This window comes from Stegostoma tigrinum, chromosome 9 (assembly GCF_030684315.1).
Source record: "Stegostoma tigrinum isolate sSteTig4 chromosome 9, sSteTig4.hap1, whole genome shotgun sequence".
Classification (NCBI taxonomy): Eukaryota; Metazoa; Chordata; class Chondrichthyes; order Orectolobiformes; family Stegostomatidae; genus Stegostoma; species Stegostoma tigrinum.
In genome coordinates, this window is record NC_081362.1 from 97,530,630 (window position 1) to 97,601,675 (window position 71,046).

Below are 71,046 nucleotides of genomic sequence, written 5' to 3' on the forward strand. Positions count from 1 at the left end.
TCAGATCTCATGAAATCCCAGATCAATATTGTGGAGAGAAACTAAAATAATAAATGAGTTTTCTCTCTGGACACTTATTCATAAAAATGTTAATAAGGAGATATGTGTATAAAGCATAACCTGTCCGAAACTTTACCACTGGCCCTGAGAGAAAAACTATTCAATGCGGTGGCTGTGTGACAGGTTCGAGCCCTGGTAGGGAGTCTGGCTGTGAATGAAGATAACAGGAACTGCAGATGCTGGAGAATCTGAGATAACAAGGTGTAGACGTTGATGGACACAGCAGGCCAAGCAGCATCAAAGGAGCAGGAAGGCTGAAGTATCGGGCCGAAACCCTTCTTTAGAAATTGAAACCAAGCCTGGAATAATCACAGGTTGGTCCTTGATCAAAAACTCTGTGGACTGATTTTCTGAAGAAGGGTCGAGGCCCGAAACGTCAGTTTTCCTGCTCTTCTGATGCTGCTTGGCCTGCTGTGTCCATCCAGCTCCACACTGTGTATCCCTGTGGTTGTGAATGAATGTTCCTGTCAGGCAGGGTGACCCCTGTGACACGGACAGGGCCGGTGTTTGGGGTTTACCCTGGGATCGCCCCAGGGGCAGTGTTTTGCTGTGTGATTAGAATTGGGTGCTGTGCTGAAATGCCAGGCTGTCCGTGCGGATATTATGGGATGCCCTGACAATGTGCCCCCTCTTTTCACAGGTGCCCAGGAGCAGGCTGCATTTCTAAGGCCGGAGCCGCTCTCACTGGCCGGAGTCTGTCCGGAGTGGAAGCGGTGAAGGAGAGGCTGTTCCGGGGGGGAGAGAGCTGAGCGGAGCTCCCTGTCTACATTCGGATCCAAACTCCATCTCTATTTATAGATTGCTGTTAGCCAGAGTCCCTCATTAAAGCTGCCCAAACCCAGCCACACTGTCCGCTCCTTGCTGCACCTACTCCACCTCCCAGCCCCGGGCCCTGGCTGGCCGCCTGAGTTACTAGTTAGTGGCTGGTTACGGTTAGTTAGCGGCTGCGCTGCTCCATCACATCGCTTTCGATTTCACTTTCGATTCCGCTCCCGCAGCGGCGGCACCGAAAGAGAGAGGGAGGGAGAGAGGGGTGTGAGGTGTGGTAGGGAGAGGGAGAGAGAGGGGTGTGAGGTGTGATAGAGAGAGGGAGAGAGAGGGGTGTGAGGTGTGGTAGGGAGAGGGGCAAAGAGGGGTGGGAGGTGTGATAGAGAGAGGGACAGAGAGGGGTGTGAGGTGTCGTAGGGAGAGGGGCAAAGAGGGGTGGGAGGTGTGATAGAGAGAGGGACAGAGAGGGGTGTGAGGTGTGGTAGGGAGAGGGGCAGAAAGGGCTGGGAGGTGTGATAGAGAGGGGTGGGAGGTGTGGTAGGGAGAGGGGCAGAAAGGGCTGGGAGGTGTGATAGAGAGGGGCAGAGAGGGGTGGGAGGTGTGGTAGGGAGAGGGGCAGAAAGGGGTGGGAGGTGTGGTAGGGAGAGGGGCAGAGAGGGGTGGGAGGTGTGGTAGAGAGAGGGACAGAGAGGGGTGTGAGGTGTGGTAGGGAGAGGGGCAAAGAGGGGTGGGAGGTGTGATAGAGAGAGGGACAGAGAGGGGTGTGAGGTGTGGTAGGGAGAGGGGCAGAAAGGGCTGGGAGGTGTGATAGAGAGAGGGACAGAGAGGGGTGTGAGGTGTGGTAGGGAGAGGGGCAGAAAGGGCTGGGAGGTGTGATAGAGAGGGGTGGGAGGTGTGGTAGGGAGAGGGGCAGAAAGGGCTGGGAGGTGTGATAGAGAGGGGTGGGAGGTGTGGTAGGGAGAGGGGCAGAAAGGGGTGGGAGGTGTGGTAGGGAGAGGGGCAGAAAGGGGTGGGAGGTGTGATAGAGAGAGGGACAGAAAGGGGTGGGAGGTGTGATAGAGAGAGGGACAGAGAGGGGTGGGAGGTGTGGTGGAGAGAGGGGCAGAAAACTGCCTGGAAATCCACCAGTAAATTGGGGAGGGTTACAGGGTGATGTTCAGTGAGATATAACTGCCAGCGTTTAATTAACCCTGTGGTGGAGCCAGATCATCCACCTGGATCACAAACAGAAATTGCAGGAAAAGCTCAGCAGCTCTGGCAGCTGTGAAGAAACGAAATCAGAGTTAATGTTTCAGGCCCCGTGACCCCTCCTCATCAGCCCGGGTCTGCGTTACTGCACTGACAGTGCACTATACCTGAGGGTCAGGGGTGACAGTCAGTGGGCAGGCGGCAGAGGGTCAGTGGGGACTGGGTCGGTGGGGGAGGGTCAATAAGTGAGGGTCAGTGGGTGCTGGGTAAGTGGAGGAGGGGACAGTGGGTGAGGGTCAGTGGGGGCTAGGTAAGTGGGGGAGGGTCAGTAAGTGAGGGTCAGTGAGTGCTGGGTCGGGTCAGTGCGGGAGCATCAGTGGGTGAGGGTCAGTGGGGACTGGGCAGGTGGGGGAGGGTCAGTAAGTGAGGGTCAGTGGGTGCTGGGGACAGTGGGGGAGGGGGCAGTATGGAATTTCAGAAGGATTTACAATGCTCCATTTGCCTGGAAGTTTTCCATTCTCCAGTGACCACAGATTGTGGCCACAGTTTCTGCAGTGACTGTATCTCAAAATACTGGGACCGAGAGAGCAATGGCACCTACAGCTGCCCAGAATGTAGACATAACTTCTCCAGAAGACCTCAGCTGTCCAAAAATATCCGCCTGTGCCGGATCAGTGAAGCCTGGAAACAAGAGAGAAACCGGAGAAATCCTGGAGTGAGTCACGATCCCAGTCCTGGAATGAGTTGCGATCCCAGTCCTGGAATGAGTTGCGATCCTAGTCCTGGAGTGAGTCGTGATTGCTATTTGGATCTGGGGAGGTTTTGCCAGGTACACCACAGGGAGCTGAAACTGTACTGTCACACAGAGGGAGTCGCTTTGTGCAATTTGTGCAACCTGCAAGATCATCAAACACACCAGGTTGGGCAGCTGGAGGAGGAGACAGAGCGAGCACAGGTAATGAACACCTCAGCAAAGCAAAGACTTGTTCTTCTGCTGGGCCAGTCAGTCTCAGTAATTTAGTGAGAAAGAGTTTTAAAATAACTAACTACCAGATCATTAGAATTAACAATTTCCAATATTGGGAAGGTTTACTGGGTGAAGATCAGTAAGGTATCGGCCTTATTGCCACAGCTCAATTAACCTAAATCTACCATCTTAGAAGGGCAGGGACAGCAGATCCCTAGAAATGCCACCCCCTACAAAGTGAGTCAGAGGCCAGGCCAGGATCAGATCTGCTGTGATTGTGCAAATGGAGAACAGTGTTGAGCAGCTCAATGACCTACTCCTCCTGGTTATATTATTCAAGCCTCTCACCATCCTGACCTGGAAGTATATTTCTGTTCCTTCAGTGGTGCTGGATCAAATCTCAGAACTCCCCACCCCCACCCCGGGACATTGTGGCCTACCTACAGCACATGGACTGCAGTAGTTCCATAATGCAGCACCTTCTCAAGGGGCAACTAGGAATAGGGGAACAAATAGTGGGACAGCCATCAACACCCACATCCCATACACTAATATAAAACACCTACAAAAGTTACCATTAATTTTACTAGCTGGTGGTAATGGTGTGCATGCAGCTGAAATTGAAATCTGTCTCAGTAACTACATCATGAGCCTTTCCCAAAGGCAGCCTGTTGGGATCAAGCATGATTGCTTCCACCCTGCCATGGTCGGTCCTGAGGTGACAAAGCTAGATCCATACAACCAGTCACAAGTGGGGAAGAGGTGAATTGTTGGGGGTTTGTTTAGGATTTCATACCCTCCTCTGCTATTGGTTCTTGGCCTCCATTGGGTCTGTTAGAGAAACTCGAGATGTCTGGCATCATCTCAGATTCTTTTTTTGGGTGACCTTGGGCTAGGGGTATTCAGTGGTGGGATTGCATTTTTCAGGGTGGATTTCAGGATTTCCTTGAAATTGTGACCACGTGCCATGTCAGAACTTAGGGGACTGAGCTTGGTTTGGAAATCCTGAGCCAGGCTTGTAGCCACTGGGATTCATCCAATTCCACTGCTTGTTGGTAACCAATTCATTGCACCAACTTTGGGTCCTACCCTGAAACATCACTGTCTTCAGCTACAAAGAAACATTAGAAATCCCCAATATTAAAGCAGCTCCAACAGTTGACATCCTAAACCAGATTGACTCATTGACCCACTTTGAGTCACAGGGTCCTATGCGCAGAGACAAGCACTTAGGCCCAAACTGGCCCATGCCAACTAAAATGTCCATCCACGCTAATCCTATTTCCCTGCACTTGGCCTACATCCTTCTAAACCTTTCCTATTCATGTGCTTGTTCAAATGCCTTTTAAATGTTGTTAATGTACCCACCTCAACCACTTCCTCTGGCAGCTCATTCTATATGCGCACCAGCCTCTGTGTAAAATAGTTGCCCCTCAGGTTCCCATCTGTTCTTTCTCTTCTTACCTTAAACTGATGCTCTCTAGTCCTCGACACCCCAACCCTGGGAAAAAGACTGAGTGCATTCACCCTATCCATGCCTCTTATGATCAAACTCAAGATCAGGTGACCAAACTGAACTCAATACTCCAAGTGCAGCCTCACTAATGCCCTGTAAAACTGCATCGTAACTTCCCAACTTCTATACTCAGTGCCCTGACTGATGAAGGCCAGTGTGCCAAAAGCCTTCTTCACTGCCCTGACTACCAGGGACTCCACTTTCAGAGAACCGTGCACCTGAACTTCAAAGTCCCTTTGTTCCGCTACACTCCTTAAGGCCCCAATATTCACTGTGAAACTCCGACCTCGATTTGACTTTCCAAAATGTAACACCTCACACTTATCTATGTTAAACTCCATTTGCCATTTGTCGGCCCACTTCTCCGCTGATAAAGATCTCTGATAACCTTCCTCACTGTCCATGATACTTCCTATTTTAGTGTCATCTTATTAAGACTAGTGACTTGAAACTGGGCATACATGAGGTGCTGTCGGCCATCAACATCAGCAGAGCCCATGTATGTCTTGTACACAAAAAGTAGGACAAATCTAACCGGCCAATTACTGCCCCATCAGTCTCCCCTTGATCATCAGTAGAGTGATGGAAGATGTCAGTAACAGAGCTATCGAGCAGCACCTGCTCAGCAATAACCTGCTCAGTGACGCCCAGTTTGGGTTCCGCCAGGGCCACTCAGCTCCCGACCTCATTACAGCCTTGGCTCAAACATGGACAAAAGAGCTGAATTCCAGAGGGTGAGGTGAGAGTGACAGTCCTTGACATCAAGACTGCATTCGACCGAGTGTGGCATCAATGCAACCTGGGGAAAGAGGAACAATGGGAACAGGGAGAAACTTTCTGGTGGTTAAAGTCATTCCTGAAGCATAGGAAGATGGCTGTGGCTGGAGGTCAGTCATCTCAGCTCCGGAACATCTCTGCAGGATTTCCTCAGCATAGTGTCCTAAGCCTAACCATCTCCTTGACTGGTGTCGGAAGCAAGGGTATAAATTCTTGGATCACTGGGGTATGTTTTGGGGTAAGAATAAATTGTACAGGAGGGACGGTTTGCATCTTAATAATCGGGGGAGCAGCTTTCTGGCAGGCAGGTTTGCCACTGCAACACAGGTGTGTTTAAACTAAGTCATGGGGGGAGGGGCCAAGCTGGAAATTTAAGAAGGAAGTTAAAGGGAAAGTGAGAATAAGAGAGGTTAAGAAGGACAACAGAATCAACAGAGCAGAAAACTCAAGAAGGGATCATACAGTATGGCCAAGTGAAATAGGGATTGATAGGAAGGGTGAGGGGAGAAACAAATTAAAAATATTATATATGAATGCACGAAGCATAAGAAATAAGGTGGATGAGCTTGAGGCTCAGTTGGAAATTGGCAGGTACGATGTTGTGGGAATAACTGAGACGTGGCTTCAAGTGGACAGGGCCTGGGAAATGAATATTCAAGGCTATACGTGCTATCGAAAGGGCAGACTGACGGGCAGAGGGGGTGGGGTAGCCCTGTTGGTGAGGAATGATATTCAGTTCCTTGCAAGGGGGGACATAGAGTCAGGAGATGTAGAGTCAGTATGGTTAGAGCTGAGAAATTCTAAGGGTAGAAAGACCCTAATGGGAGTTGTCTACAGGCCCCCAAACAGTAGTCAGGAGGTAGGGTGTAAGTTGAATCAGGAGTTGAAATTGGCCTGTCACAAAGGTATCACTACAGTTGTTATGGGAGATTTCAACATGCGGGTAGACTGGGAGAATCAGGATGGTACTGGACCCCAAGAAAAGGAGTTTGTGGAGTGCCTCTGAGATGGATTCTTAGAACAGATTGTAATGCAGCCTACCAGGGACAAGGCAATTCTGGATCTGGTGTTGTGCAATGAACCAGATTTGATCAGGGACCTCAAAGTAAAGGAGCCATTAGGAGGTAGTGACCATAATATGATAAGTTTTAATCTGCAGTTTGAGAGAGAGAAGGGACAATCGGAAGTGTCAGTATTGCAGTTGAATAAAGGGAATTATGGAGCTATGAGGGAGGAGCTGGCCAAAGTTCAATGGCTCACTACTCTAGCAGGGATGGCAGTGGAACAGCAATGGCAGGTATTTCTGGATATAATGCAGAAGGTGCAGGATCAGTTCATATCAAAGAGGAAGAAAGATCCTAAGGGGAGGCGGGGGCGGCCATGGCTGACGAGGGAAGTTAAGGACTGTATAAAAATAAAAGCGAAGTATAACATAGAAAAGATGAGCAGGAAGCCAGAGGACTGGGAAGCTTTTAAAGAGCAACAGCGGATAACTAAAAAGGCAATACACAGAGAAAAAATGAGCTATGAAGGAAAACTGGCCAAAAATAGGTATGTGAAAAGAAAAAACTGGTTACGACTAAAATTGGGCCCTTGAAGTCAGAAATGGGTGAATTTATTATGGGGAACAAGGAAATGGCAGATGAGTTGAATAGGTACTTTGGATCTGCCTTCACTAGGGAAGACACAAGCAATCTCCCAGTTGCAGTAGTGGCTGAAGGACCGAGGGTAATGGACGAACTGAAGGGTATTTATATTAGGCAGGAAATGGTGTTGGTTAGACTGTTAGGTCTGAAGGCTGATAAGTCCCTGGGACATGATGGTCTGCATCCCAGGGTACTTAAGGAGGTGGCTGTAGAAATTGTGGACGCGTTGGTAATTATTTTCCAAGGTTCTATAGATTCAGGATCAGTTCCTGCGGATTGGAGGGTGGTAAATGTTGTGCCACTTTTCAAGAAAGGAGGGAGAGAGAAAACAGGAAATTATAGACCGGTTAGCCTGACGTCAGAGGTGGGAAAGATGCTGGAGTCAGTTATAAAAGATGAAATTACGACTCATTTGGATAGCAGTAACAGGATAGGTCAGAGTCAGCATGGATTTACGAAGGGGAAATCGTGCTTGACTAATCTTCTGGAATTTTTTGAGGATGTATCTATGAAGATGGATAAGGGAGAGCCAGTGGATGTAGTGTACCTGGACTTTCAGAAGGCCTTTGATAAAGTCCCGCATAGGAGATTGGTGAACAAAATTAGGGCACATGGTATTGGGGGCAAAATACTGCGTTGGATTGAAAATTGGCTGGCTGACAGGAAGCAAACAGTAGTGATAAACGGGTCCCTTTCGGAATGGCAGGCAGTGACCAGTAGGGTTCCACAAGGCTCGGTGCTGGGACCGCAGCTATTTACAATATACATTAATGATATAGACGAAGGCATTGGAAGTAATATTAGCAAATTTGCTGATGACACAAAATTGGGTGGCAGTGTGAAATGTGAGGAGGATGTTATGAGAATACAGGGTAACTTGGACAGGCTAGGTGAGTGGACAGATACAAGGCAGGTGCAGTTTAATGTGGATAAATGTGTGGTTATCCACTTTGGTGGCAAGAACAGGAAGGCAGATTACTATCTAAATGGAGTCAAGTTAGGTAAAGGGGAAGCACAATGAGATCTAGGTGTTCTTGTACATCAGTCAATGAAAGCAAGCATGCAGGTACAGCAGGCAGTGAAGAAAGCTAATGGCATGCTGGCCTTCATAACAAGGGGAATTGAGTATAGGAGCAAAGAGGTCCTTCTGCAGCTGTACAGGGCCCTGGTGAGACCGCACCTGGAGTATTGTGGGCAGTTTTGGTCTCTAAATTTGAGGAAGGACATTCTTGCTATTGAGGGAGTGCAGCGTAGGTTCACGGGGTCAATTCCCTGAATGGCGGGACTATCATATGTTGAAAGATTGGAGCGACTGGGCTTGTATACTCTTGAGTTTAGAAGGATGAGAGGGGATCTGATTGAGACGTATAAGATTATTAAGGGATTGGACACTGTGGAGGCAGGAAGCATGTTTCCGCTGATGGGTGAGTCCAGAACCAGAGGACACAGTTTAAAAATAAGGGGTAGGCCATTTAGAACAGAGTTGAGGAAAAACCTCTTCACCCAGAGAGTGGTGGATATATGGAATGCTCTACCCCAGAAGGCAGTGGAGGCCAACTCTCTGGATGCTTTCAAGAAAGAGATAGACAGAGCTCTTAAAAATAGTGGAATCAAGGGTTATAGGGATAAGGCAGGAACTGGATACTGATTGTGGATGATCAGCCATGATCATAATGAATGGTGGCGCTGGCTCGAAGGGCCGAATGGCCTACTCCAGCACCTGTTGTCTATTATCTATTGTCTCTTGTCATCTCTGATGGAATTGCTCAGGGTAGTGTCCTCGGCCCAACGATCTTCAGCTGCTTCATCAATGACCTTCCCTCCATCATAAGGTCAGAAGTGGGGATGTTCACTGATGATTACACAATGCTCAGCACCATTCGTGACTCCTCAGGTACTGAAGCAGTCCGAGTTCAAATGCAGCAAGATCTGGACAATATATAGGCTTGGCCTGACAAATAGCAAGTAACACTCACTTCACACAAATGTCAGGCTATGACCATCATCAATAAGAGAAAATCTAATTATTGGCATTCAATGGTGAATCATCACTGAATCCCCCACCATTAACATCCTGAAACCACAAGCGCAGGTCAGTGAGTAACTTACCTTCTGATTCCCCAATCCTGTCCACCATCCAGAAGTCAGGAGTGTGATGGAATACTCCCCACTTACCTGGAAAATGCAGCCTCAACAACACTCAAGAAGCTCAACACCATCCAGGACAAAGCATCTCACTTGACTGGCACCACATCCACAAACATCCCACTCCCTCCAAAACCGACACTCAGTAGCAGCAGTGTGTACTGTCTACAAGATGCACGGCAGAAATTCACCAAATATCCTCAGACAGCACTTTCCAAACCCACAACCACTTCCATCTAGAAGGATAAGAGCAGCACATACGTGGGAACACCACCCCCTGCAAGTTCCCCTCCAAGTCACTCACCATCCTGACTTGGAAATATATCGCCATTCCTTCACTGTCATTAGGTCAAAATCCTGGAATTCCCTCCCTCAGGGCATTGTGGGCCAACCCACAGCAGGAGGACTGCAGCAGTTCAAGAAGGAAGCGCAGCCCCACCTTCTCAGGGGAGCAACTAGGGACGGGCAATAAATGCAGGCCCAGCCAGCAATCTTGAAATTGTGTAAAAGATTTTTTAAAATGTCTCACAATAAATATAAAGCTCAGGTGTTTGAGACTGATTCTGTCTTACATTTTGTGTATGATTTAACAGGAGTTAATAATGAAGCGACAGGCATTGGTGGATTTACAGCATCAAGCAACAGTCGATGAGCTGTCAACCTGGAAGGATACAATTACCTTGCACCAGGTCAGGCACAAAAATGTGCACCTTCCGGGTCTGACTGACACACGTCTGCCTGTGTCTCTGTCTGTGTACCTGCCTGTTTCTGCGTGCCTGTCTGTATCTGTCATTTTCCAAAGAAGGGTCCAGGCCAGAAACGTCAGCCTTCCTGCTCCTGAGATGCTGCTCGTCCTGCTGTGTTCATCCAGGTCCACACCTTGTTATCTCAGATTCTCCAGCATCTGCAGTTCCCATTATCTCTGTATGTGTCTACCTATCTGTTTCTGCGTGTCTCTCTGTGTGTCTGTATGACTATGTGTCTCTCCATGTCTGTCTCTGTCAGTGTGACTAACTATCTCTGTGTTTCTGTGTGACTATCTGTCTCTCTCTCTCTCTCTTTCTCTCTCTCTCTCTGTCTCTCTCTGTGTGACGGTCTCTCTCTCTCTGTGTCTGTCTGTATGCGTATGACTATCTGTTACTGTGTGACTGTCCCTTTCTTTCTGTCTGTGTGACTATCTCTCTGCCTCTTTGTCTGTATTAACTCAGCCCCAGGACTCAGATAGATTGTAACCCAGCCCGAGAATGCAGTGCTTCGTCGCTCAGGCAAACCCTTCTCCATCAATCTCCCAACAGCCACTCTGTCAAAGCAGAGAGAAGAGGAACAGCAGGAGTCCATTCTACCCCTTGAGCCTGCTCTACCGTAGAATAGGATCATGACTGATCTGACATCCCTCACATCCACTTTCCTGCCTTTTCCCCATAAGCCTCGATTTCCTGACTGATCCAGAATCTGTCTATCTCAGCGTTACATTGATACGAGATGCTGCCCCCACAGCTCTCTGTGGCAAGGAGTTCTAAAGATCACAACCCTCTGAGAGCAGAAGTTCTTCCTCATCTTATCACCGCAGCCTCACGGTGCCAGGGACCCGGGTTCGATTCCAGCCTCGGGCAACTGTCTGTGTGGAGTGTGCACATTCTCCCCATGTCTGTGTGGGTTTCCTCTGGGTGCTCCGGTTTCCTCCCACAGTCTAAAGATGCGCAGGTTAGGTGGATTGGCCATGCTAAATTGTCCGTAGTGTTCAGGGGTGTGTGGGTTATAAGGGGATGGGTCTGGGTGGGATGCTGCAAGGGGCGGTGTGGACTTGTTGGGCCGACGGGCCTGTTCCCACATTGTGGGGAATCTAATCTAATCTAATCTTAGTCTCAAATGGGTGCCCCTTTATTCTGAGACTATGCCCCTCTGGTCCTAGACTCTCCCATGAGGGGAAACATCCTGTCACTCCTGACCCTGTCAAACCCCTTCAGAATCCTTTATGTTTCAATGAGATCACCCTTCATATTTCTAAACTCCATTGAGTACAGTCCCAACCTGTTTAATCTTCACTCATACCATGGAACATCCTAGTGAACTTTTTCTGAACTGCCCCCAGTGAAAGAATATAATTCCTTCAATAAAGAATCAAAAACTGCCCACAGTGTGCCAGATGTGGTCTCATCAGCAGATTGTACAGTTGCAGTAAGGCTTCCCTACACTTATAACCCATCCCTTGAAATAAGGGCCAACATTCCATTAGCCTTCCTGATTACCTGCTGCTCCTGTGTGCTAGCTTTCTGTGTTTCACGCACAAGTTCACCCAAGTTCCTTTGTGTTGCAGCTTTCTGTAGCTTTTCTCCATTTAAATACTATTCCAAAATTCCGTTTTCCAACTGTGTGCCCACTTACTTGACACACCAATATCTCTCTGTAAACTGTATCCCTCTTGGAACACATCTTTCTGCCTATTTTTGTGGTGTCTGCAAATGTGACTACAGTACATTCACTTCCTTCCACCCAGTTGCTAACATAACTTGTAAACAGTTGTGGTCCCCGCGCTGATCCCTGTGGAACCCAGGACCAAGTTGCTCAAGGATCATCAACCTGAAACAGAACCCCTTATCCCCACTCACTGTTTCTTGCCCATTAGACAATTCCCTACATTCCACATCAATATCCTTATCTCCAACACCATGGGCTCTTATTTTATAATTTAACCTTTTGGGAGGTGCATAGAAACATAAAAAATAGGTGCAGTAGGAGGCCATTCGGCCCTTCAAGCCTGCCCCACCGTTCAATACGATCATGGCTGATCATACAATCTCAGTATCCCACTCCCACCCTGTTCCCATGCCCCGTGGCCCCTTTAGCCACAAGGGTCATGTCCAGCTCTGTTTTGAATGTATCTAATGAACTGGCCCCAGCAGCTTCCTGTGGGAGAGAATTTCACAGGTTCACTACTCTGAGTGAAGAAATTCTTCCTTATCTCGGTCCTGAATGCCTTACCCCTTATTCTTAGACTGTGCCCCCTAGTTCTGGACATCCCCAGCATCCAACCTGTCCAGTGCCATCGGGATTTTATGTGCTTCTATGTGACCCCCGCCACCCCCCACCCCCAACCCCGAAACCCGGCCCCCCCACCGTTCCTCTTATCAAACACCTTGTGGAAGTCCATATGCAACACATTTCCTGGTTCCCTTTTTCCACTCTGGTTGAGACTTCCTTGAAAAACTTTAATTTTTTAAAGATTTGTTCATGGGATAAGGGCGTCGCTGGCCAGGCAGCATTTATTGCTCGTTCCTAACTGCACAGAGAGCAGTTTAAGAGTCAGCCACATTGCTGTGTGTCTGGAGTCACATGTAGGCCATGCTGGGTAAGGATGGCAGTTTCCTTCCCGACAGGATATTAGTGAACCAGTTGGGTTTTTCCAAAGATCAGCAATGGTTTCATGATCATGGCAGGATTTGAACTGAGGTCCCCCAATCACTTGGATGTCTGGATTAATAGTCCAGCGATAACACCACTAAGTTAAGGTCAGACACAGTTGCACTAGCCACATTCTTCATTGATTAGATTATGATTTCCCAAATGTTCTGCTGTTACTTGCTTCATAATTGATTCCAGTACTTTTCCAGAAATAGATGTGAGGCTAATCAGCCTGTAGTTACATGTGTTTACCCTTTTCGAATAGGGCTGTCCCAGTTTTACAATCCTTCCTCACAATTCAGTTAATGTCCTGTTTAACCAGCAATGCTCCCCCACCTCCTGTCCTTTTTGTCTATCCTTCCAAAATATTGAATATTCAGGCATACAAAACTTTCCTGCAATGCCTTTCTGATCGCCACAATATCACACCTGTTTACAGCCACCTGCACGGCTAATCTTCCATTCGACTGCAAATGTTCCACACTTTAAGACTGATGTCTTGTATTTTTAACATTTTCAAACTTGTTTACATGAGTTTGAACTGTGGCTTGAATCTTCCACCTGTCACTTCCCTTATTTCCCATTCCATCTTCTGTTTTTTGCCCTTATTCCTCTCTCTCCTGCCATCCTGTTTAGGTTCCCATCACCCTGCCATTTCAGTTTAACGCCTTGCCAAGCACGTGACAAATCCCTCTCACCCTGCCCTCAGTCCCCCTCACCATGCCATCAGTCACCCTTACCCTGGCATCAGTCCCCCTCACCCTGGCATCAGTCCCCCTAACCCTGCCATCAATCACCCTCACCCTGCCATCAGGCCCCCTCACCCAGCCATCAGTCCCCCTCACCCTGCCATCAGTCACCCACGCCCTGCCATCAGTCGCCCTCACCCTGCCATCAGTCCCCCTCACCCTGCCATCAGTCACCCTCACCCTGGCATCAGTCCCCTCACCCTGAAATCAGTCACCCTCACACTGCCATCAGTCCCCCTCACCCTGCCATCAGTCCCCCTCACCCTGGCATCAGACCCCTCACCCTGGCATCAGGCCCCCTCACTCTGACATCAGTCCCCCTCACCCTGCCATCAGTCTCCCTCACCGTGCCATCAGTCCCCCTCACCCTGCCATCAGGCCCCCTTACCCGGCCATCAGGCCCCCTCACCCTGCCATCAGTCACCCTCACCCTGGCATCAGGCCCCCTCACCCTGCCATCAGTCACCCTCACCCTGGCATCAGTCCCCCTCACCCTGGTATCAGTCCCCCTCACCCTGCCATCAGTCACTGTCACCCTGCCATCAGTCCCCCTCACTATGGTATCAGTCCCCCTCACCCTGCCATCAGTCCCCCTCACTATGGTATCAGTCCCCCTCACACTGGCCTCAGTCCTGGTCCTGCCCACGTGTAATCCATGCAGTTTGTACTGGTTTCACCTCCCCCAGAACCATCCCAATGCCCCAGGAATCTGAAAGCATTGCCATCAAACCATCCCTTTAACTGCCTGTTCGATCGATAGCTCCTGCTGTTTACACTCTGACTAACACGTGGCAATGAGCTACTTTTCAGCTTGCTTCGTAACTCCCTGTATTCAGTTTTCAGGATCTCATCCCTTTTTTCCTATGTCATTGTTACCAACATGTACAATGACCACCGGCTGTTCACCCTCCCCCTCCAGGATGTTCTGTAGCTGCTCCGAAACATCACAAAGGCAGCATCCCATCCTGCTCACCCATGTCATCTCCTACATACTCACCCCATCCTCCCTGTCCAGTCACATAGAGAAGCCAGACTGTGGGGGAGGGAGAGGGGAGGAAACATGGACAGAGGAGTGAAGTGATGGCATGAGGGAGACAAGGTTGTCAGGGAGGGGAGAGTGTGGGGTGGGGAGGCTGTGCAGGTGGGAGAGTATGAGAGAGGGGAGAGTGTGGTGAGTAAGGTGGAGGGGGGGTCAGCATGGGGCGAGTGAGGGGGAGGGAAGAGAGTGGGCAAGGGAGCAGTGTGGGCGAGGGAAAATCCGGGGAAGGGACAGTGTCGGGGAGGGAGAATGGTGGAGAGGTGTGAGTGTGGGGGAGGGGTGAGTATGGGGGAGGTGTGAGTGTGGGGATGGGATTTGTGTGGGGGAGGGGAGAGTGTGAGGATGGTGTGAGTGTGGGGGAGGGGTGAGTATGGGGGAGGTGTGAGTGTGGGGGAGGGGTGAGTATGGGGGAGGTGTGAGTGTGGGGATGGGATTTGTGTGGGGGAGGGGAGAGTGTGAGGATGGTGTGAGCGTGGGGGAGGGGTGAGTGTGGGGATGGGAATTGTGTGCAGGAGGGGAGAGTGCAGTGGAGGGGAAATTGCAGGGAGGGGTGAGAGTTTGTCGGAGGGGAAGAGTGTGTGAGTGGGGGGCATGTGCAGGAGTAGAGATTGGTTGCGGTGGGAGAGTATGGGGCAGGGAGAGAGTTTAGGGAAAAGTGGAGGTGGAGAGAATGTAGTGGAGGTGAGAGTAAGTGAGGGAAGGATTGTGGGGAAGGGGAGAGTGTGGGGAAGGGGAGAGTGTTGGGATGGGGCGAGGGAGGTGGGAGTGTGGAAGGGGTGTCTGTGCAGGAGTGGGGAGTGTGGTGCGAGTGTGGGTGAGCGAAGAGTATTGGGGGTGTGGAATGGAGGGGAGAGTGTGGGGTGGGATGAGTGTGAGGGAGGGGAGAGTGAGGGAAGAGTGACAGTGAGGAGAGAGTGTAGGGGGTGTGAGCAGGAAGGGAGAGTGTGGAGGAAATGTGTGGGGAGTGAGGTGGAGGGGAGAGTGAGAGAGTGTGCCTGGGAGTATGGGTCGGGGGAGACTGTGGGGGTTGTGAGGAGAGTTGGAGAGTGTGGGGAGAATTGGTGGGGTATGTGGGGGTGGGGAGTGTGTGGCATTGTGAGAGGAAGGGGAGAATGTGGGTGGAGTGAGGGTGAGGTTGGGAGTGTGAGGGATGTGAGGAGTAAGGGAGAGTGTGGGGACAGTGGCTGGGGAGTGTGTGGGCAGGGAGAGTGTATGGGGAGTTTGAGGAAGGGGAGAGTGTGGGAGCAGTTAGGGAGAGGAGGAGTATGGGTGGAGTTAGGGAGTATGAGGGGGAGGGGAGAGTGTGGGTGGAGTTACGGAGAGAGGGAGTGTGAGAGGGAGGGGAGAGAATGGGTGGAGTTAGGGAGAGAGGGAGTGTGAGGGGAGAGTGTGGGTGGAGTGAGGGAGAGGGGGAGGGGAGAGTGTGGGTGGAGTTTGGGAGGGGGGAGAGTGAGGGTGAGGGGAGAGTGTGTGGGTGCTGGGGGTGGGAGGAGTGTGAGGGGGAGCGGAGAGTGTGGGTGGAGTTAGGGAGAGGAGGAGAGTGAGAGGGAGGGGAGAGTGTGGGTGGAGTTAGGGAGAGGAGGAGAGAGAGGGGGAGCGGAGAGTGTGGGTGGAGTTAGGGAGAGGAGGAGAGTGAGAGGGAGCGGAGAGTGTGGGTGGAGTTAGGGAGAGGTGAGAGTGAGGGGGAGGGGAGAGTGTGGGTGGAGTTAGGGAGAGGAGGAGTGCGATGGGGAGGGGAGAGTGTGTGTGGAGTTAAGATACTTTGCTGTCTCTCTCTCCTCAGGGCTGGCTGCAACAAATACGTCAGGAGATCGATGAGCAATTTGAAAAGCTGTTGCCGTTAGTGAGGAAAACCCAGGAGGAGCTCCGGGTTTTCCTGCAGCGTTCTGAGAATGAGTACTTCCACCAGGCTGAATCATTTCGGAAACATCTCGAGGACAAGCTTCTCCACCTGAGACGTGAGCAGCATGATCTGCAGACACTACTGCAGGAGCACAGACCCATCCCATTCCTGCAGGTAACAGAGACCCATCCCATTCCTGCAGGTAACACAGACCCATCCCACTCTCGCAGGTAACGCAAACCCATCCATTCCCGCAGGTAACGCAGACCCATCCCATTCCCGCAGGTAACACAGACCCATCCCACTCTCGCAGGTAACGCAGACCCATCCCACTCTCGCAGGTAACGCAAACCCATCCCATTCTCGCAGGTAACGCAGACCCATCCCATTCCCGCAGGTAACGCAAACCCATCCATTCCCGCAGGTAACACAGACCCATCCCACTCTCGCAGGTAACACAGACCCATCCCACTCTCGCAGGTAACGCAAACCCATCCCATTCTCGCAGGTAACGCAGACCCATCCCATTCCCGCAGGTAACACAGACCCATCCCATTCTCGCAGGTAACACAGACCCATCCCACTCTCGCAGGCAACGCAGACCCATCCCACTCTCGCAGGTAACGCAGACCCATCCCATTCCCGCAGGTAACGCAAACCCATCCATTCCCGCAAGTAACACAGACCCATCCCACTCTCGCAGGTAACGCAGACCCATCCCACTCTCACAGGTAACGCAAACCCATCCCATTCTCGCAGGTAACGCAGACCCATCCCATTCCCGCAGGTAACACAGACCCATCCCATTCTCGCAGGTAACACAGACCCATCCCACTCTCGCAGGCAACGCAGACCCATCCCACTCTCGCAGGTAACGCAAACCCATCCCATTCTCGCAGGTAACGCAGACCCATCCCATTCTCGCAGGTAACGCTGACCCATCCCATTCTCGCAGGTAACACAGACCCATCCCATTCCTGCAGGTAACACAGACCCATCCCACTCTCGCAGGCAACGCAGACCCATCCCACTCTCGCAGGTAACGCAAACCCATCCCATTCTCGCAGGTAACGCAGACCCATCCCATTCTCGCAGGTAATGCTGACCTATCCCATTCGTGCAGGTAACACAGACCCATCCCATTCTCGCAGGTAACACAGACCCATCCCGTTCCTGCAGGTAACACAGACCCATCCCACTCTCGCAGGTAACACACCCATCCCACTCTCGCAGGTAACGCAGACCCATCCCATTCCTGCAGGTAACGCAGACCCATCCCATTCCTGCAGGTAACACAGACCCATCCCACTCTCGCAGGTAACGCAGACCCATCCCATTTCTACAGGTAACGCAGACCCATCCCATTCCCGCAGGTAACACAGATCCATCCCATTCTTGCAGGTAACACAGACCCATCCCATTCCTGTAGGTAACGCAAACCCATCCATTCCCGCAGGTAACACAGACCCATCCCATTCCTGCAGGTAACACAGACCCATCCCACTCTCGCAGGTAACACACCCATCCCACTCTCGCAGGTAACGCAGACCCATCCCATTCCTGCAGGTAACGCAGACCCATCCCATTCCTGCAGGTAACACAGACCCATCCCATTCCTGTAGGTAACACAGACCCATCCCATTCTCGCAGGTAACACAGACCCATCCCATTCTCGCAGGTAACACAGACCCATCCCATTCCCACAGGAAACACGGACCCATCCCATTCCTGCAAGTAACACAGGTCCTCCTCCCTGTCTCTCTCATCTCCTACACACACTTCACTCACACTGTGAGATGATCTTAGGGCTTGGATCGGTACCTGGAGGTATGATGTTATTGCTATTACTGAAACTTGGTTGTGGGAAGGGCATGATTGGCAACTAGTTGCCCCAGGACATCGATGCTTCAGGCGGGATAGAGAGGGAGCTAAAAGGGGTGGAGGAGTTGCAGTAACGGTCAAAGACGATATCACAGCTGGACTGAAGGAGGGCCCCATGGAGGACTCAAGCAGTGAGGCAACATGGGTAGAACTCAGAAATAGGAAGGATGCAGTAACAATGCTGGGGCTGCACTACAGGCCTCCCAACAGCGAGCGTGAGATAGAGGTACAAATATGTAAACAGATAATGGAAAGGTGTAGGAGAAACAGGGTGGTGGTGATGGGAGATTTTAATTTTCCCAACATTGACTGGGATTCACTCAGTGTTAGGGGTCAAGACGGAGCAGAATTTGTAAGGTGTGTCGAGGAGGGTTTTCTAGAGCAGTATGTATGTAGTCCAACTCGGGAAAGGGCCATACTGGACCTGGTGCTGGGGAATGAACCTGGCCAGGTGGTTGAAATTACATTAGGGGACTACTTTGGAAATAGCGACCACAATTCCGTAAGTTTTACAACACTCATGGACAAGGATAGGAGTGGTCCGAAAGGAAGAGTTCTAAACTGGGGGAAGGCCAACTATACCAAGATTCGGCAGGATCTGAGGAATGTAGATTGGGAGAAACTGTTTGAAGGTAAATCCACATTTGATATGTGGGAGGCTTTTAAGGAGAGGTTGATTAGCGTACAGGAGAGACATGTTCCTGTGAAAATGAGGAATAGAAAAGGCAAGATTAGGGAGCCATGGATGACAGGTGAAATTGTGAGACTAGCCAAGAGGAAAAAGGAAGCATACATGAGGTCTAGGCGACTGAAGACAGACGAAGCTTTGCAAGAATATTGGGAATGTAGAGCGAATCTGAAAAAAGGGATTAAGAGGGCTAAGAGAGGACATGAGATATTGCTGGCAAACATGGTTAAGCAAAATCCCAAAGCCTTTTATTCATATATAAAGAGCAAGAGGGTAACTAGAGAAAGGATTGGCCCACTTAAGGACAAAGAAGGAAAGTTATGCGCTGAGTAAGAGAAAATGGGTGACATTCTTAACCAGTACTTTGTATCGGTATTCACCAAGGAGAGGGACATGACGGATGTTGAGGTTAGGGATAGATGTTTGCTTAGCCTAGGTCAAGTTGACATAAGGAAGGAGGAAGTGTTGGGTATCCTAAAAGACATTAAGGTCAACAAGTCCCCAGGTCCAGATGTGATCTATCCCAAGTTACTGAAGGAAGCAAGAGAGGAAATAGCCGGGGCCCTAACAGATATCTTTGCAGTGTCCTTAGACACGGCTGAGGTCCCAGAGGACTGGAGTCTTGCTAATGTTGTCCCCTTGTTTAAAAAGGGCAGCAAGGATAATCCAGGTAATTGTCGACCGGTAAGCCTGACATCAGTGGTAGGGAAGCTACTGGAGAAGATACTGAGGGATAGAATCTATTCCCATTTGGAAGAAAATGGGCTTATCAGTGATAGGCAACATGGTTTTGTACAGGGAAGGTCATGTCTTACCAACTTAATAGAATTCTTTGAGGACGTGACAAAGTTGATTGATGAGGGAAAGGCTGTAGATGTCATATACATGGACTTCAGTAAGGCGTTTGATAAGGTTCCCCATAGCAGGCTGTTGGAGAAAGTGAAGTCACATGGGGTCCAGGGTGTGCTAGCTAGATGGATAAAAAACTGGCTGGGCAACAGGAGACAGAGGGTAGTAGTAGAAGGGAGTTTCTCAATTTGGAGACCTGTGACCAGTGGTGGTCCACAGGGATCTGTGCTGGGACCACTGTTGTTTGTGATATACGTAAATGATCTGGAGGAAGGTGTAGGTGGTCTGATCAGCAAGTTTGCTGATGACACTAAGATCGGTGGAGTAGCAGATAGTGAGGGGAACTGTCAGAGAATGCAGCAGAATATAGATAGACTGGAGAGTTGGGCAGATAAATGGCAGATGGAGTTCAATCCAGGCAAATGCGAGGTGATGCATTTTGGAAGATCAAATTCAAGGGCGAACTATACAGTAAATGGAAAAGTCCTAGGGAAAATTGATGAACAGAGAGATCTGGGTGTTCAGGTCCATGGTTCCCTGAAGGTGACAACGCAGGTCAATAGGGTGGTCAAAAAGGCATTTGGCATGCTTTCCTTCATTGGGCGGGGTATTGAGTACAAGAGTTGGCAGGTCATGTTGCAGTTGTATAGGACTTTGGCTCAGCCACATTTGGAGTACTGTGTACAGTTCTGGTTGCCACTTTACCAAAAGGATGTGGATGCTTTGGAGAGGGTGCAGAGGAGGTTCACAGGGTGTTGCCTGGTATGGAGGGTGCTAGCTTTGAAGAGAGGTTGAGTAGATTAGGATTATTTTCATTAGAAAGACAGAGATTGAGAGGGAACCTGATTGAGGTCTACAAAATCATGAGGGGTATAGACAGGGTGGATAGCAAAAAGCTTTTTCCCAGAGTGGGGGACTCAATTACTAGGGGTCATGAGTTCAAAGTGAGAGGAGGAAAGTTTAAGGGAGATATGTGTGGAAAGTTCTTTACACAGAGGGTGGTGGGCGCCTGGAACGCGTTGCCAGCGGAGGTGGTAGACGCAGACACATTAGCGTCTTTTTAAGATATATTTGGACAGGTATATGGATGGGCAGGGGGCAAATGGACACAGACCGTTAGAAAATAGATGACAGGTTAGACAGAGGATCTTGATCGGCGCAGGCTTGCAGGGCCGAAGGGTCTGTTCCTGTGCTGTAGGTTTCTTTGTTTCACGCACCCTACCCCCACTTTTCCATCTCCTGCACACACTTCACTCACTCACCCTACCCCCCCTTTCCATCTCCTGCACACACTTCACTCACTCACCCTACCCCCCCTTTCCATCTCCTGCACACTCTTCACTCACTCACCCTACTCTCCCTTTCCATCTCCTGCACACACTTCACTCACTCACCCTACCCCCCCCTTTCCATCTCCTGCACACTCTTCACTCACTCACCCTACCCCCCCCTTTTCCACCTCCAGCCAGAAACCAGTGGTCTCGGGCTGTTCGTAAGATGCTCAGGAGAAGGCTGCATTGAGTCATTGACCCTGTTCAGGATCTGTTTGAAAAATGAAAGTATGGCTTTTTTTACAGCACCTTTGATAGTTTTTGGATGCTTCCAAAGCACTTTATAGACAAGGAACACTTTTCAAGTTCAGTTGGTGTCATAGTGCCAGGCACTTATACACAGCAAGATCCCAACAGATGGTCTCATTCAAACAGATCAAACTCTTCCAAGGTGTGACAGGGTGTCCAGGGAAAGTTTCCTCTCTCTGACGAAGGACAGTGCCAGGCTTGTTCCATCTCTCCCTCCTCAGCTCATCCTCATTGTCAGTGATCTGTCCCAGTGAGGAACAGTCACATCGGATCAAGGTCTATTGTCAAGGGATCAGCAGAGATCGCCATTCACTAATGCATAGGCCATTGCTGCATACCGATTCCTGGGTCTGCTCCACCATTGGCTCCCTTGGCCACTAGTTGAGGAAATCCCTGCCTGACTCTCTCTGCCTCACTTTCCTCATTTAAGATGCTCCTCAAAACCTATCTATCTGAGTTATTAACCCATCTGATCTTGTACTCCATGTGACTCGGTGTCAGACTGTGTCATATCCCTCTTGGGCAGCACCTTGGGATCTTCCATCATGTTAAAGGTGCGATGTAAATGTACATTATTGTACATTGTTGATGTTGGGTTTTTTTCTTGTGGCAATCTGAAGACATTGCTGTTTGTGTTCCATTTAGGGATTTTGACACCAGGTGGGACCTGATACCAGTCATTCTGACAATGGAATGATGGCTGCCCACCATACCTACCATCACCACTGGGTTGTACTCCACACGGTGCACTTTCTGGTAAACATGTTGTAATGTAGGGCAGTTCCACAGTAGAGTCATATCAGACTGGAACCATTAACTCTGTGTCGCTCTCCACAGCTACTGCCAGACCTGCTGAGTTTCTCCAGCATCCTCACTATTTATTAGCAAAGCTCATTCTAACAGTGTGGCCTAACCTGACATGGCATGGGGACTGAGTGATACTCTTTGAGTGAAGAACTTGCATTGCAGACTGTTTGCTGCTGGCAGTTTACATGCATTGTCCTCAGGCAGTGCATACATGAAATGAACTGCTTCTGCCTTCCTGCCTGTGCTGTATGTCCGGCTCTGTACAGTGGATGAGTTGAGAGTACAGGCTTCACAGTCACATGGCTATCGCTGTCCTGACACTGCCTGACTGTATCAACATGAGCCAGTGTCATATCATTGAACTGCATTTTACTCAAGATCACGTGCTGTGGTATATGTCTGCAACTATCAATTCAATCTTGTTGCGAGTTGTTTAAAGCACAGGTGAAGGCCATTCAGTCCCAAAAATGCATGCTGGGACCTCGGAGAATAGTCAATGAGTCCTGGTCTCCTGTCCCCTGTGAGTTTATAACAGGAAGTGTTGCTTTGTGCTTGTGACCTTGAGTAATTTTCATCATCTTTTGTGGATTGATAGTGACACCATCCCTCTGCAGTCAATTGCTAAACTTATAAGCAAAGTGGCACCTTCGGTGATCAGCAGTTGCCCAATCAGAGCATCTCCTTGAGAGCTCTGTCCCAGAAAGTGGTGCTGAGCAGAAAGAGAAGATGCTGGCTTTTCTGCAAGAACACAGTCCTGCAGAACCCACTCAATCAGACATCATTGTGTTTCAGCCGAGCTCAGTGTTTAATCACACAAACACCTTGTGTTTACTCATTAGGGATCAGAAACATTGAAGAAGAGTCCAGACAGTCCCTTGGAACTAGCCAACCAGCCAGAAGTCCCAAAGCACCTGAGTCAACTTAGCACAGCAACAAAAGTGTTGTCAGATTTGCTCAAGGATCAACTTGAGGCCTTCACTCAGCTTAACATTCCGACCAGAGAATTCCCAGGTCAGTGCTATCCTGGTTCGGTGCAGTCTCTTCGGGAAATAATGCTCCATCACCAGACCATACCAGGAGAGTATTTTGTGCAGTTCTGGTCCGCCTGACTGAGGAAGGGTAGACTTGCTGCAGGGGGAGTGCAGGAGAGGTTCACTTGACTGATCCCTGAGATGGTGGGACTGTCACTTGAGGAAAGGTTGAAGAGACTTTGTCTGTAATCTCCAGAGTTTAGAAGAATGTGAGGTGATCTCATAGAAATGTATAAAACTCTTAAAAGGGCCAGACAGGTTCAATGGTGGGAGGATGTTTGCCTGGCATAGGGAATGACCAGGGGACATAATCAGAGGCTGGTGAATCTTTGGCATTCACTCTTCCAGAGGAAGAGCTGTGCCAGCTCAGTTATTGAATAATTTCAAGCCAGAGATCAATAAATTTCTATTTATTTATGAATCCCAGGAAGATAGTGTTAAAGTCGATCATCAGCCATGGCCTAGAATGGTGGAAGAGGATTGAGGGGCTGAATGGCCTACCTCTATGTTCTGTAGCCTGAACTGAATTATACAATGTCATTCTGCACTTTTACGTGTGCCTTATAATAAATATATATTATGTAGCTTAGCATGAAGTAAGATGGTCATTTTTTGTGCTTTTGACTGGTCCAGCATCTGCAGTTCCTGCTATTTCCGAATCATTTTTCAGGATTGCAGGTTTTGTTAGGTGACAAAGACAGCTGCCCAGTGAATGCCCAGTCCTAACCAATTCAATGAGAGTGTTCTGTGGAATAAGTGCAGAGCACTAACTATTGTGTATGTACTCTGGTGACTCTCTCCACGCTAACAGAGTGTTTCTATTTTTCAGGTCAGAGTGACAGCCAGGTTCACGCTTCAGGGAACCAGCCAACCGCACACAGCATTTCTACAGCAGTTAGCAACGCTCCTTCTGGCTCTCCCCAAGGTGGTTGATATGGTTACCTCTGCAACCAGTATTCAATTTCACTTCCTGTTTCCACATATCAGCAATTCCCTTCTGCATTGAAACAGTGGATTTAGCTTCACAGAGCTGCGCAGCAGATCCGGTTATGGCCCTTTGACATTTGCTAATCAATTTCCTGATCACACACACAGCTGATGTACTAAATTTTAACTGTTACAGAGTCATAGACTTATACAGCATGCAAACAGACCCTTCGGTCCAACCAGTCCATGCCAACCATAACCCCAAATTAAACTACTTCGACCTGCCTGCACTTGGCCCAATATCCCTCCAAACATTTCTTAGTCATGTACTTATCCAAATGTCTTTGGAACATTGTAACTATGCCCCTATCCATCACTTCCTCTGGTAGTGCATACCACACATGAACCATTCTCTGTGTAAAGAAGTTGCCACTCATGTCCATTTTAAATCTGTCTCTGCTCACTCTAAAAATATGTCTGCTAGCTTGCAACTCCCTTTGGGTAAAAGACATTTACTATTCACCTTCTCTATGCTCCTCATGATTTTATGCTCCTGTGGAGAAATCCCAGCCTTTCCAGTCTGTTTTTATAACTCAAACCCTCCATTGCTGGTAACAAACACCCTGGTAAATGTTTCTGAGCCCTCTTCAATTTAATAATATCTTTCCTATAACAGGGCAACCAGGACTACGCACAGTACTCTAGAAGAGGCCTCACCAACGTCCTGTACAACCTCAACACGATGTCTGAACTCCTTTCCTAGCGTGGAAACAGACTCTTCAACCCAATTCATCCACGCTGACCATGTTTCCTAAATTGAACCTGTCCCATTTGTCTGCATTTGGGCACACCCTACAACATTTTCTATTCATGTACCTGTCCAATCTCTTTTAGATGTAACTGTACTCACCTCTGTCAATTCTGCTGGCAGCTCATTCCATAAACACATCACCCTCTGAGTAAAAAGGTTGCCCCTTAGGTCGCTTTAAATCGTTCCCCTCTCACCATAAACCTATGCCCTCTAGTTTTGGACTTTCCAATCCCAGGGAAAGATTTAGTTACTTATCTCTGCCCCACGTGATTTTATAAACCACTCAGGCTCCTACATGCCTGGGATTAAAAAAGTTCGAGCCTATCCTTACAACTTAAATCCTCCGGTCCGGGTAACATTGGGTAAATTTTTTTTACATCCTTACAGAATGATTTCAAAAAAGAAAGTGCTACCTCACTACTGATCCTCCGACAGTGCGGCGGTCCATCAGCGCTGACCCTCCGACAGTGCGGCGCTCCCTCAGCACTGACCCTCCGACAGTGTCACACTCCCTCAGCACTGACCCTCCGACAGCGCGGCACTCCCTCAGCACTAACCCTCCGACAGTGTCACACTCCCTCAGCACTGACCCTCCGACAGTGCCCGCTCCCTCAGCACTGACCCTGTGACAGTGCGGCACTCCCTTAGCACTGACCCTCTGACAGTGTGACGCTTCCTCAGCACTGACCATCCGACAGTGCGGCGCTCCCTCAGCACTGACCCTACGACAGTGCGGCGCTCCCTCAGCACTGACCCTCTGACAGTGCGGCGCTCCCTCATACTGACCCTCCGACAGTGCGGCACTCCCTCAGCACTGACCCTCCGACAGTGCGGCACTCCCTCAGCACTGACCCTCCGACAGTGCGGCGCTCCCTCAGCACTGACCCTCCGCCAGTGCGGTGCTCACTCAGGACTGACCCTCCGACAGTGCGGCGCTCCCTCAGCACTGACCCTCCGACAGTGTCACACTCCCTCAGCACTGACTCTCCGACAGTGCCCACTCCCTCAGCACTGACCCTCCGACAGTGCAGTGCTCACTCAGGACTGACCCTCCGACAGTGCGGCGTTCCCTCAGCACTGACCCTCCGACAATGTCACACTCCCTCAGCACTGACCCTCCGACAGTGCCCACTCCCTCAGTACTGACCCTCCGACAGTGCCCGCTCCCTCAGCACTGACCCTCCGACAGTGCGGTGCTCACTCAGGACTGACCCTCCGACAGTGCGGCGCTCCCTCAGCACTGACCCTCCGACAGTGTCACACTCCCTCAGCACTGACCCTCCGACAGTGCCCACTCCCTCAGCACTGACCCTCCGACAGTGCAGTGCTCACTCAGGACTGACCCTCCGACAGTGCGGCGTTCCCTCAGCACTGACCCTCCGACAGTGTCACACTCCCTCAGCACTGACCCTCCGACAGTGCCCACTCCCTCAGTACTGACCCTCCGACAGTGCCCGCTCCCTCAGCACTGACCCTCTGACAGTGTCACACTCCCTCAGCACTGACCCTCCGACAGTGTCACACTCCCTCAGCACTGACCCTCCGACAGTGTGGCGCTCCCTCAGCACTGACCCTCCAACAGTGTGGCGCTCACTCAGCACAGACCCTCTGACAGTGTGGCGCTCCCTCAGCACTGACCCTCTGACAGTGCCCACTCCCTCAGCACGGACCCTCCGACAGTGTCACACTCCCTCAGCACTGACCCTCCGACAGTGTGGCGCTCCCTCAGCACTGACCCTCCGACAGTGTGGCGCTCCCTCAGCACAGACACTCTGACAGTGCGGCGCTCCCTCATACTGACCCTCCGACAGTGCGGCGCTCCCTCAGCACTGACCCTCCTACAGTGCGGCGCTCCCTCAGCACTGACCCTCCGACAGTGTCACACTCCCTCAGCACTGACCCTCCGACAGTGCAGTGCTCACTCAGGACTGACCCTCCGACAGTGCGGCGTTCCCTCAGCACTGACCCTCCGACAGTGTCACACTCCCTCAGCACTGACCCTCCGACAGTGTCACACTCCCTCAGCACTGACCCTCCGACAGTGCCCACTCCCTCAGTACTGACCCTCCGACAGTGCCCGCTCCCTCAGCACTGACCCTCCGACAGTGCGGTGCTCACTCAGGACTGACCCTCCGACAGTGCGGCGCTCCCTCAGCACTGACCCTCCGACAGTGTCAAACTCCCTCAGCACTGACCCTCCGACAGTGCCCACTCCCTCAGCACTGACCCTCCGACAGTGCAGTGCTCACTCAGGACTGACCCTCCGACAGTGCGGCGTTCCCTCAGCACTGACCCTCCGACAGTGTCACACTCCCTCAGCACTGACCCTCCGACAGTGCCCACTCCCTCAGTACTGACCCTCCGACAGTGCCCGCTCCCTCAGCACTGACCCTCCGACAGTGTCACACTCCCTCAGCACTGACCCTCCGACAGTGTCACACTCCCTCAGCACTGACCCTCCGACAGTGTGGCGCTCCCTCAGCACTGACCCTCCAACAGTGTGGCGCTCCCTCAGCACAGACCCTCTGACAGTGTGGCGCTCCCTCAGCACTGACCCTCTGACAGTGCCCACTCCCTCAGCACGGACCCTCCGACAGTGTCACACTCCCTCAGCACTGACCCTCCGACAGTGTGGCGCTCCCTCAGCACTGACCCTCCGACAGTGTGGCGCCCCCTCAGCACAGACCCTCTGACAGTGTGGCGCTCCCTCAGCACTGACCATCTGACAGTGCGGCGCTCCCTCATACTGACCCTCCGACAGTGCGGCGCTCCCTCAGCACTGACCCTCCTACAGTGCGGCGCTCCCTCAGCACTGACCCTCCGACAGTGTCACACTCCCTCAGCACTGACCCTCCGACAGTGCCCACTCCCTCAGCACTGACCCTCCGACAGTGCAGTGCTCACTCAGGACTGACCCTCCGACAGTGCGGCGCTCCCTCATACTGACCCTCCGACAGTGCGGCGCTCCCTCAGCACTGACCCTCCTACAGTGCGGCGCTCCCTCAGCGCTGACCGTCCGACAGTGCGGCGCTCCCTCAGCGCTGGCCCCCCGACAGTGCGGCGCTCCCTCAGCACTGACCCTCCGACAGTGCGGCGCTCCCTCAGCACTGACCCTCCGACAGTGTGGCGCTCCCTCAGCACTGACCCTCCGACAGTGTGGCGCTCCCTCAGCACAGACCCTCTGACAGTGTGGCGCTCCCTCAGCACTGACCATCTGACAGTGCGGCGCTCCCTCATACTGACCCTCCGACAGTGCGGCGCTCCCTCAGCACTGACCCTCCGACAGTGCGGCGCTCCCTCAGCACTGACCCTCCGACAGTGTCACACTCCCTCAGCACTGACCCTCCGACAGTGCCCACTCCCTCAGCACTGACCCTCCGACAGTGCAGTGCTCACTCAGGACTGACCCTCCGACAGTGCGGCGTTCCCTCAGCACTGACCCTCCGACAGTGTCACACTCCCTCAGCACTGACCCTCCGACAGTGCCCACTCCCTCAGTACTGACCCTCCGACAGTGCCCGCTCCCTCAGCACTGACCCTCCGACAGTGTCACACTCCCTCAGCACTGACCCTCCGACAGTGTCACACTCCCTCAGCACTGACCCTCCGACAGTGTGGCGCTCCCTCAGCACTGACCCTCCAACAGTGTGGCGCTCCCTCAGCACAGACCCTCTGACAGTGTGGCGCTCCCTCAGCACTGACCCTCTGACAGTGCCCACTCCCTCAGCACGGACCCTCCGACAGTGTCACACTCCCTCAGCACTGACCCTCCGACAGTGTGGCGCTCCCTCAGCACTGACCCTCCGACAGTGTGGCGCTCCCTCAGCACTGACCCTCCGACAGTGTGGCGCTCCCTCAGCACAGACCCTCTGACAGTGCGGCGCTCCCTCATACTGACCCTCCGACAGTGCGGCGCTCCCTCAGCACTGACCCTCCTACAGTGCGGCGCTCCCTCAGCACTGACCCTCCGACAGTGTCACACTCCCTCAGCACTGACCCTCCGACAGTGCAGTGCTCACTCAGGACTGACCCTCCGACAGTGCGGCGTTCCCTCAGCACTGACCCTCCGACAGTGTCACACTCCCTCAGCACTGACCCTCCGACAGTGTCACACTCCCTCAGCACTGACCCTCCGACAGTGCCCACTCCCTCAGTACTGACCCTCCGACAGTGCCCGCTCCCTCAGCACTGACCCTCCGACAGTGCGGTGCTCACTCAGGACTGACCCTCCGACAGTGCGGCGCTCCCTCAGCACTGACCCTCCGACAGTGTCAAACTCCCTCAGCACTGACCCTCCGACAGTGCCCACTCCCTCAGCACTGACCCTCCGACAGTGCAGTGCTCACTCAGGACTGACCCTCCGACAGTGCGGCGTTCCCTCAGCACTGACCCTCCGACAGTGTCACACTCCCTCAGCACTGACCCTCCGACAGTGCCCACTCCCTCAGTACTGACCCTCCGACAGTGCCCGCTCCCTCAGCACTGACCCTCCGACAGTGTCACACTCCCTCAGCACTGACCCTCCGACAGTGTCACACTCCCTCAGCACTGACCCTCCGACAGTGTGGCGCTCCCTCAGCACTGACCCTCCAACAGTGTGGCGCTCCCTCAGCACAGACCCTCTGACAGTGTGGCGCTCCCTCAGCACTGACCCTCTGACAGTGCCCACTCCCTCAGCACGGACCCTCCGACAGTGTCACACTCCCTCAGCACTGACCCTCCGACAGTGTGGCGCTCCCTCAGCACTGACCCTCCGACAGTGTGGCGCTCCCTCAGCACAGACCCTCTGACAGTGTGGCGCTCCCTCAGCACTGACCATCTGACAGTGCGGCGCTCCCTCATACTGACCCTCCGACAGTGCGGCGCTCCCTCAGCACTGACCCTCCTACAGTGCGGCGCTCCCTCAGCACTGACCCTCCGACAGTGTCACACTCCCTCAGCACTGACCCTCCGACAGTGCCCACTCCCTCAGCACTGACCCTCCGACAGTGCAGTGCTCACTCAGGACTGACCCTCCGACAGTGCGGCGCTCCCTCATACTGACCCTCCGACAGTGCGGCGCTCCCTCAGCACTGACCCTCCTACAGTGCGGCGCTCCCTCAGCGCTGACCGTCCGACAGTGCGGCGCTCCCTCAGCGCTGGCCCCCCGACAGTGCGGCGCTCCCTCAGCACTGACCCTCCGACAGTGCGGCGCTCCCTCAGCACTGACCCTCCGACAGTGTGGCGCTCCCTCAGCACTGACCCTCCGACAGTGTGGCGCTCCCTCAGCACAGACCCTCTGACAGTGTGGCGCTCCCTCAGCACTGACCATCTGACAGTACGGCGCTCCCTCATACTGACCCTCCGACAGTGCGGCGCTCCCTCAGCACTGACCCTCCTACAGTGCGGCGCTCCCTCAGCACTGACCCTCCGACAGTGTCACACTCCCTCAGCACTGACCCTCCGACAGTGCCCACTCCCTCAGCACTGACCCTCCGACAGTGCAGTGCTCACTCAGGACTGACCCTCCGACAGTGCGGCGCTCCCTCATACTGACCCTCCGACAGTGCGGCGCTCCCTCAGCACTGACCCTCCTACAGTGCGGCGCTCCCTCAGCGCTGACCGTCCGACAGTGCGGCGCTCCCTCAGCGCTGGCCCCCCGACAGTGCGGCGCTCCCTCAGCACTGACCCTCCGACAGTGCGGCGCTCCCTCAGCGCTGACCGTCCGACAGTGCGGCGCTCCCTCAGCGCTGGCCCCCCCGACAGTGCGGCGCTCCCTCAGCACTGACCCTCCGACAGTGCGGCGCTCCCTCAGCGCTGGCCCCCCGACAGTGTGGCCCGAATATTTGTGTTTCGATCTGGTCTGTTTAATAAAGACACACAAATACAATGAGCTGCCCCCTGAGATGAAAGTTGGTTTTGCTGAGGTCAGCAATGATCATTTGCTGTGGTTCTGTTTGCCAGGTGCTGACGCAGTGACTCTGTTTGTATCCAGCCCCATCCAGAGGCATCAAACCCCACCACAAACCAGGCAGGATCTCCTGCAATGTGAGTATCAGGAGGGTAGCCTGTGACTGAGTTACAGTCTGAATTATGATTGAGCAACAGCTGATGGGCCCTGGTGGTGAGAGTGCCTCTGGTGGTTGAATAGCCAGAATTACAGTGAATTATGATGAGAATGGTGTGTGGGGTGTTGGATTGTGATATGCATATACCTCTGTTGTGTATTGCAGACTTAAGTGTGGTGACCTTTGACCCAAACACAGCATCGGATTGGCTGCTACTTTCAGATGATCTGAAACTTGTGACCAACACGCATCCTAAGAACCAGAATTATCCCAAACACACGGACAGATTCACTCGGCAGCACCAGGTGCTGGCAATCCAGGAGTTTGCAGCTGGCATCCATTACTGGGAAGTGTCGGTTTCTGGGTGCTCGGCCCGTGTCGGTGTAGCTTATCGCCAGATCAATCGGACTGACCGTGGCTCTGCCTCTATCCTCGGGGGGAATGAGGTCTCCTGGTGCCTGGAGCTGGACCAGGGCAGTGGGATAGCCTGGCACAATCACAGGAATACTGATCCAGTGCCTGTCCCGTACCAGTGTCTTGGCCTCCTGCTGGATTTTCCCTGTCAGACCTTGTCTTTTTATGGAATCCGCGACCATGCAATCCTGCTCCTACACCAATTCAAGACTAGCTTCACCCAGTCCCTGCTTCCGGCTTTCCAAATCAGCCGGCAGACCAGGATTCAGATTGAGAACAAGACTCCCAAACTAGAAAGACAGATCCCAATTGGAAACAGATCCTGATTCTCAGGATCCCAGTTGAAAAATGGTCCAGACTCTCAGGGTCCCACTCAGAAATAGATCCCGAACCTCAGTGTCCCAATTGTAAATAGATTATGAACCTCAAAATCCCAATCAGAAATAGGTCCTGACTGTCAGGATCCTGGCCAGAAATAGATCTAGAACCTCAGGATCCCAATCAGAAATAGATTCTTATCACTGTGATCCAGATCAGGAACATGAACCTGACATGTATTTTTTGGAGCATTATTCTGTTCAGTGGCATCTGACAGAAAGAGAGAATGTGGAGGGGAGGAGAGCTTTACAGTGAGACTGAAGGAAACAGTTAAATGGAGAGGGGGAGGACCAGGAGCAATGAGGGAGGAAGAGGAGAGTCACGTTCCCCTCATTGAAGGGAGCAGGTTTCAGGAGCAAGAACCTGAACAAGTGGCTGTGGGGTTACCCCATCTGCCCTGTGCTTCTGCAGGAAGGTAAAATGAGAACTTGGCTAAAGCACAGAGAGTACATTGAGGGACAGGCGCTGTCCACAAACTGAACCATAAAGAAAGATCCAATCAGCTGCGAAACAGCAGCCCTGTCCGAACACTGGGGCTCTGTATTCCTAGTGAAGAGCTTGTCACTGATCAGGAATGATAATCTAGACCATCACTCAGGTGCTGGTTGTGTTTACAAACCCACTTTGGGAAAGTCCAATTTACAGCAGTCAGAACTACAAAATAACCACCGCTGCTTCAAAACAAATTCTCATTTCCCCTCAGCTTATTTCACTGATAATCACCACTTCCTCCTCATTCACTCTATTGTGTGATTTTGAACTGATTTATAGAGTCACAATTACCTTCTTTGTTCTTCACCAACGTGCTTTCAGCCAACGTGTGACTCTCTGCTGTATCTGTCCTCAGGAACGTGCCCGAGCACAGTATCAGAAACAGAGACATTACCTTACACTCAGGCTGTTAAATATTAAGCACACATCAAAACGCATAAACGCAGTGTTAATAAATGACAAACCACTGAGCCAGGTTTCACTTTGATACAGTCAAACACACTATGAAACACGGAGCTGTTGTACCTGTAAGCACAAACATAAGGGGACAAAATGTTTAAAATGTATACCAAAGTGTTTTGAGTGCTGTGAGAGAGTGACTCAAATTGCTGCCTTCAACTTTACAAGATAAACCTTTAATATCACTGCAAGCTTTTGTGAAAATGTCAATAACAAGAGACTTGGATGTTGTTTATTCACTCACAGGGTATAGGCATCACTAGCTGGGCATTTATTGCCTGCCCCTAATTGTGCAGAGGGCAGTTACAAATCAACCACATTACTGAGAGTCTGGAGTCACATGTAGACCAGACCAGGGGTAAAGATAGCAATTTGCGTCCCTAAAGGACATCAGTGAACAAATTGGTTTTTCTGACACTTGGCAATGGATTCATGCTCTCCAATAGACTGTTAATTCCAGATTTTTACTGAATGCAAATTCCACCATCTGCCAATCTGAACCCAGGTCCCTGAATTAATAGTCTAACAATGTTCCTCCTTAGCTATCAATCCACGTGCCCCTAGGTTGTTTAATTCTCCTTTGGTCATAAAATGGGAGAGAGAGAGAGAGAGAGAGCTGGAAAGAAGGCCATATTAAATAACTCTCAGAATTAGGACAATGAAAAAAAGGGTCTGATGGTATCTGTATTTGTAAATTACTGTAGGAAGTTTATACAGACACAAATTGCCAAAGTAGGCTGCTGTGGTTTCAGCAATAAATTGGAGTGCTTCACTGAATAATTTTAGCTCAATTTGGATTTTGATTGGACAGTTATATTGGTGTTAATGAAAGATCCAACCCTCACTGGATTTGATTGTAACATGTGGACCGTAACAGATTATAACACGTGTATTGTTTTGTCCAGACTTTAGAAATATAGTCATGCTTAATTTCAGCTTGGAATGTTTCATTATTTCTTGTGGTTCTTTTTCCTGACCAATAGGATAAGCTGTCAGAGGTAGAAGAGTGGATCAGAATGGTCCAGGGACTGCTCCAGCTGGGGGTGGTCTCTGTGCTCTTCCACACATGAATGTTACAGCCCAACAATAAAGCTCCAAGTGCCAAAACTCCGTAACAGACACAGGGAACCAAACTAATGTATTACCAGCTGCAGAAATGCTGCTGCCATAGTTCCACACCTTTCAGCACTGGCTCCGAACACTTCCTCCAAACCTCCTGTGGAGAGCAGTTACATTCTCTTAGAATTTATCACAACAGTAAAGAAGCAAATCCACTCTCTTATGTGGTAAACCAGGTCATAATTCCAGAGCTCTCATCCCGTGTCCGTCAGTCCCACACCAACCACCATCCCCCCCACCTCAGTCCTGCATCCTTGTGCCCCAGTGCTGCCTCCACGACCCTTGGTGCCCCTCAATGCCACCCCACCACGATCCTTCAGCCCTGCCCCCACCCCTTGGCTCTATCTAACCAAAGACTCTGAGGAAGAGAAACAAACTCAGCCTGGAGTCTCCATCTGACAACAACAAATGCTGGAAATCGCAGCGGTAACACGACACCAGGCTCTCATCTAACAGGTTTACTTAAAATCACAAGTTTTCAGAGCACTGCTCCTTCATCAGGTGAAGTGAAAAAAATCATACAGGCACAGAACGTAAAAGCAGAGAGATCAATGGGCATTGAGATAAAAAAAGTCATACAGATGGTGTGAGACTTATTATTTGGCCTCTCGACACTGCACTCACACCATCTGTATGATTTTTTTAATCTCAATGCCCATTGATCTCTCTGCTTTTACGTTCTGTGCCTGTGTGATTTTCTTCACTCTATCTGATAAAGGGGCTTTGAAAGCTTGTGATTTCATTGAAGGAGCAGGAGGATGCCATTGGCCCTTTGAGCCTGCTCCACCATTCATCACGATCATGGCTGATCATCCAACTCAAAAACCTAATCCTCATTGTTCTCCCCATAACGTTTGATCTCATTTTCCCCAACCGCCTCTTGAATACATTCATGTTTTGGCATCAACTACTTCCTGTGGTAATGCATTCCACAGACTAACTGCTCTTTGGGTGAAGAAATGTCTCCTCATCTCCATCCCAAATGGTCGACCCCAAATCCTCAGGCTGTGATCCCTAGTTCTGGACACGCCCACCATCAGGAACATCCTCCCTGCATCTACCCTGTCTAGTCGTTTTAGAATTGTACAAGTCTGAGATTCCCCCTCATTCATCTGAACTCCCATGAAAACAACCCCAACCTAGTTAGTCTCTCATCACATGTCAGTCCCACCATCCCCAGAATCAGCCTGGTAAACCTGAGCAAGAGCATCATTTGTCAGAAAAGGAGACCAAAACTGCACACAATATTCTAGGTGTGGTCTCACCAAGGCCCCGTATAACTGCAGCAACACATCCCTGCTCCTGTACTCAAAACCTCTCACAATGAAGGCCAACATACCATTTGCCTTCTTTACTGCCTGCTGCACCTGCATGCTTACCTTCAGCGAACGGTGCACAAGGACACCCAGGTCCCAACTGCATACTCCCCTCTCCCAATTTACAGCCAATCAGGTAGTAATCTGCCTTCTTGTTTTCGCTTCCAAAGTGAATAACCTCACATTTATTCAAATTATACTGCATCTGCCATTGATTTGCCCAGTCAGCCAACCTGGCCAGATCATGCTGAAGGATCTCTGCATCCTCGTCACAGATCACCCTCCCTAACCAACTTGGTGTCATCTGCAAAATTGTTACATTTTGTTCCCTCATCCAAATCATGAATATGTATTGTGAATAGCTGGGGTCCCAGCACCAAGCCCTGTGGCACCCCACTAGCTACTGCCTGCCAATTTGAAAAGGTCCCATTAATTCCTGTACTTTCTTTCCTCTCTGCCGACCAGTTTCCTATCCATCTCAGTACACTTCTCCCAATCCCAGTCGCTTTAATCTGCACATTAATCTCTTACGTGGGACTTTGTCAAATGCTTTCTGAAAGTCCAACGTTCAAATAAACCTGTGGAATGTAACCTGTCATGTTGCTTCTGACCTTGTCCACCTCAGTCCAACATCATCACGCATCCATGGAGAGAGAGTGCAAGCTAATGTTTCAAGCCTTGATGACTCCTAGTTGTCACCTGAAGAGTCATCTAGACTCGAAACATTAGCTTGCTGTCTCTCCATGGATGCTGCCTGAGCCACTTTGATCTCAGCACCTGCACTGACTTGTTCCTCCAGAGTCTCCATCCATCCCCAGGACAGAACTCACCACTGCCACTGAAACTTCCCTTGCTCCCTCAGGCCCACTGATCATCGTCCTCCTCCTCTGTAATCTCCCTGAAGATGGTCTGGGTTTCCTGGCTCAGGGAGCACTCTATTGCCTGCAGCTCCACCTCAGAGGCAGAAGGGAGCACTGCCTTTAACTCTGAGTCAATGGCCTCGATACGCTGCTGGATCTGAGTCTCAAACTGCTCCTTGTTGCTCAGCACCCGCTCCATGATCATCTGACGGGCCTCAGCACAGCCCTGTTGTAGCAGCTGCCGTTCATGCTGGAATTCAGCATCTTCAGGGTCAAGGGTGATTAGCCGGCCCAGGCTGGTCACTCGGTCCATCAGATACTTGCTAGAAATCTCCACGTAGGTTCTGGAGATCATATTGACCAGGTGGGATATGTTAGTTGCCTGAAAGGCTTGGGCATAAATTAAGTCTCGGATGTGTTGTTGCTGGTTGTATCCCTTGATTGCCTGGATCTCCGCACTGTCAGTGACAAACTTTTTCAGGGATTTGGTGAGGCAAATATGGATCAAGTTGGAAACCATTTCGAAGAAGCGAATCATCTTGGTCCATTGCTCTCTCACCCGCCCCAAGGCATCCAGACCTTGGGTCAACATCTTCAACGTCACATCAAAGTCAATCTTTGTCACCTGACATTTCCGCATCATAGTCAGGATTTCATCCAGCTCCTTGTTACTCTGCTTCATCGCTTCGAAGCTCCTCTCGTACTCTGCCCGGGTGTTATCCAAATGTGCCTTGGCATTCTCAATCTTTAATCTGGCCTGGGTCACCACAGTGTGCACCATGCTCTTGTCCTCAGGATCCTGCTCCGCTGCTGCCTTGGAGAGGTTGGGGGCAGTCTGGGGGAGTACTGTCGAGCTGTTCGTGCTCATGCAGCCTGCGCTGAACTTGACCACTTTCCCATAAAGCTCCCCGATCCTCACAGCCACCTTCTCCATCTGCTCCTCACTTGGCTTCTCACACTGTCCAATTTCCTCCAGCTTCTCGCAGATGGCAATGCCCTTCCTGCACAAAGTCAGCGCTGCTTCCTTGGGGCTACAGTCCTCCTCCAGATTGATCTCTGTTTTAATCCTCTGGAACATGTGCCTCGAGATGTCAGAGTTCACACTGCCAGTCACATGATCCAGGAGTTTATCCAGATTCAGTTTGGCATCATCTGACAGCAGGTCCTGAAGTTTGACAGTGGCTAACAGCAGCTCACTGGATTTTGAGAGCACATTGCTGGCAGCCACAGGGTCCAGCTCAGGTTGCTGGCTGGGAGCTTTTGCTTGGTCTTTGTTCTTCACTTTCTCAGCAATGACATTGCTAACATTAGCCAAGGTCTCCACCACTGTGGTGGAGAGGCTCACCGGGTCTGCCGTCACCATTGACATGAAGCCACTCACCAGGTTGCTGACCATATTGATTGAATTCTCCACGGCAAACATGCCCATGACCCCCCACTCACTGGGAGCAGACTCCAGGGCCCTCTTGTAGGCATCATGGGCCTCCTCAACCTGTTTGTTCATTCTGGTGAAATATTCATCTGCCTGCCTCTTCTCTTTCTCTGCTGTGGCCTTTCGAAGTTTGGCATCCTCCAGGGAACACTGGACTACCTTGCATTCCTCCTCATACATACCCTTGGCGCTGGTACAAGCCTCCAGCAACTCATGGATCAAGTCAGTAACAGAGGAGAAGCTTTTCTCTACCTCCTGGGCTAGGCCAACACAGTCATCAGCAACAGCTTTGATGCTGCCCAACTGCAGGGGGAGCAACCTCTCCATACTCTGCTGCTCACCTTGCATCAGGGTCTTCACTGCATTTTTCAGGTGCATAGGGACACTCTGGGAGTGAAGCCGGATCTGGTCCATGTTTTTATGAGCCAAGTTAAAACACTTCCAGCCCTGGTTACTGACCTGCATCAGGCAGGCACGGAATGATTCAGGATATTTGATGTGTTGATACTGCCTATCTGGGGTGTGCTTGTTTACAGGGAAATCAGTGGTGGAAGAGATGATGATTAATTCCCCGAGGATTGCAACTGACATTGGAGCTGGCATCAGGAACTCCTCCCAGTTGGCATAAGGTTGCATCATAATCAGGTTGTCCCTCTGCACTTGCTCAGCCTTGCTGAGTTTCAAGAAGGCACTGTTAATACTTGCTAAAAGGTTCTCATCTTTCCCTGCCATGGTGACTGCTGCTGCTGTCTGAGGGTGGGCGAGAGGGGGATGGGGAGAAGAGAGAGACCTGTTACAATCATTACACTAGACCATCTGTTATTCATTGCCACTTGCTCACAATGACAGCTACTCGCAGAAAAATACTTCCCACTACACAAAACCTCACCAATTTGTGCACAGTACGAGCCCACAGGCAACCACTCCTTGATCAGGGCCTTTAGGCTGATCTCCCCAGGTCAGCATCCTTGCAATGACCCTCACCCCAGGTCACAGTCCTGGAGATAACTCCCACTCCCTCTCCCCCCTCCCCAGGTCTAGAGAGCTCAGACTGTCTGCCCATTGGGAAACCCGTTGGACTGTTTCTCAATTAGAGACAAAAATAAAAGCTGCAGGTGTTGGAATCCAAGGTAGAAAAAGAGGAGGCTGGAAGAACGCAGCAAGCCAGGCAGCACTGGAGGAAAGGAGCAGTCAATGTTTTGGGTATAGAAGGATAACACCCAAAATGTTGACTGCCCCTTTCCTCCAGATGCTGCCTGGCTTGCTGCGTTCGTCCAGGGCTGTCTTTCAGATTTGAACATGAAACAATTCCACACACAAAGGGCTGTAAATGCTTGGAGCTCTCTCCCACAAACACGGTGGATGCAAGATCAGTAATTCATCTTAAATTTGGGCCGGATAATCTTTGCTACCTGCAGGTATTAAGGGATTTGGGTCAAAGGCAGGAAATGGAATTAGACCATGGGTCAGCCACAATCACAAATGAATGTTGGAACAGGCTCAAAACAGTTGAATAGTTTACTCCAGTTCCAATGATCTGCACCTGGAGCACACTGTCGATGAATTGGGGATCTCCTTCTTACTTAGAAAGTATTCACTTCACAAAACAAAGAAGTGAAACAGCAAATATGAACCCAATCAGAGTGATGACTGGAGTTTAGCTTCAGGAACACGAAGTGGGTCAGCCCGTACTGTCCCTCCCGATTGTTGTTGAGGACGTGATGGGTGGTAGCTGCCCTCTGTCTGGTTTTACTAAGCCATTCCACAGAGCTGTGGTCCTGAGTCTCTGTGGTCAGACCAGGTGAGGATTGCAGCTTTTGTTCACTTTTGAGAACTTGTGTTTTTTTTTGCCAATTACAGAGATTGGCCTTTTAGTGCGAATATGTTAAGTTATTTCAAATTCTCCAGCTCCCACAATCGGGGATCTGAATTCCTGGCCCCAATGGTCCTGGTCTTGGAAACACCACAACTGCAATGACAGTCCTGTTCCCATACTGCATAAAGACCATTCGTAGAAACTACTTGATTGACGGTGTGAGATATTTACAATATCGCACTCAATCAGTTTCAGAGTTGTCCAGGATCTCAATGCTACTGCCGGGCAGTCAACTTCAGCTCTGTCCACCATTACAATGTCAAGCGGGGACCAGTCAGTATCAGCGGGGACCAGTGTTACACTGTTTCCTTTGGTGAGAAACCCCAAACCCCAGCAGCTACACTGTTTCCTGTGGTGAGAAACCCTGAACCCCAGCAGCTACACTGTTTCCTTTGGTGAGACACCCCGAGCCCCAGCAGCTACACTGTTTCCTTTGGTGAGACACCCCGAGCCCCAGCAGCTACACTGTTTCCTGTGGTGAGAAACCCCGAGCCCCAGCAGCTACACTGTTTCCTGTGGTGAGAAACCCCGAGCCCCAGCAGCTACACTGTTTCCTGTGGTGAGAAACCCCGAGCCCCAGCAGCTACACTGTTTCCTGTGGTGAGAAACCCCGAGCCCCAGCAGCTACACTGTTTCCTGTGGTGAGACACCCCGAGCCCCAGCAGCTACACTGTTTCCTGTGGTGAGACACCCCGAGCCCCAGCAGTTACACTGTTTCCTGTGGTGAGAAACCCTGAACCCCAGCAGCTACACTGTTTCCTTTGGTGAGACACCCCGAGCCCCAGCAGCTACACTGTTTCCTTTGGTGAGACACCCCGAGCCCCAGCAGCTACACTGTTTCCTGTGGTGAGAAACCCCGAGCCCCAGCAGCTACACTGTTTCCTGTGGTGAGAAACCCCGAGCCCCAGCAGCTACACTGTTTCCTGTGGTGAGAAACCCCGAGCCCCAGCAGCTACACTGTTTCCTGTGGTGAGAAACCCCGAGCCCCAGCAGCTACACTGTTTCCTGTGGTGAGACACCCCGAGCCCCAGCAGCTACACTGTTTCCTGTGGTGAGACACCCCGAGCCCCAGCAGTTACACTGTTTCCTGCGGTGAGAAACCCCGAACCCCAGCAGCTACACTGTTTCCTTTGGTGAGAAACCCCGAACCCCAGCAGCTACACTGTTTCCTTTGGTGAGAAACCCCGAACCCCAGCAGCTACACTGTTTCCTTTGGTGAGACACCCCGAGCCCCAGCAGTTACACTGTTTCCTGTGGTGAGAAACCCCGAGCCCCAGCAGCTACACTGTTTCCTTTGGTGAGACACCCCGAGCCCCAGCAGTTACCGTTTCCCTTTCGGAGGGAGTGGCTCCCTCCGCATCGCCACCTCTTACCCCGGCTCCTGCTCTATCCCTCCGGACACACCTGGTGGCTCCAAGGGGCTCAGCTCCGGCTCGAAAGCGGCTTTCGCTGCTCCAGCTGCGGGGGTGGGGGTATCCAGGAGGAAGGGGCTAATCGCGGCTCCTGGGGGTGGGGGACGGGGGGCGGAGGGCGGAGGGGATCCGGTGATCGAGCTCAGTGAGAGCGCTCCGTCTACCCGCGATCAGCCAATCAGCAGCACCGTTGCGTAAACACTGATTTAATTGGACCTATATTTCCGGGTTATGCGGAAGAAACCAATCACGTTTAAGGGGATGCACGGTCAACATTGTGATTGGTCAGAAGGATGCGTGAGGTCTCAACCTGTGGTATCGGAAAATAACGGAGAGAATAGAAAGGAGTAGGATCCAGTGGGAATGGGCGCTGGGTAGGATCCAGCGGGAAGGAAGGGCTGACTAGGATCTGGTGTGAACGATATGCAGGATAGGATCAGAGATAATGGGAACTGCAGATGCTGGAGAATCCAAGATAATAAAATGTGAGGCTGGATGAACACAGCAGGCCCAGCAGCATCTCAGGAGCACAAAAGCTGACGTTTCGGGCCTAGACCCTTCATCAGAGAGGGGGATGGGGGGAGGGAACTGGAATAAACAGGGAGAGAGGGGGAGGCGGACCGAAGATGGAGAGAAAAGAAGATAGGTGGAGAGAGTATAGGTGGGGAGGTGGGGAGGGGATAGGTCAGTCCAGGGAAGACGGACAGGTCAAGGAGGTGGGATGAGGTTAGTAGGTAGGAGATGGAGGTGTGGCTTGGGTTGGGAGGAAGGGATGGATGAGAGGAAGAACAGGTTAGGGAGGCAGAGACAGGTTGGATTGGTTTTGGGATGCAGTGGGTGGAGGGGAACAGCTGGGCTGGTTTTGTGGTGCAGTGGGGGGAGGGGACGAACTGGGCTGGTTTAGGGATGCAGTGGGGGAAGGGGAGATTTTGAAGCTGGTGAAGTCCACATTGATACCATTGGGCTGCAGGGTTCCCAGGCGGAATATGAGTTGCTGTTCCTGCAACCTTCAGGTGGCATCATTGTGGCACTGCAGGAGGCCCATGATGGACATGTCATCTAAAGAATGGGAGGGGGAGTGGAAATGGTTTGCGACTGGGAGGTGCAGTTGTTTATTGCGAACCGAGCGGAGGTGTTCTGCAAACGTTTCCCCAAGCCTCCGCTTGATTTCCCCAATGTAGAGGAAGCCACACCGGGTACAGTGGATGCAATATACCACATTGGCAGATGTGCAGGTGAACCTCTGCTTAGTGTGGAAAGTCATCTTGGGCCCTGGGATAGGGGTGAGGGAGGAGGTGTGGGGGCAAGTGTAGAATTTCCTGCAGTTGCAGGGGAAGGTGCCGGGTGTGGTGGGGTTGGAGAGCAGTGTGGAGCGAACAACGGAGTCATGGAGAGAGTGTCTCTCCGGAAAGCAGACAGGAGTGGGGATGGAAAAATGCCTTGGGTGGTGGGGTCGGATTGTAGATGGCGGAAGTGTCGGAGGATGATGCGTTGTATCCGGAGGTTGGTGGGGTGGTGTGTGAGAATGAGGGGGATCCTCTTTGGGCGGTTGTGGCGGGGGCGAGGTGTGAGGGATTTGTTGCGGGAAATGCGGGAGACGCGGTCAAGGGCGTACTCGACCACTGTGGGGGGAAAGTTGTGGTCCTTGAAGAACTTGGACATCTGGGATGTGCGGGAGTGGAATGCCTCATCGTGGGAGCGGATGCGGCGGAGGCGGAGGAATTGGGAATAGGGAATGGAATTTTTGCAGGAGGGTGGGTGGGAGGAGGTGTATTCTAAGTAGCGGTGGGAGTCGGTGGGCTTGAAATGGACATCATTTACAAGCTGGTTGCCTGAGATGGAGACTGAGAGATCCAGGAAGGTGAGGGATGTGCTGGGGATGGATAGGATCCGGTGGGGAGTGGCGCTGGATAGGATCTAGTGGGAAAGATGCACTGGCTAGGATACAGTGGGAAGTGAGTGCTGGATAGGATCAAGTGGGAGGGAGTGCTGGATTGAAGCCAGTGAGGAGGCACTGGCTAGGGTCCACTGGGAAGATAGTACTGAATGGGATCCACTGGGAAGGATGTGCTAGATATGATCCAGTGAAAAGTGGTCACTGGATAGGATTCTGTTGGAAGGTGTTGCTGAATGGTCCGTTGGGAAGGAGGCACAGGATGGGATCCAGTGGTTATGAGGTGCTGGATATGATTGAGTGGGAAAGGGGACACTGGATAGGATCCAGTGGGAAGGAGGCATTTGATAGGATCAGGTGAGATAGGGACGCAGGATAGTATTCAGTGAGAAGGAGGTGCTGAGTAGAACCTGTGGGAAGTGAGTGCTGGATAGGATCAAATGAAAAGCAGGCACTGGATAGGATCTGGTGAGAAAAAGGTGGGGAGGATGTGCTGGATTGGATACAGTGAAAAGTGGGTCCTGGATAGGATCCAGTGGAAAAGATGTGCTGGATAGGTTCTGGTGGGAAGAAGGAACTGGTTAGTATCAAGCAGGAAGGAAGTGCTTGATAGGATCAGGTGGGGCAGGAATGCTGGATAGTATTCAGTGAGAAGGAGTGCCGGATAATATCCAATGGGAAGGAAGCACTAGATACTATCCAGTGGGAAGGAGGTGCTTGATAGGATCTGGTGGGACAGGGACACTGGACAGCATCCAGTGAGAAATAGGCACTGGATAAGATCTGGTGGGAAATGAGCACTGGATAGGATCCAGTGGGAGGGAGGTGATGGATGGGATCCAGTGGGATGGTTGGGATCCTACAAACAAGGAACAAGAAAACACCAGTTGGCCCTTTGAGCCTAGTCCACGATTTGATAAGAACATGCTGCTCTGATTTCAACCTCAACACACGGTTCCTGCATATTCCCCGTACCTACTCATTCCCTTTGCAATGATGTATCTCCCTCTTTTCAAAAATTTAAAGATTCTGTACCCACTGCCTTTCGAGGAAGGGATTTCCAAGAACTCTCAACCCTCTGATACAGAATAATAATCTTATGAATGGGCACCTTCTTACAGTTAAACAATGCTGCAGTGGGACAGAGGCAGTGAATAGGATCTCGTGGAGTGGATTATGGAGGTAGGGTAGGTTAATGACAGTGACAAATGGGAATGGGTCAAGCAGAGCATATCCAGGGAAAGGCCAACTGGGCAGACAGAGGTGAGATGATCAGAGGAGACAATAACTAATGAAGTGACCTTCTCCTGGTTAATTAGCCCTTCTCTGGATTCTTCAAGTCCATTTCCATGGTTACCCCAAACTTATGATACAAAATCACTGTTCCCTAAATATTCTCCAACTGACAACTGACGTGGCCTACCTCATTTTCAAGAAACATGTCTAGCAATGTCTCCTTTTATTGGCTTGGTCACATACCACGTTTGAAAATTCTCCTGAAAAACATTTGGGAGCTCTAAGCTCTCTCTACCCTTTACAAAAGTGCTATTCCAGTCTGATAAAGTGCTCCATTGGAATACGTGTTCCTTTCTGTAATCTCCTTGTAAATTTGTTTTTCCATATCCTTTTCACTAGTTTTCACTACACCAAGTCATATATTTGTACCATTTTGTTCCTTAGCTCCACCCAACTCAACAGTGCCCCTCTGAAACACCCTCTTCTGCAGCAGTGCAATGTTCTCCTTAATCAATACCATACGCACCTGCCTTATCGCTCTTTCCTATATTTCCTGAACATCTGAGACCCAGCAACGTTCAAACATCCAGTCCCATCTTTCATTACAATATTATGTTTCCAGAAGGCAGTTGGCAATGGTGACAGTTTTGTTCACCTCACTCCATGCATTCACACCTATGTACTTTAAATCTAAATTCGATTTTCTTACATTCCCTTCAATGCTGAATCTACCTGATACCTTGCTATTTGTTGTTTCAGTCATCCCTATCTCTGCCAAAGTTATTTGCACATTGATGTTACTCCCCTATATTTAATGTTCTTGTATGAATCTGCTCAGAAACATTCATCTATAAAAAAGAAATATGAACACTGACTAATTAACAAACTGAATGACCAGACTTTACATTCTTAAACAAAAACATACATGAGTGTATACCTAAAATGATTAAACCAAGTTGCCACTATTAACTTAATGTTGTAAGGTCAATCTGTTGATTAATTTGATTAATTCCTCTCCCTGCCACAGTAGTTTGACTCCCTACGACACACCCCATCCACTGATTTCTTTTTGTGCATGTTTTATTTGTTAAAGTGAGCTGATCTTGGTCTGAATTTTGGTGAGGTCCTGAGTTTGTGAAGATGGAGGGAAAGAAAAGAGACTAAGATGTTTTCCACTCCTGTTGAGATTGACAACTGTCGCTGGGAAATGTGCATGGAAAATTTGAATGGGGATACACCTTGGATAGACTCACCTGAGGTTTATGATGAGCACTGGGGACAGCACAATGGCTCAGTGATTAGCCCAGCTGTCTCTCAGCACCAGGGACCTGCGTTCAATTCCACCCTCGGGTGACTGCCTGTGTGAAGTTTACACGTTTTCCTCATATCTGTGTGGTTTTGCTCCCACAGTCCAAAAATGTGCATGTTAGATGGATTAACCATGAGCAATTGTCACTAGTGTCCAGGTATGTGTAGGTTAGGTGATTAGCCATGGGAAATGCAGAGGTACAGCAATAGGATGGGGGGGGGGGAGCGCGGGTTTGGGTGGAATGCCTTTCGAAGGAGTGAATGGCCTGCATCTGCACTGTAAGCATTCTATGAGTTCCCTTACGAAATGGAATTGTTCAGCTTCATTCACATCCTCTCTGAGCCAAACAAAAGGTTGATCATCACACTTCAGAATTTGCACTGATTTCTGTTTGAGTGGGTCTTCAGGTACAAAATCTCGTGTGAGTCCTGTTCTATCAAAGCGATCCTTCAATTTCTCAACTGACTTTGTGACACTCCAGATTCCACAGCTCCAGCCCTGTGCTTCCTGAGAAGTGACAGAAAACACCCTTGATTCCAAAAGCCCACTGCTGTGGTTTCAAACTGCAAACACATTGATTAAGTCCAGAGCCACAACTACAACAAGATACTCCTGCCCCACCAAGAAACCCACCTGCCCTGGTTGACCCATTGTCTCTGCCTGCTCCTGCCCCACCAAACTCATCTCCACCTATTTGGATTCAGTTTTCTCCCCCTTGGTCCAGGAACTCCCTACCTATGTCTGTCACACCACACACGCCCTCCACCTCCCCCAGAACTTCCAATTCCCCAGTCCCCAACACCTCATTTTTACCATGGACGTCCAGTCCCTATACACCTGCATTCCCCATGCAGATGGCCTAAAGGCCCTTCATTTCTTCCTGTCCCGCAGGCCCAACCAATCCCCCTCCACTAGCACCTTCATCCGCCTAGCTGAACTCATCCTCACCCTCAACAACTTCTCTTTCAATTCCTCCCACTTCCTACAGACAAAGTGGGTGGCCATGGGTACCTGCATGGGCCCAAGCTATGCCTGCCTCTTTGTGGGTTCGTTGAACAGTCCCTCTTCCGTATCTACACTGGCCCTAAACCCCACCTCTTCCTCCATTACATTGATGACTGTATCGGTGCCGCCTCGTACTCCCAAGAGGAGTTCGACAGTTCATTCACTTCACCAACACCTTCCACCTCAACCTCAAGTTCACCTGGGCCATCTCCATCACATCCCTCACCTTCCTGGACCTCTCAGTCTCCATCTCAGGCAACCACCTAGAAACCAATATCCATTTCAAACCCACCAACTCCCACAGCAATCTAGAATACACCTCCTCCCACCCACCTTCCTGCAAAAATTCTATCCCCTATTCCCAATTCCTTCACCTCCACCGCACCTGCTCCCAGGATGAGGCATTCCACTCCCATACATCCCAGATGTCCTCGTTCTGCAAGGGCCGCAACTTTCCCCCCACAGTGGGCGAGAACGCCCTCAACCATGTCTCCCGCAGTTCCCACAACTCATCCCTCACACCCATCCCCGCAATAACCACCAAAAGAGAACCCCCTTGTCCTCTCATACCATCCCACCAACTTCCGCATACAACGCATCATCCTCTGACACTTCCGCCATCTACAATCCGACCCCACCACCAGACATTTTTCCATCTCCACCCTTGTCTGCCTTCCGGAGGGACCACTCTCTCCATGACTCCCTTGTCTGCTCCACACTCCCCTCCAACCCCACCACACCTGGCACCTTCCCCTGCAACCGCAGGAAGTACTACACTTGCCCCCACACCTCCTCCCTCACTCCCATCCCAGGCTCCAAGATGACTTTCCACATCAAGCAGATGTTCACCTGCATATCTGCCAATGTGGTATACTGTATCCATTGTACCTGGTGTGGCTTCCTCTACATTGAGGAAACCAAGCAGAGGCTTGGGGACTGCTCTGCAGAACACCTCCGCTCGGTTCGCAGTAAACAACTGCACCTCCCAGTCGCGAACCATTTTAACTCCCCCTCCTATTCCGCAGATGACATGTCCTTCCTGGGCCTCCTGCAGTGCCACAATGATGCCACCCAAAGGTTGCAGGAACAGCAACTCATATTCCGCCTGGGAACCCTGCAGCTCAATGGTATCAATGTGGATTTCACAAGCTTCAAAATCTCCCCTTCCCCCTCTGCATCCCAAAACCAGCCCAGCTCGTCCCCATCTCCCTAACCTGTTCTTCCACTCGCCTATCCCCTCCCACCTCAAGCTGCACCTCCATTTCCTATCTACTAATCTCATCCCGCCCCCTTGACCTGTCCATCCTCCCTGGACTGACCTATCCGCTCCCTACCACCCCACCTACACTCACCTCTGCAGGCTCCATCCCCGCCCCTTTAACTTGTCTGTCCCCTCTCCACCTACCTTCTCCTCTATCCATCTTTGATCCGCCTCCCCCTCTCTCCCTATTTATTTCAGAAACCTCTCCCCCTCTCTGATGAAGGGCCTTGGCCCGAAATGTCAGCTTTTGTGCTCCTAAGATGCTGCTTGGCCCGCTGTGTTCATCCAGCCCCACACTTTGTTACAACAAGATTTCTTGCTTTTTAGCAAGGATTACCGCACATTCTCCTTAAGTTTCCACTTAAACAAATCTTACTGTTGTTTTTCACCTTCCCACATTTACCTTATACTGATTACTAGCTCCAAATTGCAAACTGTTTCATTCCTGGTTGATGTGGAATGCTGCCTCCATTGCCTTTAGGTCTACTTCATCTCTCCATTTCCAAGCAGTTACAAGCTACGCAAGACACAAAGCTGAGACTGTCTCTAAGCTGGTTTTCCAAGCATTATCCAGTTCTCTCTCCTAGGCCCTAACCGAATCCACAGCAGTAACTCAGAAACAGAGACCGTCAGTCTCCTCCAGTCACCTCCAATGACAACGTGGCACAGCTCTGCTCAGGCCCATAGGATCCCATCACCCCGGAACCAACGCCATTGTTACACAAATCTAAATGCTCAGTGTCACAACACCAATTCCTGCTGATCATTTCTACAATTGCCCAGTTTTACAACAGCATTCATGTCAGCTCGTTTAAGCCTTATTCAGAATTACAGTAAACATTGCTGCTCAGCGTCAGTGCTGTGGGCTGGTGTGGTGCCAGTTCCAGGTCAGTCAGTTTCAGCATCGCCCTAATGTCAAACCCACCTGGTCATTTGCATCACTCTCGAGTCTCACAGTCACAATCAATTCACTCCGATTGAGTGCAGCCAAGTGAAACATTGCTAATTCCTAAAATTACTTTCAGTGCAGTCCAGCCTCACATTTGCAATTGTAGCTGGTTAGTTTCAACATTGTCCAATGTCATAGTGCCAGTTCCAGTCAGTTAGCTACAGTTTTGTCTGGCGTTAAAATGGGAATTGGAAAGGCCAAGCTTCAACATTGGTCATGGATACAATGTCAAAACAGATTGGCAATTTCAACTGCCCAGTGTTACAACACCAATTCGTACTGCCTAGTTTCAGCAATGTTACAATGCAGCCAGTTAAATGCGCATCATACAGTTTTATAAAATCAATTTCATCCAATTATTTAAATATTGTCTCTATTACAAAGCCAAACCCAACTGGTCAGTTTCAGCTCTACCCAGTGTTATAAAGGCAATTGAAGCTGGCTGTTCTTTTTTTACTGATATAATACCAAAACCAGCCAGCCAGTGTCAGCTATGTCCAGTGTTACCATTCCAATTCAAAACGGCCAGTTTCAGTAATGTCCAGTGGAATGGTGCCAAATCTATCCAGTCAGAATCAACACTGGCCATTGTTACAAGTGTCAATGTGAGCCAGTGCGGTAGAGTCAGTTACTGTCTGTTTTTGCGATGCCAATTCCAACAGCTCAGTTTGAGCAGTATTCAATGTTACAATTCCAAGCCTAGCCAGTTTGTCTCAGCAATGTGCAGTGATATAATGCCTACAACAGCTGGTCAGTGATGTCTGGTATTACAATTCCAAATCCATCAGGGTCAGTCCAGTACCCGGCTAATGTTACAACCCGAAATCCAGCTTGTCAGTTTCACCGATGTACCATGTTGCAACACATCCTGCAATAAGTTATTCTGAGGACTGTTGGTATTTGCAATATCAATTCTAGCTGGTCAACTTCTGCACCGTCTAGGTTGACCATATCAATTCTACCAGTCTTTTAATACCAACTCCAGCCAGTCAGCATGAGAGCTGTTCAGTGCCACAGTACCAAATCCAACTGGACAGTTTCAGCTGTTGTCCAATTTGAGTCTTAGAGAATAGAGAAGAATATCATTTATTGTCACGTGTACTCGATACAGACGTACAGGAATACAGTGAAAAGTTTTACAAATGTCACCTCTTACATTGCCATCCTAGGTCCAAGTGCCTGAGTACAAATCTGGGATAGAAAATGAGGAATAAAGAGAAACGTAGTTGCATTACTTTACAGAAATAAGACTTCCTTAAAAGGATGGCCATTACAGTCAGATAAACAAATTACGGATAAACATTACATTACAGTAGCTGAGTGCAGGGGCTTCTGCACTTGGCCTGACTGCCTGCTCAAGACCCTGGTCCAACAACCATCCCCAGTCTGCTCCAGGCCTCCAGTCCACTCTGCTGGTCAGCACATAGCATCCTCGAGACCCAAAGGGAAAAGGAGTGGGTGGATCCCATCGCGTCTTACCCTGTGCAGACTGTCAAAGTCATTTGGCAGAATGTTCATTGCCGGAACATTTTAACAAGCACTAAGACATTGCTTGGTTGGTGGTGAAAATGGCACTACCTGTGAGATCCTGTATGTACGCCCACCCAGCCCACACCACTGCCATTGAAGTGGCTGCAGCATGGGGGAGGGGTTGGGAGGATAGTCGAGACTGTTACACACCTCCTTCTGGAAGGTGCCTTTGCAAAGGACATCTGGAGAAAGATGCAGTGCCTTGTGTCGAGGTTCATCCCAAGCAGCTCCATTATGCAGGACTCTATGCTTTAGAGCCTGATTGCCAGGACATACTCCACAATAAATATCACCTGTGCCTGGAGCGCCATCAGTGTGGTGAAAGATGCTCTTTGCTCTGTCTGAAACATATTGGACTTCCAGAACAAGGGGTTAACCCCAACCAAGTGTCAAAGGCTGGCACTTTCTAAGGTGCAGGGCTACATTCTCATAGAATCCCTACAGTGTGGAAACAGGCCCTTCGGCCCACACTGACCCTCAGAGAATCCAACCAAACCCACCCTTCTATAACCCACCTAATGTACGAATCCCTGAACACTATGGGCAATTTAGCCTGGCAGATCCACCTAGCCTGCACATCTTTGGACTGTGAGAGGAAACCGGAGCACCCAAAGGAAACCCACGCAGGCACCGGGAGAATGTGCAAACTCCACACAGACAGTCGCCTGAGGCTGGAATTGAACCCAGGTCTCTGGTGCTGTGAGGCTGCATTGCTAACTACCGAGCCAGAGGGACGTACTAAACTTTGGGGCAGTCATTGACAAGGCACAGTGGGGGAGAAAACTGTGCCTGAGGACTTCCTGCTGAAGGTAAATAGGTGTCCATTCAGTTATAGGACCCTCTCAATGTGTCAGATACATGTTAATATTAGGATTGTATGTGTAAGAGAGACTTTTGGTTTTTTAGATAGAGTCAAACTCTAATGTTTGTTTACTTGATATGCAACTGTACCGAACCAAATTGCTTTTGTGACAATGTGTGTTTATATCATAAGGAGAATTTTTATGAATAGAATATATTTTTGAAATGAAAAGAAATTCTCAGAGTGGACTTTGAAGTCAGCAGGGGTGTGAAGGGCATTGTGGAAGAATTTGGTGTCAAGGAATGGACAGCCCCACACATTATACTACTGTAGCGTTTCCATCCCACCTTCCTCCACTAACCTAAATAAAAGGGAGGTGGGTGGGGGTTGTGTGGGGGAGGTTCAGAGGAGACAGAACATTGTGAAAGGAAGATCGGCAGTGAAAGTTCCAGCAGGTAAGGGAGCGTGACCCTAAACAGTTTCTGGAAACTGTTGCTGGTGAGTAACAGGTAAATTATGAGAAACTGTTATCGGAGCAGAAGGATACGGCAGCTTCAATTGAGTTTTTAAAGTATTAACTAAGTTAAAAGGGTAAGACATGGTTTAGGGAGCTCCAAATCGTAGACTGCTCCTATTGCTGGATGCGGAAAGCCAGGCACATTTCCAGGACCCGGGACCTGCATGTGTGCAACAAATATCTCCAGCTACAGCTGCTGGAAGCCCAAGTTTCGGAGTCGGAATGGCATCTCGGGACACTGTGGAGCATTCGCAAGGCGGAGAGTATCATGAAAAGCACATACAGAGAGATAGTCACACCGCCGACTCAGGCTTCACAGGCACGAATGGAGTGGGTGACCATCAGGCAGAGCAGGAGGGCGAAACAGGTAGTGCAGGAATCTCTTGCAAAACAGATACATCGTTCTGGAGAGTGATAATGGGAGCTGCAGATGCTGGAGAATCCGTTCTGGATACTGTTGGGGGAATGGCCTCTCAGGGGATAACAGGAGCAATTAAATTCATGACACCATGATTGGTTCTGCTGCAAAGGGAGAGAGAAATAGGCATAGATATGCTATAGTTATGGGAGATTCAACCATAAGGGGAATAGATAAGTGTTTCTGTAGCTGCAAATGAGATTGGAAATGGATTTACAGCTTTGGTTAGTACTTGGAACTATCACATTATTGTGATTACAGAGACTTGGCTGAAAGACAGACAGGACTGGCAGCTGAATGCTCCAGGATTTAGATGTTTCAGGTGTGATAGAAAGGGATGTAAAAGTGCTGGGGGTGTTGCATTACTGGTAAAGGAGTATCTCACAGCTGTGATAAGGGAGGATACATCAGAGGACTCGGGCAATGAGGCAATATGGGTAAAATTCAGGATAGGAAATGCTGAGGGTATACTACAGGCCTCCCAACAGCCAATGAGGGATACAGGGCAGAATACATGGACTGATTTTGGAAAGATGTGAAAACAGCAAGGTTGTTGTGGTGAGATAATGGGAACTGCAGATGCTGGAGAATCCAAGATAATAAAATGTGAGGCTGGATGAACACAGCAGGCCAAGCAGCATCTCAGGAGCACAAAAGCTGACGTTTCGGGCCTAGACCCTTCATCAGAGAGGGGGATGGGGTGAGGGTTCGGGAATAAATAGGGAGAGAGGATTTTAACTTCCCCTGCATTGACTGGGATTCAATTTGTGCTCGGTGAATGGATGGGGCAGAATTTGTAAGGACCATTCAGGAGGGAGTCTTGACAAAATATGTAAACAGTCCAATCAGGGAAGGGGTTTTGGGAAATGAGCCTGGCCAGGTGCGTGAACTTTCAGTGGGGAAGCATTTCAGGAGTGGTGATGATAATAGTGGGTTTTAAGATACTGCATAGGGATAGCAGCAGTTCTTGGGTCAAGGTGTTGAATTTGGGTAAGGTGAACTGCAACAATATCAGGCAGGAACTAGAGAAAGTTTATTGGAGGTGGCTGTTTGAGGGTAAATCCACATCGGGCATGTGGGAGTAATTCATACAACAGTTAATAAGAGTTTAGGAGTGGCACATTCCTGCGAGAATAAATGATAGGTCCGGCAAGTTACGTGAACCTTGGATGTCCAGGGATGTTATGACTTTGGTCAAACAGAGAAAGGATGTATACTTAAGGTCTAGGAGGATGGGAACCAATTAAGCCTTTGAAGTATATAAAGAAATTAGGCGAGAACTTAAATTTGGAATTAGAAGGGCTAAAAGGGGTCATGAAAAGTTGTTAGTAAACAGGATTAAAGCTAATCCCAAGGCTTTTTATACCTACATAAAAACCAAGAGGGTATCCAGGGAAAGGGTTGGCCCAAGCAAGGACAAAGGAAGGAATTTGTGTCTGGAGCCGGAAGGTGTAGGTGAGGCCCTGAAAGAATACTTTGTGTTGGCATTCATCAAAGAGAAGGAATTGGTGGAGGATGGTCTCCGGGAAATGAGTGTCAAATTTCTAAACCAAGTTGCTATTGGAAACAAAGAATGCTGAATGTCTTAAAAAAGTATAAACGTGGATAAGTCACCAGGTTCTGATGGGATCAATTCCAGAATATTGAACATTGAGTATATTCAAGAGGCGACTAGATATAGCACTAAGGGCAAATGGGATTGAGGGTTATGGAGAGAATGCAGGATTAGGCTATTGAGTTGGATGATCAGCCATGATCATGAAGAATGGTGAGGAAGGCTTGAAGGGCCGAATAGCCTCCTCCTGCTCTTATTTTCTATGTTTCAATGAGGGAGGCAAGAGAAAAAATTGCTGGAGCACTGACAGACATCTTTGTATCTTCTTTGGCCACAACTGAGGTTCCAAAGGACTGGAGAATAGCTAATGTTGTCCCATTGTTTAAGAAAGGTAGCAGGGATAATTCAGGAAGTTACAGGCCTGTGAACCTCACATTAGTGGTAGGGAAATTATTGGAAAAGATTCTCAGGGACAAGATCTATATGCATTTAAAAGCAAATGGACCTATTAGCAATAGACATCATGGTGTCGTGGGGACAAGGTTATGCCTCACTAACTTGCTTGAGTTTTTTGAGGTGGTGATGAAGATGATTGATGAGGGAAAGTGGTTGATGCTGTCTACATGGACTTCACTGAAGCCTTTGACAATGTCCGTCATGGCAGTGGGTACAAAACATGAAGTCACATGGTATTAGGGTGAGCTGGCAAGATGGATACAGAACTGACTTAGCCATAGAAGACGGAGATAGTGGTGCAAGGATTCTTTTCAGAATGGAGGGTTGTGACTAGTGGTGTCCCAGAGATCAGTGCTGGCACCTCTGCTGTTCATGGTCTACGTAGATGATTTGGAAGAAAACGTAATTGGTCTAATCAATGCATTTGCAGAGGATATGAAGATTGGTGGAGTTGTGGATAGGATGGGCTGAATGGCTAAAAATATTGATGCTACTTGAAAGCTGCATGACCTTGAATGAATCTCGTGAACATTCCCGTACATGTCGAAGATGGCAGTAATCAGTTGATAGCTTGTACTGCTTACTGTCCTGGCTGTTTGTTACATTGTATAAGAGAGAGTTTTGTTCCAACTTGTTGGGTTTCACCTTGGATTGGGATGGCGAACAGTGCCAGGGAGAGACCTCAGCTTTCAGACCAGCCATCGACCCAGGGGCTGCCAATGGGCGGGAGGCTTATTGTTTACTTTTTTCACTTTTCCCTCCTTTTTCATTCTTTTTATTACTTCATAAATGTTCATAGCTCAGTCTTTTATTTTTCCTTTCTTTTCCATCTTTTATTATTACTCAATAAATTATCATTTTTACATGAATTGTTATTATTCAGTCTTCTCTTAACTACACCTAACCCAAGCTGAAAAGAACCACCTGGGTACACCCTGTGATCGAAGACAAGTCGCGGATAATGAGGAGGATTGTCAGACGATGGAGCAGAATATAGATCATTTGGAGGCATGGGCAGAAAAATGGCAGAGGAGTTTAATCCAGACAAATGTGAGGTGATGCATTTGGGAAGGCCAGGTACATGCGGAAATTATACAGTGAATGGCAGAACCCTTCGGAGTATTGATATGCAGAGGGATCTGGGTGTGCAGGCCCACAGATCACTGAAGGTGGCAGCGCCGGTAGAAAAGGCAGTTAAAAAAAAAGCCAATGGCTTGCTTGCCCTCATTTGAAGGGGAATTGAGCAAAAGGACAGACAAGTAAAAACCAAAAGAACTGCAGATGCTATAAATAGGAACAAAAACAAAAGTTATTGGAAAAATTCAGCAGGTCTGACAGCATCTGTGAAGAGAAAATCAGAATTAACATTTTGGATCTGGTGACCCTTCCTCAGAACCTTACACTAATCAAAACATTAACTCTGATTTTCTCTTCACAGATGCTGCCAGACCTGCTGAGATTTTCCAGCAATTTTGTGTTTGTTCCTGCTAAGGATAGGTGAGTTTTGCTACAGCTTTACCAAACTTTGGTTAGACTACACTAGGAATATTACTTGCGGTTTTGGGCCCCACACTACCCATAGGATGTGAATGGAGTAAGGAGTAAATGATAGGGAAGGATAGAGCCGAAAGAGAGAGAAAGACAGTTGGACAGACAAAGGAATTGCTAATAATCAGGCTGGGAGGGTGAATAGTTGTTAATGGGGACTGTTAGTGACTAACAACAGGGGGTGTGTAATGGCAGGATATGTGGTAACAAGGGTCTAGGCCCGAAACGTCAGCTTCCCTGCTGCTCTGATGCTGCTTGGCCTGCTGTGTCCATCTAGCTCCACACTTTGTTACCTCGGATTCTCCAGCATCTGCAGTTCCCACTATCTCCGCCGTTCTTTCAGTTTGAGCAGAATTCAATGCCACAATTCCAAACACAGCCAGTAGGTGTCAGCACTGACACATGTTACAATTCTGCTGCAGTTGGTCAATTTCAGCCTCGCCTTGTTGTTATAATCTTGTACTTTTTTACACTGGACTGGGCCCGGTTTGTCACAGCGATTTTCCAAACCCTGATCGCTCTTACTCCTGCTTTCAAGTCTTGCCGTAATTTAAGTCTCATGGTACTGCCTGGGTGCAGCCACTGGATTCTCTAATCAATTGATGGAGTTAATTCTATTGTAGGCATGGAAGTGGCTTGGTGATCAGGATTCGATAAAGAAAGGCCAGTCCTCAAGTCCATTTTCATACAAACCATTCATGTATATGTTACAAACACCAGAGGTCCCACCACTGATCCTTGTGGAATGCCACAGGTCACAGTCTTCCAGACAGAAAAACACCGCCTCACAGCTACCTTCTGCTTTCTATGGCCAAGCCCACTCTGTGTCCAATGTACCAACTCACTGTGGATCCCTCATGACTTAACCTTCTGCACCAGCCTACCTTGTCAACTGGCCCATTCTCACCAATCATCTTCATCGTTTCCTCAAAAAACCCAAACAAATTTGTGAGGTAAGGCCTTTCCCCACAGAGACACTATCCCTAAAAGGCCCATTTTTTCCCAAATGTGATTAAGTCTGGTCTCTTAGATTCTTCTTCTATAATTTCCTTACCACTGATATAAGGAAAACCAGTCTACAGTGTCCTGGACTATCCCTGTTGCCCTTCTTAAAAAAGGAACAACGCTGACTGTTCTCTAGTCTTCTGGGACCTTGCCTGTGGTGAAAGAGAATATAGAGGTATTTATCAAGGTCTCAGCAACCTCCTTCCTTGCCTCCCTCAATATCCCGGCATTGATCCCGTCAGACCCTTGGACTCACCTAAATTAATATTTTTCAAGCCATCCGTCATCTACTCCTTCTTAATATCAACATACCCCTTGCTACTCTGACCATTGTGAATGTCCTTCTCCTCAGAGAATACTGATACAAAACATTCATTTAGGACCTCTCCCACTTCCTGTGGCTCCATGCATAACTTCCCTTCTTTGACCTTCAGTGGGCCTACCCTTTCCCTAGCTACTGTCTTATTCTTTAGATGTGTATAAAATGCCTGTGGAATCTCCTTAATTGTACTTGCCAAGGATATTTCATGGCCCTTTTTAGTCCTCCCAATTCCTTGTTTAAGTTATTTCCTGCTCCATTTATATTTCTCAAGGGCTTTGATCTCAGTTTCTTAAATCTTACATAAGCTTGCTTTTCCTTTTTGGCTAAACTTTTAATATCTCTTTATTACCCAGGGTTCCTGAATCTTGCCATCCTTATCCTTCATCCTCACAGGAGCATGCTGATTCTGAACTCTGATCAATTGGCTTTCAGAAGGAATGCATTAACTCTCAGATACTGCACCAAATATAATTCTACCAGTTCCTGCATAATACTGTAGGAATTAGCCTTCCACCAATTGAACACTATCGCCAAAGGACCCGTCTTATCCATAACTACCTTAAAACTTATCCGAAGTATAATCGCATAATTTCCAAAATCCTCGCTACTGCAATTTTGAACACGTGGCCAGGATTATCTCCCAGTGCGAGGTCTAGTGCAGCCCCTTTCCCTAGTTGGATTATTTACATATTGTTTCTGTCCTGGATATACCTATTAAATTCTGCCCCAGTTAAACCCTGTCACTAAGACAGTTCCAGTTAATATGGGAGAAGTTAAAATCATCCACAACAACAACCCTGTTGTTTTACATCTTTCCGTGATCTGCTTACCTACCTGTTCCTCTATCTCCCACTGGCTATTAGGAGGCCTCTCATATAACCCCCACACAGCGCTAGTCCCGAGTTATATCCGTATGGCCTCACTGGGTAATCCCTCCAGGGCGTCCTCACTTACAGCTGCTGTGACATTCTCCTTAAGCAGTAAAGCAACTCCCCCGCCCCTTATACATCCCCCTCTATCTCGCCTGAAACATTGAAACCCTGCAGCATTGAACTTGTCTCTGTGATGACTGCAACATCATAGTTCCATGTATTAATCAGGCTCTAAGGTCAGCTGCCTCACAGGTTATACACTGCTTTAAAATAACTACATGTCAGCCCACCAATCGCACTGTGTTCACTAGCCTGGCCTTGCCTGTTCTTCCTATTAGGCATACTTGATTGAATCTCTGCCCTTTTCTTACTCACTGTATATGTTGACCTACTGCTCTGGCTCCCATTCCCCAGACACACTCATTTAACATCTCCCAGGTGGCACTAGCAAAACTCCATGACAGCATGTTGGTGCCCACCCAGCTTAGGAGCAACCTGACCTTCTTATACAGGCCTCTCCGGCCCTGGAAGAGACCCTAGGTCAGTCATCTCAGCTCCAGGACATCTCTGCAGGAATTCCTCAGGGTAGTGTCCTCAGCCCAACCACCTTCAGCTGCTTCATCATAGGGTCAGAAGTGGGGATGTTTGCCGATGATTACACAATGTTCAGCACCATTTGTGAGTCCTCAGATACTGAGGCAGCCCATGCTCATATAGAACAAGACCTGGACAATATCCAGGCTTGGGCTGAACAAGTGGCAAGTGACATTCACACCAACAACTGCCAGGCCGTGATCATCACCAATAAGAGACAATCTATCCACCGCCCCTTGACATTCAATGGCATTACCATCATTGAATCCCCCACTGTCAACATCCTGGGGGTCACTATTGACCAAAAACTCAACTGAATTAGTTATATAAACACAGTGGCCAGAAGAGCAGGTCAGAAGCTGGGAATACAGCAGGGAGTAACTCATCTCCTGATTCCCCAAAGCCCGTCCATCATCAACAAGGCGCAAGTCAGGAGTGTGATGGAATACTTTTACTCTGTAATCTACAGAATACTGCTTATTGTGGGAGGGAAAGGTTTCCCTCCCAGTTAACACTGTGTATTTTCAAACAGTTTATGGTTACAGCAATTAACTCTGCTCTGAGATATAAGTGGGAGATTTTCCTGTGCCATTTAATTTTGAGAGTACTCTGCTCATACTCAAATGTTGAAACAAGAACCAGAGCGAGTTCATTGCTAAATACATTATGAGATGAGATGTGTTATTTTCCTTCTGCCCCGATAGTTGATATCTGCCCATTTCAACTAGTCACTTTAGTTCGAACACTCTCATTGGACATACTGAAAATGGGATTCCTGGCTATAGAGCAATCCACAGATTTCTGCTGTAGCTGTTTAGAATGATTCTCGAGACAATGATTCAATTATCTAACCAGGTACTGATCAGACCCAAAATATAATCCCACAAATAGAAAGATTTCTATGATAACACAGTGTGAAGCTGGATGAACACAGCAGACCAAGCAGCATCTTAGGAGCACAAAAGCTGACGTTTCGGGTGTAAACCCTTCATCAGCGTCTAGGCCTGAAACGTCAGCTTTTGTGCTCCTGAGATGCTGCTTGGCCTGCTGTGCTCATCCAGCCCCACACCTTGTTATCTCGGATTCTCCAGCATCTGCAGTTCCCATTATCTCAGAAAGATTTCTATTTTTGGCCTAGTCATCATGTTTAAACTCTGTCAGACCACATCAGTCTTTTCTCAAGAAAACAGCCACAGGGCATTCAGAATTTCCTGACAGAAATAACAATTCTCACATTGTCCTCAGTTACTTTTCCTGTACTTCCATGTTCCTATGGAAATGAAAACTGCTAAAACTACAAGTTCTGAAGAAAGGTCGCCAGACCCAAAATGTTAACTGTGATTTCTCTCCCCAGATGCTGCCAGACCTGCTGAGCATTTCCATCAATTTCTGTCTCTGTTACTGCTTTATATTGCCAGCAGATATGTTCAAATAAGAGAAGATTGCTGCTTTAGAGGCCCCTAGTGTGGTCACACCAGAGGTCTACTTGAGACACTGGCCACCCTCCATCGGCTGTGACAGGTTGGACACGTCATCTGCATGACCGACGTGAGACTCCCCAAGCAGTGCTCTACTCCCAGCTTCAAAACTGCAGGCAAGCCCCAGGTGGAAAGAGGAAATGCTTCAGCAATATCTTCAAGGCCTCACTGGCGAAGTGCAGCATTCCCATAGACACCTGGGAATCACAGGCCCAAGACAGTCCAAACTGGAGGAGGAGCATCTGGGAAGATAGGGGGAGTGGCAATGCTAGTCAGGGCGAGTATAGCAGCAACTGAAAGGCAGTTCGAGAATGATATGTCTACAGAGTCAGTTTGGGTTGATGTCAGGAACAAGAAAGGAGCAGTCACTTTGTTGGGGTTTTTTTTTACAGACCCCCTCATAATTGCAGAGAAGTGGAGGAGCGGATTGGGAGGCAGATACTGGAAAGGTGCAGAAGTCACAGGGTTGTGATCATGGGTGACTTCAACTTTCCAAATATTGATTGGAAACATTTTAGTTGTAATAGTTTAGATGGAACAGATTTTGTCCAGTGCGGTAGGGAAGGATTCCTGACACAGTATGTAGATAGACCAACATGAGGAGAGGCCACTTTGGATTTGGCGCTTGGCAATGAACCCGGCCACATGTTAGACCTGTTGGTAGGAGAGCATTTTGGCGGTAGCGATCATAAATCTTTCACGATAGTCATGGATAAGGACAGGTACATACAGCAGGGTAAGGTTTATAATTGGGGGAAGGGTAATTACAGTTCTGCTCAGCAAGAACTGGGTAACATAAAATGGGAACAGATGCTGTCAGGGAAGAGCTCATTAGAAATGTGGAGATTGTTTGAGGAATGCATACTGCGTGTGCTGGATATGTTTGTCCCGAGCAGGCAGGGAAGATGTGATCGAGTGAGGGAGCCATAGCTCTCAATAGAGGTCGAACGACTGGTAAAGAGGAAGAAGGATGCTTATATAAGGTTTAGGAAACAAGGAACAGAAAAGACTCTAGAGGGATACAAGTTATCCAGGAAGGAGCTGAAGAAAGGGCTTAGGAGAGCTATAAGGGGGCATAAGAAAACCTTGGCAGATAGGATCAAGGAAAACTCCAAGGCTTTTTACACGTACATGAGGAATAAGAGAATGACCAGAGAAAGGGTAGGACCGATCAAGGAACGTAAAGGGAATTTGTGCACAGAGCCTAAAGAGATCCTTAATGTATACTTTTCTTCGGTATTCACAACTGAGAACAACCGAGTTGTTGGGGAGAACAGTGTGAAACAGGCTGGTCGGCTAGAGAAGGTCGATGTTAGTAAGGAAGATGTGATAGGAATTCTGAGGAAGTTGAAGATAGATAAGTCCCCCGGGCTGGATGGTATTTATCCAAGGATTCTATGGGAAGCGAGGGAAGAGATCGCAGGCGATGATCTTTTTGTCTTCACTGTCCACGGGTATGGTGCCAGCAGATTGGAGAGAGGCAAATGCCATTCCCTTGTTCAAAAAAGAGAATAGGGACAAGCCCAGAAATTGTAGGCCAGTTAGTCTTATATCGGTGGTGGACAAATTATTGGAAAGGACTCTGAGAGATAGGATTTATGATCAGTTGGATAGGCACAGTTTGATTCATGATAGTCAGCATGGATTTGTGAAGGGTAGATCATGCCTCACAAACCTTAATGAATTCTTTGAAGAGGTGACCAAACATGTGGATGAAGGTAGACCAGTGGATGTGGTATACATGGATTATAAGGAAGGCGTTTGATAAGGTTCCCCATGGTAGGCTCATGTAGAAGGTAAGGAGGCATGGGATAGGGGGAAATGTGGCAGATTGGATTCAAAATTGGCTGACACTTAGAAGACAAAGGGTGGTAATGGATGGGAAATATTCAACATGGTGCTCAGTTACGAGTTGTGTACCACAAGGAGCTGTCCTGGGTCCTCTTCTATTTGTGATTTTTGTAAATGATTTGGCTGTTGGAGTGGAAGGGTGGATTAGTAAGTTTGCGGACAATATGAAGGTGTGTCGCGTTGAGGACAGAGTGGACAGCTGGTCTCGGTTACAAAGGGACATTGATAGGACGCAGAGCTGGGCTGAGAAGTGGCAGACGGAGTTTAACCCTGAAAAGTGTGAGGTGATTCATTTTAGAAGGACAAATTCGAAAGCAGAATTAAGGGTTAGCGGAAAGATTCTTGGCAGTGTGCAGGAGCGGAGGGTTCATGTTCACAGTTCCCTGAAAGCTGCCACCCAGGTGGATAGAGTTGTTAAGAAGTTGTATGGTGTGTTAGCTTTCATTGATAGAGGGATTGAGAGCTGTGAAGTTATGCTCCAGGTACACTAAAGCCTGGCTCGGCCACATCTGGAGTATTGTGTCCAGTTCTGGTCGCCTCATTACAGGAAAGATGTGGAAGCGTTGGGAAAGGTGCAGTGGAGATTTACCAGGATGTTGCCTGGAATGGAGGGAAGGTCTTACAAGGAAAAGTTGAGAGATCTAGGGGTTTTCTCTTTGGAACGACGAAGGATAAAAGGTGACTTGATAGAGGTGTACAAAATGATCAGAGGGTATAGATAGAGTGGACAGCCAGAGACTTTTTCCTAGGGAGGAGAAAGCTTTTACAAGGGGGGATAGCTTTAAAGTGAGTGGAGGTAGATATCAGGGAGATGCCAGGGGTAGGATCTTTGCTCAGAGAGTGGTCGGGGTGTGGAATGCATTGCCAGAGGGGGTAGTGGAGTCAGCCTCATTAGGGGCATTTGAGCAGCTATTAGATAGGCATATGGATGATAGTATAAGGTAGGAGTGGAGGTTAGATAGACTTAGGTTTAGGGTAAAAGTTCGGCACAACATCGTGGGCCGAAGGGCCTGTACTGCACTGTACAGTTCTATGTTCTATGAAGACGTCGAGCTCCTGGAGACTGACTGTGGGGAGAAAATGGAAGCCCAGCGAAAACAGCATAAGAATTGAGCTGCCACACCAATGGCCCACTCACCCGCTCCTGTGACCCAGCACCTGACACATATTTAACACAGGGCTTTGCTTTTCAATTTTAGCCCTTCAATGATGGACTCCAGTGCTTTCCTTGTTTTTTTTAAATGTCTTCATGAATCTGCGCCATTGTGTTTGATGAGTGTATCCATCCTCTCAAATTACTCTCTTCCTCCTTCTTGTTTCAACTCAGATCATGTAGCCTCCTTATTTTTCCTGTTGAAAAACATTTCTTCACACTTAACAAACTTAACATGAATGTATCAGTGATAATGGGAACTGCAGATGCTGGAGAATCCAAGCTAACAAAGTGTGGAGCTGGATGAACACAGCAGGCCCAGCAGCATCTCAGGAGCACAAAAGCTGACATTTCGTGCCTAGACCCTTCTTCAGAGACGGGGATGGGGAGAGGGAACTGGAATAAATAGGGAGAGAGGGGGAGGTGGACCGAAGATGGATAGAGGAGAAGATAGGTGGAGAAGAGACAGACAAGTTAAAGGGGCCGGGATGGTGCCAGTAGAGGTGAGTGTACGTGGGGAGGTAGGGAGGGGATAGGTCAGTCCGGGGAGGATGGACAGGTCAAGGGGGCAGGATGAGGTCAGATGGACCCCGGTATGTGTTGCAGACAAAGATGCTTGGCTGAGAATCTAGCCAAAACTCAGATGTTTGTTTTCTGTGAACCTTCTTCTCTGCCAGCTGAGCTTTTTGTTCCAAGATGAAACAAAAATTGCTGGAGAAGGTTTGGCAGCGTCTGTGAAGAGAAATCAGAGTTAAAGTTTCAGTCCAGTGACCCTTCTTCAGCTTTTTGTTCCAATGACCTTCCAAACAGTCAGCATCCAGAGGTCACAGCCCTCATGGAATCTTCCCAGTTCAGTGTCACTGTGTACTAACCTCATGTCTCACATGTAGGCCTCCTTGTGGCTCAGGTATGGACTCCCAGCAAGTCATCACCATTTCACCATACACAAGGTCTTTGGCCGTTTGGCTGTTATCCACTTCCTGATTGAGACATGTCCAGCACACGATCATGGTTATAGCAATGAGTGTACGCTGATAGAAAGAACACATTTCAGGACCCTTGCGTTTGTTTCAGAACCCTACCTCATATGCACTTCACAGCATTAGTGCTGATTCAGTTAACCCAATGTGTCAGTTACAATTTACTGTTCTTACTCTCTTACCTGTATTTTACAAATCTGTAAGCTCCTGATTTGCGCAGAGTCTAACCTTACTACTGCAGTCTGCTGGCCTACAAACAACTCACATTAATGTTTATTAACTCTTACTGTTTTGTTCTTTGAGGAAGTCACGAGACAGGTTGACGAGTGTCGAGCAGTGGATGTGGTGTACATGGACTTCAGCAAGGCATTTGATAAGGTTCCCCACGGCAGACTCATTCATAAAGTCAGGAGGTATGGGATACAGGGTGATTTGGCTGTCTGTATTCAGAATTGGTTGGCTGACATGAGGCAGAGTGTAGTTGTAGATGGTAAGTATTCTGCCTGGAGGTCAGTGCTGAGTGGTGTCCCACAGGGCTCTGTTCTTGGGCCTCTGCTCTTTGTAGCTTTTATAAATGACTTGGATGAGGAGGTTGAGGGGTGGGTTAGTATGTTTGCTGCTGACACAAAGGTTGGAGGTGCCGTTGATAGTATCGAGGGCTATTGCAGGCTTCAGCGAGACATTGACAGAATGCAGAGCTGGGCTGAGAAATGGCAGATGGAGTTCAACCTGGATAAATGTGAAGTGATGCATTTTGGAAGGTCAAACTTAAATGCTGAATATAGGATTAAAGGCAGGATTCTCGGCAGTGTGGAGGAACAGCGGGATCTTAGTGTTCAAGTGCATAGCTCCCTCAAAGTTGCCACCCAGGTGGATAAGGTTGTTAAGAAAGCATATGGTGTTTTGGCTTTCATTAACAGGGGGATCACATTTAAGAGCCGCAAGGTTATGCTGCAGCTCTACAAAACCCTGGTGAGACCACACTTCGAATATTGTGTCCAGTATTGGTCGCCCTATTATAGGAAAGATGTGGAGGCTTTGGAGAGGGTGCAAAGGAGGTTTACCAGAATGCTGCCTGGACTGGAGGGCTTGTCTTACGAGGAGAGGTTGACTGAGCTTGGACTTTTCTCTCTGGAGAGAAGGAGGAAGAGAGGTGACCTGATCAAGGTGTACAAGGTAATGAGAGGCATGGATAGAGTCGATAGCCAGAGACTTTTCCCCAGGGCAGGATTGACTGCCACGAGGGGTCATAGTTTGAAGGTGTTAGGAGGAAGGTATAGAGGAGACGTCAGAGGGAGGTTCTTCACCCAGAGAGTTGTGAGCGCATGGAATAGTTTACCAGTGGTAGTCGTGGAAGTGGAGTCATTAGTGACATTTAAGCGACTGCTGGACATGCACATGGACAGCAGTGAATTGAGGGGAAATGTAGGTTAAGTTATTTTATTTCTGGATTAGAAATATTCCAGGGCACAACATCATGGGCCAAAGGGCCTGTACTGTGCTGCACTTTTCTATGTTCTATGTTGCTTCACTCAAATCAATATGTTAACTTCATTTTTTTTCAAACTCACACAATGGCCCCATTCTAGCAGGATCCCCAACCACACCCCCCCAGTAAATAAGCATGCTCCTCCCCACCCAAACTGAACAGGCACAAATCGCCCAGCAATTTAACTGGTGAATGAATGGAGACTGAAGGAATAATCAATCAATCTTTATTTATTGCAATGTTTAAAACAATCAGTAACAGGGAATTGGCCCTGACTGGTATATAGACTGGCACCTTTACAGAAAGCACATACTGGGTGATGAGGCTGATTATACAATGTACCCAGGAGAGACAGAGAACAGCTTTTTATTGAGTTCAGTCCCAAATCCAACACCTGCACACAAAGGGAATATTAGTCAGTGAGGGAAGATTGAAGGATAGGAGTAGAAGGCTTGAAACAGCCATTGGAAGTTCTGAATGTTTGAGGTCCTCCACTTTTCTATTGGAATACCTCAATGATAAAGACTTATTCATTAAAAATGTGATTATTTAACAGTCCCATCAGCAAGATTTTCTCATGTAAGGGCATTAACTAAGCAACTAGGCTGTAACTTTTCAGGCACCCTCTTCAAATCCCTATGGTTTTCATGGCCTACAAGTTGTTTAGAAAGTAAAGATGAGACTACAGATTCCTGTCTGGATTAACACAGAGCTCTAGCCTAATGTCTGGAATGGACTAGTTACTTCATGTAGTCCTCAGTGCTGTCCTGGGACAGCAGGAGATCCTTTACTTTGGGGATCAATGTTTTCAAATCCCCAACCAATCTGTGAACCTGGATGTGGTTGAAGAGTTGCTCGTTGTCTGGAACTTGCTGAGCTTGGACAGCAGCTTCCTCCAGAAATGTCAGCAGTGGGCTCATGTTGTACATGTGCTGACTCTGGGTCTTCAGAGCATTCACCTTTCCCTGGTAGGTGGACAGATACTGACAGCAGTTCCTCACCCTGGCTTGGAGCTTGGCAAGTTCCACACGGCTCTCCTTCAGGGACAGCTCAGCTGCCTTGCTCTCCTCCAATCTCTCCGTCACTCCATTGATATCATTGTAGAGCTCAGGCACTTGGCTGTTGATCTTCTTCAGCTGCTCCTCATCCTGGCTGATGCTAGATTTCAGCGATGAGCGGTCATCAGAGGCGACATCGACCTCTGATTTCCGGAACTGCCGTTCCTTCTCAAAGGCCACGGCCATTGGGATACCTGTGGGGAAAAACAATCTGTTTCTCATTCTGAGCTGGCCCTCAGTCCCTCCCCATTCCACAGGGATGGTGCACCCCGTGGACCTTGGGATTTAGGTCAAGTTCACTCAGACTTGGGTATTGTGACAGTATAACTGCAGTCTCCATTTTATATGGGTTTCTGGCCATTTGCCACCAGCTGTATGGTCAGGGAATAAACAATGAACCGTCCTGGATCAAGGGCAGGAGCAACAGCTCATTGATCAAACAAAACAGAGCCTATTGTCACCGCATTACCAACTGAGGCACAGGGACAGGCAGGTACATACAGGCAGACGTAGAAAGACAGGCAGACACAGATAGACATATACAGGCAGTTGTAGACAGACAGGCATAGAAAGACAGGCAGACACATACAGCCAGACACATACAGGCAGGCATAGAAAGACAGGCAGGCTTGTGTAGAAAGACAGGCAGATGTAGAAAGACAGGCAGACACAGGCAGGCACAAACAGGCAGATGTGGAAAGACAGGCAGACACAGGCAGGCACAAACAGGCAGATGTAGAAAGGCAGGCACATACACACAGACGTAGAAAGACAGGCAGACACAGATGCTCCCTGTCACTGGCTGTTTCAGTTCTTTCTTCCCAGCAGTTTCTGGTTTATCAGGAAATTAGTAAACAGAATTGAAAGCAAAAACTCAAGATTGCAGTTGAGAGGAAGACAAGGGGATGGGACAGAACTAACTCAGATACCTCTACTCAATGGGACCCTCTCACGTGTTCCAGAGTCTGTGCAAATGGAATACTGTCACTCATTGCGAGAGACACGGAGTTTAAACACAGGGACGTTATGCTGCAGAAACAGCACAATGTGGAGCTGCGCCAGTTTCTGACTGCAGCATCTGCAATTTTTGCTATCTCTAGGTTTACAGCTGTGTAGAGTGCTGGTGAGGCTACCCCTGGAGTACCGTCGTCTCCCTATGTACTGGCACTGGACGGGGTACAGAGGAGGTTCACTGGGTTGATTTATGAGGAGAGACTGAGTAGATTGGGACTGCATTTAAGATAACAGGGTGTGGGGCTGGATGAACACAGCAGGCCAAGCAGCATCTTAGGAGCACAGAAACTGACATTTCAGTCCTGGACCCTTCACTGTATTTGTTAGAATTTAGAAGAATGGGGGAGGATCTTGGAGAAACATTTAAAATTATGAAGGGAATAGATAAAATAGAAGAGGGAGGTTGTTTCTGGCAGGTGAAACTAGAACGACGGGGTATAACTTGAAAATAAGGGGGAGCAGACTTAGGACTGAGCTGAGGAGGAACTTGTTCACCCAAAATTTATGTGACTCTGTGGAATTCCCTGCCCAGTGAAGCAGGTGAGGCTACCTTGCTAAATGATTTTTAAGACAAAGTTACATCTTGAACAGTAAGGGAATTACGGCTTATGGTGAGGGGCAGGTAAGTGAAGCTGACTCAGTGAAAAGATCAGCTGTAATCTTATTGATGGCAGAACAGGCTTGAGGGGCTGAATGGCCTACTCCTGCTCCTAGCTGTTATGTAAACCAATGAGGGGGAGGTTTAGGTGATGAGAGACTGTCCAACCGTTTGGCCTCAGCACCAATGTATCCAAAGGCAAACTGAAGGGCCAGGAGAGGTCAGGATTCAGAGCCAAGCCTCTGGGCACTGTACCGAGGGTAACCAGGGGGCATTGGGAGAGTAGGATCTTGCTTTTCCTTGTTTGAAAGGTTAGGGGCATAATCTAGCCAAGGCTTAGCAGCTGGTTACCTCCTGACTGGGAATTGTACTCACCCACACAGGGCAGGAGGAAGCTCAGTCCGATGCCAACGTCTCTGCCAGTTTGTTTCTCACCAGCCTTGGCTCTCGCTGCCCTCAGTGTGTCCTCAGCTTGCCTCAGGGAAGTCTTGGCAGCTTGCAGTCGGCCCTGGATCAGCTCCCTGTCAGCCTCCAGCGAGCGTAGCTTGGTCTGGTTCTCCTGCATGTTGACAGCCAGCTTCTTCCTGTCACCACTCACCTGGCTGTACTGCATGGTCAGCTTCTCACAGTGACCATCTATCACATCGCCCAGGGCCTCAGCTGCTGCTGCTGCTTTCTGAGCCTCTCTGTCAGCAACCTCCAGCTCCTCCTTGAACCTGGCCACGTCCTTATCCTCCAGATCCCGGATTCCAACCCGGACACTGATCCGGAGCATGAGCAGGAGCGAAGAGACGCTCTTCACAAAGTGGGGCAGTGCTGTACCTTGGAAAGAGCTTTGATGGTGCTCGGGAGAAAATTGTTGGCTCATTGCTGCTCTGTGAGTGAAAGAGGGAAAAGTGAATTAATACTGAGGGGGGGTCGCAGAGAAAGTTGGGGGGTGCATTGGCAGAGAGAGAGAGTGAGGAGCAGAGTGAGGAAGCAGTCGAGAAAAAGGGAAAGGTAGTCAGGGAGAGGGGCTAAGGGTGGGGCGAATGGTGTAGAAGGAGGAGAGGGCATGGGGTGGGGTGTGCGGAGTATAGGGAGATAGGTGTTGGACAAGGAGAGAGTGATGGGGAAAGAATGACGGGGGGTTGGGGAAACAGGGTGATGGGCGGCGAAGGTGAGGTGGGAAGGCAGGGTGGAAGAGTGAGGAAGAGAGAAAGGGGCAAAAGGACAGAGAAGGAAGGATAGAGGGGAAAAGGGGAGATGAAGAGAGGGAGGGGAAGGGAACTAGGAGAGGGGAAGGAGGCAAGGCAATGACAGAGGGAAAGAGATAAAGTGAGGGAGAGATAGAAATATATATTATATACACAGTGAAGAACAGGGAAGTAGAATCTGGAGAGAGGGGTGTGAGGATAAGGGGAAGTGGGGATTCAGGGAGGGGTGGGTGTGGGGATTTGGAGTGGGGTATTCGGGAGACAGAGATACAACCAGTCACACACCCAGAGGGACAGAGGGAGAGAAATAGAGAAAGAGGCATCACACAATACAGAGACAGACAGAGAGAGAAATAAATACACACAGAGGGAGAGAGAAAGGGAGGTGAGGGTGGAACAGAGATTGGGATGGGGTGTGGAGGAAAAGCACAGTCTCCGCTAGCAGCTTGAGCCAGGACACTGGAGGCGATGGGGTAAGAGGTGAGGGCGGTGATCTCTGATTCTGGTCCCAGAGTTTGGAGAAGGGCTGGGCTGTGACAGATAAAGATGGTCGGGGTGGGGGGTGCGGGTGTAGTGGTGATGGTGAGGAGAGCAGGAGTGACCCTCATGGGGCAGTAGGATCCAGCCCTGACTCTCACACCTGCCCACCCCCCACAGCTCTCTATGTCCCTGTTCCTAGTTCAGTCAATCAGACAGCGAAGACCAGGTGCCCCATCCAACCAACCCAAAAACACCAAATGCCACGCCAAACCCCGGCTTCAGGGACAAGATCCCACCCCTGACCACAAACACTCCCAAACTCCAGCCTCCCACCAACCCCCAAACCCCTTAATCTACTCCAACCTATCCACAGTGATTGCCAGCCTCACAACCTGGTAAACTCTAGCCCAATGCCGCCCTCCTCCAGCCCAATGCCCCCCTTGCCCAGCCCAATGTCCCCTCCAGCCCAGTGCCCACCTCCTCCAGCCCAATCCAACCCTCCCGCAGCCCAATGTACCACCAGCACAATAACCACTAGCCTACCAAAAGCCCCTCTTCTCCAAACCAATGTCACTCCTGCCCAATGCCCTTCTCCTCCATCACAATGTCCCCTCCAGCCCAAAGCCCCATCCCCCATCACAATTTCCACTTCAGCCCAATGCCCCTCTCCCCCAGCCCAATGTCCCCTCCAGCCTAATGTCGCACAAGCCCAATGTCCCCCTACACAGCCCAATATCCCCGACCTCCAGCCCAATGCCCACCATGTCCAGCCCAATGCCCCCTCCAGCAAAATCCACCCCTCCTCCAGCACAATTTCACCCTCCTCCAGCACAATGACCCTCCAGCCAATGACCACCTTCTCCAGGCCAATGTCCCCCTCCCAGTAACCCAATGCCCCCTCCTCCAGTCCAATGATCCCTCCAGCCCCAGCACTTTAGACCCCTCTTCCAGCACATTGCCCCTCCAGCCCAATGCCCCCCTCCTCCAGCCCAATGCCCCCTCTAGCCCGATAGCACCTCCCCCAGCCCAATGTCCACTCAGCCAAATGTCTCCCTCCTCCAGCCCAGTGTCCCCTCCAATCAAATGTCCTGTCCAGCTTATTGCCTCACTCCTCCATCCCAATGTCGCCTCCAGCCCAATGCACCCCTTCCATAAGACCAATGTACCCTCCAGCCCAATGCCCTCCTCCCCCAGCCAATGTCCCCTCCAGCCCAATGCCCTCCTCCCCTCAGCTCAATGTCGCCTCCAGCCCAATAACCCCCTCCCCCAGCCCAATAGCCCCTTCAGCCCAATGACCACCACCCCACAGCTCAATATTCTGTCCAGGCTAATGCCCCCTACTCCAGCCCAATGTCTCCACAGCCTAAGGAATCCCTCCATCAGCCCAATGTCTGTTCCAGTTGAAATTCCCCTCCACCCCAGTGCCCACCTTCTCCAGCCCAATGCTCACCTCCCCCAGCCCAATGGCCCCTCCTCCAGCCCAATGAACACCTACCCCAGCCCACTGTCACCCCATCCCAAAGCATCCCTCCTCCAGTCCAATGTCCCCCTAGCAGAATGACCCCCTCCTCCAACCCAATATCCCATCCATCCCAATGCCCTTATCCTCCAGCACAATGCCCTCTCACCCAGCCCAATTTCTCCCATCTTAAAGTCCCCTCTGCTGCCCAAAAGCCCCCCTCCTCCAGCTCAATGTCCCATCCACCACAATGCACCCTCCAGACAAATGATCCACGGCCCAATGGTACCTCTGCTCCAGCTGAATGCCCTCCTCCCCTAGCCCGATGTCCCCTCCAGATCAATGCTACCCTCCCTCAGCCGATGTTCCTCCACACCAATGCCCTCTTCCCCCAGCCCAATGTCCCCTCCAGGCCAATGCCCTCTTTCCCCAGCCCAATGTCCCCTCCAGACAATGTCCCCTCCCCCAGCCCAATGTCCCCTCCAGACAATGCCCCCTCCCCCAGCCCAATGTCCCCTCCAGACAATGCCCCCCTCCC

At 49.6% G+C, this 71,046-nt stretch overlaps 3 protein-coding genes across 5 annotated transcripts in view; 1 reads left to right on the forward strand and 2 right to left on the reverse strand.

The window, feature by feature from the left end:
- Positions 1–2,482: 2,482 nt before the first annotated feature.
- Positions 2,483–33,777, forward strand: LOC125455211 (tripartite motif-containing protein 16-like protein). Its single transcript, XM_059648863.1, has 7 exons — positions 2,483–2,971; positions 9,661–9,756; positions 16,041–16,274; positions 22,745–22,916; positions 23,766–23,864; positions 30,618–30,701; positions 30,887–33,777. Exons 1-7 carry the CDS (start codon positions 2,483–2,485, stop codon positions 31,459–31,461), a joined length of 1,749 nt encoding a protein of 582 aa, XP_059504846.1. The 3' UTR covers positions 31,462–33,777.
- Positions 32,117–40,582, reverse strand: LOC125455032 (uncharacterized). 3 transcript variants are annotated; one of them, XM_048536522.2, is made up of 3 exons: positions 40,441–40,582; positions 35,730–37,941; positions 32,117–33,680 (listed from the first exon to the last, which is right to left on the reverse strand). In XM_048536522.2, the coding sequence occupies exon 2, from the start codon at positions 37,921–37,923 to the stop codon at positions 35,758–35,760; it is 2,166 nt and encodes a 721-aa protein (XP_048392479.1). In that variant the 5' UTR covers positions 37,924–37,941; positions 40,441–40,582; the 3' UTR covers positions 32,117–33,680; positions 35,730–35,757. The 3 variants fall into 3 exon arrangements, with proteins under 3 accessions (XP_048392479.1, XP_048392478.1, XP_048392477.1); XM_048536521.2 differs by lacking the exon at positions 32,117–33,680 and having other exon boundaries at positions 34,272–37,941; positions 40,472–40,582; XM_048536520.2 differs by lacking the exon at positions 32,117–33,680 and having other exon boundaries at positions 34,272–37,941.
- A 24,330-nt stretch (positions 40,583–64,912) lies between these two features.
- The window catches only part of LOC125455035 (myosin-9-like), a 10,395-nt gene continuing 4,261 nt past the window's right edge, over positions 64,913–71,046 (reverse strand). Inside the window, exons 2-3 of the mRNA XM_048536529.2 lie at positions 67,749–68,248; positions 64,913–65,955 (exon numbers count right to left, since the gene is read on the reverse strand). Of these exons, the coding sequence (XP_048392486.1) occupies positions 65,444–65,955; positions 67,749–68,241 (1,005 nt within the window). The 5' untranslated portion in view covers positions 68,242–68,248 and the 3' untranslated portion in view covers positions 64,913–65,443. The remainder of the gene's footprint in view (positions 65,956–67,748; positions 68,249–71,046) is intronic.

Excerpts from the sequence above, each read along its gene's own strand:
- LOC125455032 (XM_048536522.2), bottom strand. The coding sequence starts at position 37,923 with ATGGCAGGGAAAGATGAGAACCTTTTAGCAAGTATTAACAGTGCCTTC.
- LOC125455211 (XM_059648863.1), top strand. The coding sequence starts at position 2,483 with ATGGAATTTCAGAAGGATTTACAATGCTCCATTTGCCTGGAAGTTTTC. Across the intron at positions 9,757-16,040 it reads ATACAATTACCTTGCACCAG|GGCTGGCTGCAACAAATACG; the intron begins GTCAGGCACAAA and ends CTCTCTCCTCAG. Across the intron at positions 16,275-22,744 it reads GACCCATCCCATTCCTGCAG|GGATCAGAAACATTGAAGAA; the intron begins GTAACAGAGACC and ends TTTACTCATTAG.